General features: G+C 37.3%; 1 protein-coding gene across 2 annotated transcripts; it reads right to left on the reverse strand.

The window, feature by feature from the left end:
* Window positions 1-14,962: 14,962 nt before the first annotated feature.
* On the reverse strand, window positions 14,963-51,918 carry CRISPLD1 (cysteine rich secretory protein LCCL domain containing 1). 2 transcript variants are annotated; one of them, XM_056485650.1, is made up of 15 exons: window positions 51,710-51,918; window positions 49,925-50,247; window positions 33,028-33,146; window positions 32,758-32,890; window positions 31,299-31,414; window positions 30,310-30,410; window positions 29,023-29,202; window positions 28,870-28,930; window positions 28,677-28,743; window positions 27,950-28,080; window positions 25,081-25,124; window positions 24,923-24,995; window positions 22,800-22,875; window positions 18,381-18,511; window positions 14,963-16,456 (listed from the first exon to the last, which is right to left on the reverse strand). In XM_056485650.1, the coding sequence occupies exons 2-15, from the start codon at window positions 50,180-50,182 to the stop codon at window positions 16,405-16,407; spliced, it is 1,542 nt and encodes a 513-aa protein (XP_056341625.1). In that variant the 5' UTR covers window positions 50,183-50,247; window positions 51,710-51,918; the 3' UTR covers window positions 14,963-16,404. The 2 variants fall into 2 exon arrangements, with proteins under 2 accessions (XP_056341625.1, XP_056341626.1); XM_056485651.1 differs by lacking the exon at window positions 51,710-51,918 and having other exon boundaries at window positions 50,053-50,238.
* Window positions 51,919-72,089: the final 20,171 nt, after the last annotated feature.

The following is a 72,089-nucleotide window of genomic DNA, read 5'->3' on the forward strand; positions in this document are numbered from 1 at the left end:
ACTTAGGTAGATGGCTTCAACCTTGTTTCCATCAAAACATGCATCTTCAGAGCTCCAGTAATACACTTCTTAATATACAGAAAGATGCCAAGTGGAGCTATAAGGAAAATTCATACCAGAAATAACCCTTCTCTGCACTCTGTCACTAATATAGGGGTGCCCTTTGTGAACATTCCTTTTATAAAAGCTCAATTTATCATAATACATTGTATATACAAATCACTCTGTTTCTGGAGAGCCAGCATTCTCCTATAATCAATTCTATAACTAAGTGTGAAAAAGAGTTTTTAGAGATTATGAGTATATATTTGTCCTTTTTGCATGGATAAAGAAGATATCTATTGATGTCAAGAGCTGCTATCTCTGGCCAGGAATTTTGGTTTTTTTTAATGAAATTCTAGTGCTTACTATTTGGGTGGGCAGAGCATAGTGGACCAGCAATGAAGAATGTGCCCCAAATGAAGCAGTGCAAGAGCAGCAGTGGCCTGACCAGAGCTGGTTTTGTTGCCCAACAACTTTATGGTAACACATCACCTCTCCTGTCCAAGAGATGAACATAACTGATGGAGCCCAAAGTGGTGAATTAATTCCTTGTTTTCATTTGCTTGCTTTTGGGGCTTTTGCTGTCCTTACTAAAATGTCTTTTTATCAATCCTCAAGTTTTGCTTTTCTGATTTTGCCCCTTGTTCCACTGCAGGGGAGTGAGCAAGAGGCTGTGTGGTGCTTTAGCTGCCTACTGGAGTTAAACACAACATACACAAAACAAACTTAAGTCACAAAAATAAAATAAAAATAAACATCTATTTAGATTTGCTTACTCTTATTCATGTTCCCACAAAAATTTAAATTCATAAAGAACCCCCAGTGCTCAACAGCAGTTAATGTTGAGTAAATCACTCAATTGCCCATATGTGGATTCAAATAGGTAATTTTTGACTTTTCTTTTAGAAAATGTAAGATTCTGTATCTTGCCTTAAGAGTTCAAAGTGAGGTCAATGTCTTGCTCAAAAGCAAGGATCAGCTGGTGCTTTTCCATTAACTAGTGCTAACTAAAATCTCTAGGAGAAACAACTCCCCACAACTTCACCCATCCCAAGTACTCACATTACTGTCTAAAAGCTTAATTTAGTGAGTGACTGCCACCTCAGACCACTCAAATATATTTGAACTAAAGGCAGTAAATGTTGTACTATTAACTAACTCTGAAGACCTTGTCTATTCAACAAGAAACCCGTTTGTCACTTCTAAATAAACTTATATCAAAAATGGGTCTTACTAGAAAGTATTGCATGCTTGGCCTTTGTCTCTAAAAGATCTCTGAAACAGGCACTGAGCACAGTAGTCAATAAGTATTCTTATTTGCTGAGCTGCAAGGAGACTTACCTATGAAAAATGGTTCTTAATTAGCTGTTTCATGGGTGATAGCCAACTCTACTACAACTAAATGAATGTATATGGCAATATTATTGACTCTCCTTTCCAAAACACCATGTTAAATGCTTAATGTACAGCCTGGAACCTGTAAAGGGCTATGGATCTGACAGGAATTGCAGTGATTTTTCAGTAGCTGCCTTGCTCTGAAGTGCAAAGCAACACAGCTGTACACAACTGAATGCCTGCTCAATGCACACTCTCCAACCCTATGGGTTAAAGTACCAAAGAGGGGAAAAGAAAAACTAGTAGTAGAGTCTAATCTGTGTCCCAGTTAATTCACCACTTCAGTGCAATTTGGTAGTTCATTTTATTTATTTATTGAGCTTTCATCAGTATCAGAGGTGTTTTAAGGACCAGAACATAAAAATTTTTTGGGAAACTTTGCATTCAGTGAGAACTCAATAAGCATTCAAAAAACTCCACCTCTTCTGCTAGATGAACATGACATTGAAAGTAACTGGTTCTCTTGAAGAAGGGCCTGGTTGAATACTTAACATTTTTATATTCCAGTATGTAACTCTCACTAATACACTAATAATAATACATAATACACTAATAATACATTCTGCAAAATTTGACTCTATGTTGTATATGTCTTCCCTATTTTTTCATGTTGTCAGTCATAGGGGACTAGAGTGCAGATAGAATGAAGATGAGAGAAAGGAAGGAAGTGTGGAACAATTTTCCTAGACTTGCATGAAGTACAAGAAGATAGTAGAGGGTAAATATTAATAACATACTTGGTTCAGTCTCAGAACCAAAACACTTTTCAAGGAACTCTATTGGAAACTATATCCTGCAGAAGTTGTAGCAGCCAAAATGGGAAAAGTCAGTCTCCAAAAGCAAAGTACTTACTTTTCCTGAGTAATTTTTATTAAGAAATTCCTTTTGGCAGAAAAAAAAATAAATCAGTTTTAGCATTGATGCATTTTGAGATTGCTGCAGCCACCCATCAGCTTGTTGCCTTTTGTGGTCCTGTGTCTTAGCACAGCCTTTAGGGCACAGCTGAAATCCTTTGGTAGGCAGCTTCAAGATCATTACACCTGTGGTCTGACCTTAGGGGTGAAATGTGGTGTGGTGCACAAAACTTTGCAGCCCCACTGTCACCATGCCCAGCCTGATCACATCCTGCTCCTGGATGGGTTTCCAGGCTCTGCCCTGTGCCCCCAGAGAGCCCCCACTGCCCTCAGCCCCCTGGTCAAGGGATCTTCTGTCTAATGGGTGGCCAACAGCCTGAAAGGTGATTATTTCCAGGTGGTTGGATGAAAGGGAGTGGTGAACCCCAGTGGCAGCCTCTTGACCCACCAGCAGTGTATGATACCTTTCCTAACTGGGGGAGTCATGCTCACATAAGGGAAGGTGTCTCTTCATACATACTTATCCCTGCCCAAGCTTCTTAAAAGGTATGGTTTTTGAAGTTATTGAAGGTAATTTTCATTATGCCAAATTCAGGAATCTTATTCTCAGATACAGGTGGGAGAAATATATTAAGATATTAGTAATTCAAATATATCAAGATAAGTGTTTTGTTGCAGCCCATTAAACCTTGCCCAGCCAAGTTCCAGTCAAATGTCAATTTTATTTCAATAACTTTTCTTCTTCAATAACAAGTAGTAGCAGTTTATGCAGGAACTGAAGATTTTTCTTCTGTATAAAATTTAAAGGATATAAAGAGATTATTATAAAGGCTAGCACACTTTTACCCCCTCAGACATTGTTAGAAGCTCATCTTACCCCACTGACAAATGATTTTGCCTTCATTCAAATTTGCCTATTCACTTTTACCTCATATTAATACATCTGGTTTTGCAGTGCATACAAACTTTTTAGTTCTGATTTTATTTTTACTGAGCCTGGCAACAACAAAATCAAAATTATATTGGATTGCTTATACATTCAAATAGAAAGAAAACACTCACTGCCTGTGGGGACAGAAATAATCACCTGCAATTTGAACTACCCCTCAGAACCCTCCAAATATAGAGGATGTCATATAATAATATGTGGACAAAATGAGTGCGAGTGATGACAATTTAGAAAAAGCAAATATTGGCATGGAAGCATAATCAGTAATGGAAAAGGAAATAAGTAAATTTTATTTCAAAACTAATCATGAGCTTATTTCTCAAGCAGGACAATTTTTGATTTCACCCTTGAAGGTGGTGGTGTGCTGCATACACTGTTTTCCATTGTATGTCTGAGTTAAATGGTGGAGCAGTGACACAGGTTGCCTTCAGAGGATGTGCAGCCTCCATCCTTGGAAATATTCAAAAGCTTTCCTGGGCAGCAAGTTCTAGATAGCCCTGCTTGAGTAGGGGACCAGAAGTCCTGCAGAGATTGTTCTGAGCTCAGCCTTCTGTGATTCTGTGAAATGTGATGTCAGTTGTGCTGATATGAATGATAGTATTCCATGTAAAAAGTTATTACTGGAATTTGACAACCATCTTAGCTTATGGTAGTATAATATTTTTCCAGTGTTCAAATGGTTTGATTCCAAACAAGTAAATGCCAGCCAATCTTAGCACATTTTACCTACTATCTGGTTAGAAAATAGCTTATCCATTCCAACAGAATGCAAAAATTGTCACACCTATTTTAATATAGAAATAATTCTGCCAATCTACAAAAGAGATAATTCGTTTTTTCTCTTTTTCTCTTATTCTCTTCCTTTTCCTACTTCTTACTATTTTCTGCATATTTACATATACATACATACCTACATATACATATACATATACATATACTTATACATATACATATACATATACATATACATATACATATACATATACATATACATATACATATGCACTTGTGTGTATATATATATATACATACACACACACTGGTTTGCTAAAAGGTTGATGGAAACATACAAGAAAGAATATGTTCTATCACATTGTTTCATAATGTAGTTTAAATATGTTCATGATTTTCAGTTATTTTTCCCCAGAATCACCTACTAAAATGATTAGGTTTTCAAAATACCTCTGATCTTATCTTCTGCCTTCTAAAAGATTTTTCAAAAGACTAGGTGCATTAAGTTTTGTTTTACTCTGATTTTATGTACCTACTTGTCATTTCTAACCTTGTACTCCAGAAATCAGGTTTTTGGAAAATCTGTCTGTAAATGTACAGATTATGTATCAACAAACATATATGAGTACCCATATGTGTACCTATTAAATAAAACCCTATGTTTTATTTAATGTTACTTCATTCAGGTTCAATTAGGACCCTTTGAATCATTAGATTTTTGCCCTGATTAATAGAAAACAAGAGATATGTGTGTTTTTCCCTCTGAGTGCTCCTGAAGCAATGCTAAGGAGGAGAGGTTTGGGTTCTGCAATACCATACACATTCATAGGATGTCATCTATATTCCACCAAATAAGAGCAAAGATTAAATCCACAAAACTAATTTAAAGAGGTTCTTGTTCAGTCCTCCTAAATATTCACTAGATGGAGAGAAAACAATTCAGAGCACTCCCATGGGATTTGTCATATTTTAGGGCCTGGCAAATAATCATTTAGAACTGGCTCACCAGGACACACCTATAAAAACAAATACCTATTAGTTTGTATGAGACTGCTGTAAACAACTGGCTTTTAACATTATTTTCACTGTGCTTAGCTTAAACTCTGGCTCTGAGCTCAGCCTGCATAGATAGGTTGTGTGCTGGGGGCTCTGCAGGGGTTGCCAAAAGAGCTTCTCTCAGTCAAGGAACATTAATGTCAGTACAATTACTTAATGGTGCAAGCTAGAGTTTCTGTCCCATCCATGCAGCACATCCAACTCTCTCTTCCTTTACTTCATGAACCCTTCATGCTGGAAGAGATATACTCCATTGTATAACCAGTTATTTATTAAACCATTTATTTATTTATTTATTTATTTTAACCATAATTTTAATAATAAATAAATAATAACCAGTTATTTATTTATTTCAATAGCAGTAACTTTTTTTTTTTAAATACCACAAATTTAAAGATAGTTTTGTTTGTTTCCTGCATTATCATTTTGTGTTGTTGACTAGGAAATGAGCCTGGGAACAGGAAACCATACATGCTCTATTGTATAAATTCATGGAGGTGACAGACTATGCAACCAATTTAGATGTCCTTTTAAAAAGCTTTGGCAATGTTTATTTTCTGTGAGTTTTTGAAGACTGTACCTTTAGAATTCTAAATTATACCATCACCTCATGTAAATAAGCAAATTTTCCTTGAAGTCAAGATCACTGGCCTGATTGACACCAGCTGAAAACTTGGCTTCAGCTTTTAAAAATCACTGTGAAAAAATGTTGGTGTTGTTTTTCTTGACTAAGATTGTTTGCCAAAGTGGAAAATGAAGCAAAAGCTTCAGGGCTAGAAGAGTTTCAGCTATGCAGCTCGAAGACAGCTGGGACAATGGGCCATTACAGGCAGTTGCTTCTTCCACATGACAGTAAAGTTAGCTGATCCTTTTTTTTTACTAAATCTGTGTCCTTTAAACCAATAAATCCTGTTCATCATGCCAGGGCATAAATGCAGAAAAAGATCAAGGGAGCTGTCAGCTGTGTCAAGCACAGGGATTGTCTGAAAGCCAAAAGAACTGTAACTTCAGCTCCAAACTTGACATGCCAGCTTGACATCAGCCCCACAAGAGAAGGCAGGGAAGCTCAAGGCTTGTCTGGGGCAGCAAGGCATCTTGCAATGAGACCATGTCTCTGTTTCATCCCTTTGGCTGAAGTAAATTGTACCTTGCTATTTTTTTCCTCTGAAATAATTACATACTGTTTCATATGTTCTATAATTCCTGCTACTTCCTCAAACATTTCTAAACCAAAGTACTTCATTTCCTCTGTTCCCCACAGATCTGTTCTGGTGAAATCAGACAGATAACTTTTTAAAATCAGTTTGTTCAGCACATTCAAATCTCTCTGCTTAGTTTAAGGATATAGTGTAGAAAAAACATTTGCTTTTTACAGAATTTAGTCTCATCTCATGGTACTGCAACACTTCCCACTTTTGCATTGTATTCTGAGTTGTGCCTTTAGCTGATGCAAACAGGCATGAATAGACTGATGGAATTCTTTCAGTTGGAATATGTCTGTCAGTGATGACAAGACTGAAATACTAAAATTGGTCATCACTTTCAGCCTACTGCTGAAACAGAACATTTCATAAAGGACATGTTCTAAGGTGGGCATTTTGGGCTCCTGATAGTGGAAATTTGGGACACTGTTTAGAACTAGATGAAGGTCATAGACATACATCCAGCTGGAACAGTCATATGATGAGATTGAAAAGGTTTTTTATGGAAAATAATATGAAATAATATGAAAATATGACTGTATGTACATATATAACATTAAGAATAGTGCTTGCCAATGTCTGTAGACTGCCCCCACCTAAAGAATGAAAAGCATCAACTAATCCCTACTAATCCCTGCATTAAACTTCCTGATCCTGCAGCCACTGGTGGGGCAGATTAATCTCAGACTAGTAAAAAGCACTTGAGGCAAGGCAGAAAGAGGATACTTTCTGTCAATAGATCAACACTGTTTCCCTTAGGACCCTTGCAAAGGACCTTAATGAACTGTGGCCTTGATGAGAAGAGTGAGGTAGATCAAAACCTGGATGAATAGCAGCAAGCAGAGGGTCATGGTCAGTGGCACAAAGTCTCACTGGAGGCCAGTGCTCCCCAGGCATCTGCACTGGGTCCAAGCCTGCTTAACATCTTCATTAACAACCTAGTGAAGAGGGACAGCACATTCTCAGTGAGTTTGCTGATGACACAAACTGGGAGGAGTGGCTGAAGTGCCAGGTCACACTTCACAGTCCTACAACCAAAGCAGGACAGCTCTGTGCTCCCGCACATCCTGGGGGACACCCAGCTGGAAAGCAGCTTTGACGAGAATCTGGGGGCTCTGGTGGACACCAAGTGAGACATGGGCCAGCAGTGTGTCCTGATAGCAAAGGAGGCCAGTGGTTCCTCCTCCTGCATTAGGAGGAGTGCTGTCAGCAGATGGAGGAAAGTGATCCTGACTCTTTACTCAGCCCTGGAGAAGTCCCACCTGGAGTGATGGGTTTAGTTCTGGGCTACTCATCATAGGAGAGACATGGACATGCTAAAGAGAGTCCAACCAGAGGCCACACAGATAATTAAGGCACTGAAGCTTCTCTCCAATAGGAATAGCTGAGAGACCTGGGGCTGCTCAGCCTCGAGAAGAGAAGGCTCAGAGACATCATGTCAATGTCTATCAATACCTGAAGGGAGGATGAAAAGAGGACAGAACCTATTTTCAGTGGTGCCTGTGACAAGATTAGAGTTAATGGGCACACACTGAAACACAAGAGGTTTCCTCTGAACATCAGTAAACAAATTTTTCTAAGGATGACTGAGCAGTGGTACAGGGAGGCTGTGGAGTCCCCATCCTTGGGGACACTCACAAACTCTCTGAACACGGTTCTGGGAAACCAGCTCCAGGTGACCCTGCTTGAGCAGGAGGGCTGAACTGGATGGTATCAAGAGGTACCTTCCCACCCCAGCCATTCTGTGATTCCATGATCATGTCCACTTGAATGTCCCACTGAAGTGGATTAGCCTCCTTTTTATAAAGGTCTCTTCATATGAAAGCACCTAATACCAACATAAGACATTAACCAGGACAGGCAATGCTGACCCTTCTTCCACTAAAAACATTTGAAACACCAACACAGCCAAAATTTTACAATGATGTCATGACTTTTTAATAACTAAAATATTATTATTATTATTATTAGGGAAAGAAAAGCTACCCTTATTCTAGTCTTTGTGGATCATCACAGATATTGGTGTGATTATTCTGTCAAATGATTTTCACCAGTTTAACTCATTTACCAGATTTGCCCCATTATACCTAGCAATACAGAGCTTAGTTGCTTCATAATACTTTTTGCTAAATTTGCTAGTGCTCAAAAAGTGCCTGTTGTCATTATTATTACAACACTGAAGATGCCCTTGTTATTATGCTTCCTTGTACATGCTCCTGCTGTGGCAGGACTCCTTCCCTCCCTCCCTCCCTCTCTCTATTCCTCTCTCTGTGATTTCCATGAGCATTTCCAGTGACAGAGCCCTGCAAGGAGTCTGCCATCCCTCCAGCCCTGCTGTGCAGTGACATCTCCACAGACATCCTCTCAAGATTTGCCCTTCTTTTGAAACTCCCACCTTTGACTAGGAAGGAAAAGAGGCACTTATGCTCTTGCTGAGACACAAAGCAGCTGGGTTAGGTGGGAGGAGAGACACTGCCTCTATTTCACAGCCACTTCTGTCACTAGGTATGAGTTATGAGAGTTGGGTAGCCACTTCAACTGTGCAGATACTTTTTGTAACTCTGGGGTCAATCCCAGAAGTTTTACTGAATAACAAGTTCTTCACTAACACATATCAGTTAGTCAGTAGGTTGAAAGATTCTATTTCCTTTACACTGGCATTTGGAAGAAACTAAATGAATTTCACACACACAGATTACTTTCATTGCACTGTGAGGATAACCCACATATTATTACAATTTTTATAACTTTTTACCAGTGCATATTCTCTGGATTTTCCACTCCTAACACACTCCTGCCTAGAAATACATGTATCAAGAGAATACTACTGACCAAACTGGCAGAGATACATGGTTAACTGAAGATTGGAAAGAACAAGAAAAGAGAAGTTGAACAGACTACATGAATATAAGTTCAGTTTTAAGTTCTTGTAAATTATTTAAAACAAAATTAAAGGCTGATACCTCTATATCTACTAATTTAAATAATTAAATATCTAACTCTAGAAATTAAGAGATTGTTCAGTTTAGAAGAGGTGAGGATGCATTTGCTAACTAATCTAAGCAATTTGGGAAACCTATTATGGCAAAATTATAAAACAAACAACTCTCCAGCCCATCTTCAGCATCCATCACCTCCTGACTCTTAGAATAGTTCTTAAAGGTGGAAGATCCACAATAATCTTTATTTCATCAGTGAACACTGAGAGCTGTAGCTTAGTATTACAAACAGTTTCAAGGCATAAAGAAGTATTTCTGAAATATGAGGGATATTTCTTATTTCATTTTACAGCTATCACTAAATGATTTCAGACCCACATTTGTTAAAACTAACTGAAAATCAATTTCTTCTGCCCCTCCTAGAAAACAGGGAAATGTAACTCAAATGGATACCAATTTAAGTTAATTTTGTTGGCAGAAAGAATAAAGCTCACAGGAAAACTGTCTTCTGAGAGTTTGAGTACTTGTGAGTGAACCTGAAAATTTGCATTAGATATTTGTGCATCAGTGTACCTCAAGTTCTTATACCCCTACCAGTCAAACTCCAGAAAAATTCTCATTCTCAGCACCCCTGACCTCTGCATTTGCCTAATTTTACAAACCAAAAAAACCCCAATGAGCTTTGAGATGTTACTTAAAGGTTATTTAGTTTGGGATAGTAAACAGACAGTTTTAAGGTATTGAGATCAATCTTTATTAATATTCACTCTTTGTTTTACAGTAGTATCTACCAGTTCTACTCATGAATCATGTGATACAAACACATCAATTCATCTCCAAATACATCAAAGTGCCCTGCTCTCCCTAAGAGGCATTTCTCATATTCTCTGATATCTCAGCTATTCTGGCTTTTACTGCAAATTTGTCTCACCTTTCCTGTTAAATATTTCCCGTGCCTTTGACTTATGTTAAATAAGAAGCTATGTTGGAATCTCAGCCTTCTCAGGAGTCCTAGACTGACATTTTTATACAAGTGGTTCTGAGTTGCTGTTTGGGTGCTGTACTGATGTGAGATAAATAAGAGCATAATGCCTTCTGAGAGACTTTGATAGAGATGATGATTTTCCTCAACTATAATTATTACATTTAGGTATTTTGGCTGGACTGTACTTCTCCAGGACTTGTAATGAAAACTACAAATTGAATTGAAGCATTAGCAGAAAAGAAAGAAACAGAACTTGTATTGTGTAGTAGATGCAACAGAGCATCTCAGTCAAGGTGTGACTCCCTTATTTCTAGGACAAATTTTACATATGATGAAACAATAACAAATTAGAGACTAATTATCTTGTAACTTTAGAAAACCACTTTAAAATGCTTTAAAAAAAGAAGAAGAACTAAATTAAACCCTCAATCACTAGCAGAAGGGCATTTATTAATAAGTCACCAAACCCATCTGTTTAGACATTCCTGTTATTTAAAAAGGCAAACCTATCTACTTTACCCTGCAGCTCTTATTGGATAAGAGAGAAGGGCTCAGAGTGCTTCACAAAATTATTCCTTGGCTCAGTTTTATAGCTGTGCTGGAATAGGACTATCACATCCTGTAAGCACTAAATCAATTCACACAATGCACTTCTTTGTGCACTGAACTGAGCTAAATCCAGAATCTAAGTCCTTTTGCATAAAATGATTGCTCTGTTTCTGTGCTTATTGCAGCCCATAACCTCAAAGCACTTGCAGTTGTTCTGACACAATGAAAGAAATATTTATTCAGAGGACATGTTCTTCAGCAGGCAAACAACCACCACTAAGAAACATGGATTTCAACAGATAAATACAGAATGAAGACTGAACTGACTACAGGGAGATTTATTTAGCAACTGTTTCCAATTTATCTTTGGGATGTACAGTAGCAGCAACTCATAAGAAGTCAGAGCCAGCTTGCTATTTACATTGCATATAAACAAGCCTAAGTGAATAATTACCAAAGTACTTACTTTTCAAACTGCGTAGGTTGTTTGGAAGTCCTACTACATCCCAGCACTTTTAGTTTCTTGAGGATCCTAAAAATAATTAGTACTACTACAAAGTCTTCTGAGTTTCTTAGCTTGCAGATATGTGACCAAGTTCTTGTATTCATTCTAAGATCATACTCTAAATATGGATATTGTCATAGAAAATCATTCATTCAGAAATAACTACAAACACATCAAGAAAGTTTTTTAAACTGCATAACCAGACTTTATATTAAATAAATTTCAGGATTATTGCTACTATTGTTATAAATGCTTATGCTTTAAATTAAATTTGGAGATTTAAAAACCCAAGAGTTACTGATATTGGCAACTGAATTCTTTTGTGTGCCTATTAAGACAGTGTTGTTTGGCCAGCATGTTTCAGTTTTCAACCAACAGCTTTGCTGCCAACCCTCAGATTAATCCCATTGTTAGCAAAGATAAAACCAATACTGGATAGAGCACTGGGGGCAGATATTGAATTTAATAACTGGGGTGATTGCTGCAGGTAGTAACATATAGAAGCATCATGGCCATTTTGGTTGCGTGTTCTGGACTTTCCTCCTTCCATCTCTCATATTTTCCTGTGCCTTATCATACCTAGCTAGTCTGACTGGGGGATTTGCTAGCTTCTGAATATTTAACACTCATTATCAGCACTTTTCACAAGATGCTGTGATGCTTTAATGATGTAGGCATCTGTCTCCCAGCAAACAGGCTAAGATGAACAAGACAGCACAGATCATTGAACAGCTGATAACAAATTTCAGGTGTCGCATTACCATCCTATGCTAACATGGAGCAGGAATCACATTTTATTGTATTTTCACTTGTCATGTCAAGGACTTTTGCTTTACTAACAATACTATCAATAATATAAATAATGACCATATATAAATTACTATTTCCATCATTTATTTCTGACAGCAAAGACAGGCTAAAGTTAAGACTGACAGCATGGCTTCTTTTCCCATATTCACAGTGCATGTTTTCATAAAACCATATGCAATTTTCTGAGTGTTAAAGTGTGCTGTCACTTGTATATCTAAAGCTCTCTAAGATGCATATTATATACAGAATGAAACAAAAATCTTCAGGCTCTTCACTCCTTGCATAATTCCCTAGAGTTCCACAGATGCTATAAAAACCCTTAAGCCATAGAAGTGTGACAGTACAGTATTTCATACAGTATTTATATATATTTCTCAACAGAATATTGCACTGTATGAATAATCTTTGTAACTTCCAAATATTTATGTTTCTAAATCTTGCACTTTGTATAACTACAGAAATTGCAGGAAATAAACCCTCCCTTGTGTATTCACAGAAATCTGGGTTATCTGGCTTTTAAACCAAATTCAAAACATACTTCAAAAGCAATTGCCACACAGAAGACACTACTAATGTGAGAAACTTGCTTACATCTCTGCCATATGAAGTAAAGCATCATGCATTGTTCTGAGTATATCTATCAATACATGCAAAACAAAAGCTCATGTGATTTTCCTCTTTCAAATCCACTGAGAATCCATAGACATCTGACACTCTTGACATTTACATAAAACTTGAATCTATTTCTTCAGGTAAAAAGTTGTAAACTCACACATAGGTTATCCCAATCTGTGTTTCAGGCTTGGTTTCAAAATCACTTTATGCAAAATTTTTAGATCAGACTGTCCTCTATGCAGAAATCAAGACACAACAAAGTCTGTGAACTCTTTTACAAAAATTCCTCAGCATCCATATTTTAGGAAATGGTTTTTAAGCTTCCTTAGTTTATGTCCAGCTAGTACTATATGTTCCAAGTTCCCTGAAGCCAAAGTATCCTCCCATAGCTCCCAAAAAGGTGAGCCACTGTTAAAAGAATTATCTGTCACCACTTTCACTGTTCATCACTTCAGTTATGAGATCAGCTACTTTGGCTGGATGGGAGGCAGCACAGCAGAGCAATGCATCAACTGGTTCTCACTGAACAGCTCACCAGGCAAATAACCCAAGCCTGACAAATGTTTGACTTCTCTCCAAATAACTCCTATGCATTTCTTTGGAAAATATTCCTCATGAAGCAAGTCTTAATGGGAAAAACCACAAGATTGCAGGAAAAGGTCCATATGTACCCTTTACTGCTTCATATATGCTTTTAAGGGCCTACTGTATTTAGCAGGCTCACATTTCTTGGAATATTAACCCTTAAAAAATTATAAATGACAAATATTAGAATGGTATTAGTGTATTAATATATGAACGGTATCAATGTATTAACACATTTTTGTTATGTATAATTTGTAATAATTCTTGTTGGCTACTTCTAGGTCTTCCCTGTGAAGAAAGCAAAATATTATGAATAGCATTATATAAGCTTTACTCTCTTACTGATTATCCATCTTTTTTATTTCAAGTTTGGAACAAAATTTTTAAACTGCTCAGTTAACCGAACATTCTTCAGAATTTAAAAACTGACTTTTCTGTACTTCTTTTCATCAGCCAAGTTTTCCAAGTTCTCCAATATTGTTAGTTAATTCTTTTGGGCTTTGTGTGAATTAGTTGTGAGCATCTGGCCTACAGTTGCTTCTGCTGCAGAAAGAAATACCAAAGTGTAGCTCTCACTCTACAACTTTCTGGAAATGTCTACTCAATGACTCATTACTTACAGTAAATACAGAAGAAAATTTCTCAAAAAGCCAGTGTTAGCTGCAATATTCAGATAAGAACATGATAGTAATTGCAGGAGGGAAATCAACAGAACTCCAAATATTTGGGAAATGGATTATGTGATGAGAAAAGGTGGTGAGCAACTTTCTTCTTGTCACTCTGTTGATTAGTAGAGCTGCTCACAGCAATTATTCACACATGGAATGTTGGAGGTATCTCTCTCTCTCCTCCCACCAAGCACAAATTTTACTGTTATGGCCCCAAGGGACCACCCCTGCCCCACTGAACATAACTTCCAGGAAGTGTGGGCTGGACTTCACAGAAAAGAGAAAGGAAAGATACACTAAAGAAGAAAAAAAAAAGGCACCAGGAAAAAATGGAGGAAAAGGGCAGAAATTTGGTGTGGCAATGGTGTTTCCATGCAGGACTCCATACACCCACCTACCCAAAGCAGGTGTAGCTGTAGATAATCAAAATATTTAGTTTTGAAAGCATCTCTCAGTAGTTATGTGTGCCTTGAACTTCTAGGGTGGATTTACTGCATTTTATGTTCTGATACAACTGCAGGTGTGCAAGATCTTCCTGTGTTACTGCTTGGTACTTTTAAGAAAAGGTGGTGCTAGCCTATCTCAAGGCTTTGACTGACTTGGAGATTCATCACAGTCCATTCATCGAAGTCCACTTGCACTTTGGTTTCAATCCTGAAAAATGGTTAATGCTAGTATTGCAAAATCTATATAAAAGCTTCTTTCAATGGCCACAACTTGCAGAAAAAAATAGGGTTATACATAAAAAGACTCTTTGTCTCCCCCATCAATTTGACCCAGGTCAAAACTTGGAAAAATGAGATTTATCCATAAGACTTCTGATGTAACTAGTGGAAGTTTTGCATCTAAACTGCCATTACAGTTTTAGAACCTCAGACTATGGCTGCAATATTGCAATATTTAGGTCAGAAATACAAAAAAAAAGACATATTTCAGTTAATTTCTTTCTCTTGAATCACGACAAAAAAAAAAAAAAAAAAGAAAAAAAACAGTGGAAGGTATTTTTACAATGTAAATTAATTTTATTCAAAACAGATTAAAAAATCTAACAAAGCTTGCCTAACTACATGAGGTAGTACATGTAGCAAAAGAGAAGGCAAAATATAGTATTCCGAAATATGAAGAATATGAATAAGTTTACAAGTTGGAGTGAAATAAATTCAACAACAGAAACAAAATATACCAAAAATAACGTTTAACAGCTTTTCAGTCTTAAAGCACCAATACACTTTTCATAGAAAGAAACATAGTATCACCACTACATGTTCTTCATATACCATAACATGGTAAAATTAATGTAGCAAGCTGTTCACCATAAATGAATTCTTTAATATTGTGAAGCAACAAATGACATAATTGTCACTGGGCTTCATACCACTATACTTCCTGGCCTGCAGGAGTATTTGCCAGGTCACAAGGAGCAAGGTTAGCCTTTGTTACTATTTTCTTTGGTTTCTTTGAATATTTACTCCCATATTAATGTTTAGCATATTGATACCATGTACAGTTCAAGGCTATAAGCTTGCAAATATTTTTGTATGTGTTAAATTCTACATTTTTTCTGAACCCAAATTTAGGTAAATTGAAGGAATCACATGGTAAAAATAAAGGAAGTGTTTGTGCAGAACTGCAGGCTTATTCCTTAACTTCAGGTTACTGCACTTCTCCATACAAAGATTTTATGAAATCCTTCAAGGTTCTATGTGTCTGTTTCACACACCCATCCCAAGACAGTGGCATATCTGTGAAGGACTGAGCCATAATGAATTATGGTTATTTGACCTAAAGAGCTTAGCAGCATCCAATAAATATTTTATTAATCTATTTTAAAAATAATAGCCATGAATGGCCCAGTCTCTTAAGAATATTTTTTAGAGGACAAACATGCTAGCATAACCCAGGGTTTCTTCCTATATTTTATATTTACCATTTTATTTCAAAATAGATGTTTGTAATTGTTATGATTAGTGTGAAATTGAGAACAATCTAGCTCTTCATTTATGCTTTCTTGACTAATGCTACTTTAAATCATCAAAAAGTTATATATGTTTTTATTTTACTTTAAGGCATGATTTATTTTGTCAAAATATTTTATGTACATTGAAAATAAAACCTCAGGCCTCCCTCTGGTATAGTTTTAAGGTTACTGTTAGTGGCATATATAAAGCACCATATAATAATATATTCAGGTGAAGAAAACAAAGAACATTTATGAGCTTTGAATTAACTGTATAGGAGTAACTGCTAAGAAAATATAGCAATATTTAACACAGGATTCAAAGTATTGTTATATACCATTATAGATTTTCAAATGAATTTTTCTCCCATGTTTATTTTTACAGATTTTTCCATTAAGATTTATATGTAATTTAAACTTTTTGGTGGAAAGCAGCATACATCTTCTGTACAATAATGTTACAGCTTTATACAAATTTTAGGAATCACAAAGAATGGGCTGTATTAATATTTTCCAAGTGCTCTGGATTCACTTGCCTGTTTTATGTTTTACTTGCTAGATTCAAACAACAGCAAATACTCTGAAAGCCTTGCTTCCTGGAGGATTCTGTAAACTGAAACATAAAAACATTTCTTATGTTATTTTTAAGACCATAACACTCCAATAGCAACATTTAAAAAATTTTAATTGTTCATTCTAGCACCCTGCAGCACTTCTTGTGACAACTCATTAATTTATCTATCTAGGATTTCTTTAAAACTGCTACAAATAAAAACTACATAAATTTCAGATTTTTTTTTTCCAAACAGCTTATTAGGAACAAAATACAACATAAAAAAATTCAAGTAATCATTTGTGATGAAAGTTTCTAGTTTAAAGAATTGAAGCAAAATACAAAAAGTGTTTTGGAAATAGAGAAAACATACATCTTATGCTTACTATTCTAGCAACTTTATTTGGAGAGAACTTGCAGATTCAGATGTTTGTTAGTTGTTTATAGGATGAATAGAAATAGATTTCTACAGAGACCTAACATCTAATGAAACCAAAGGGAATGCCTTCTGAATGGATAAGTGTCTGGCTTCAAAAGAAAAATACCCAATTCCAATGAAATGTTGATAGAATAAGTATTTTTGCCTTAAAAGTTGGACCAGCATGTCCTATTTAATGGTCCATTGTTTTTTCTTTATCAAACTCTGTCTGGAGATAATCTGGGAAGGAAAAGGAAATGGAGGTGGAAGCAAGGAAAGGCACAATGGAACAGGTTGGCTGCAACAGCTTCAGAATTCATCATCTTCTGCTTCACAGAAAACTTGCATGGGACTCTTTTCCAAACAGCTGACCTCCCAAACTTTACTAAGAGGATTTATATGCAAGTATATGTGTATTGATACATATTTTTAAACTTGTATTTATAGATAGTATATAAGATGTATATTAGATATAAAGTATAAATAAATTAAGATCAAATTTGCAGCACTCTTCCTGCCTGCCTCTCTACTCAAGATTTATATGCAGAGCAAAAGTGTCAGTAAGAATACTTGAAGGGAATAAGGCACTCTAAGAGCACTGGATTATCACAAGGAAAAGTCAAAAAATATGCAATGTAAGTCATCCATTGAGCAAAGAAAATCTGTATTTTACAAGCTTCCAGATTTGTTGAAAGGTCTGACAGAAAGAGAGAAGACATTCTCCTACCCATAATTAAAAATGACAAACATTCAGTATTTTCCTACTTTTGAGTTTTCTACAAAACCTTTTTGAGGTTTTTTTCCCCACTCAAATTTCTCAGAAAGACTATAGTTTGGCTAGGTAGCAATCATTTTTAGTCTAAGAAACATTCTTAGCTTCATAGGACAAAAATAGTGGTACAATATTTTTAAAGTAATCCCTGTTTCTTCCTTGAGAACCTGGAGAACCCTTTCAGGGATTACATTAATTACATATAATAAACACTATAATAATTACATTACATTAATCAGCAACATACAGCCATGTGTTACCATCACACAATGCATCACACAAATATACTCAATACAACTAGTGAACTTTCACAGCATTTCCACTGTGTTTTCAAAAAAACACTGTTAACAAAATGTTACAAAAAAAGGACATAAAAAATTTGCTTAAATGATTGTGAATTTTAATGTTGGTGGGTAGTAAGTTTGATACCATGTAACTCACTAACAAATATTTCATCATTAATGTTAATTGTTAATATTATGTTAACAATAATGTTAACCAATGAACCTGCATCATTAATGTTAATTTTTAAAAAATCCCTAAGGAAGTAAATGTAATTTTCTTATCAAATATTGTGTTAGTTGCAACAGAAGCAGCAAAGCAAACAAGAGGTTTACTTTATTTCATAAGCAGCTTTTCAGGGTGATGTTGTGTGAGCTTAGAGTTCGTTACACAAGCTCTGTAAATCACCCCTTGTTTGTCTGGCTCCTAGCACTGCAAACAGACACAATGCAAGGCTGTGAACCTTACTGAGGTCAAGAGTAACGTGTAACCTTTGCAAGTGGGCTCTGTACCTTTCTGAGTGTATCCCATTTTGGAAGGAAGCAAGGTAGAGCTTCCTTCTGTCCACGGGCATCACATCCACGTAGCCGCCCTGGCTGCGGATCACCCCGGCGTGCACGGCTGCCCGGCAGATGCTGGAGATCTGAGGGGGAGAAAAGACTGGCTGGGCATCCACCCTGCTATCCCATCATTTGTAACAAGACAAATAAAGGTATTTAAACCAAGTCTAGGAAACAAAATAATTATATTTATTGCACAACTAATTCTATTAGTCTTACAGTATTTAAGTCAGCTTCATATTTTACAGGAATTCAGAAAGATATTTCTGATCACTTTCACCACGATGAAAAAGTCATTTATTTCAGGTTCATTCAGTTCAAAGTTCAGGAACATGTTTGAATTCTTCAGTCTTTCAAAATGAAAGGATCTATCAGCCAAAAACTCAGACACCAGTGAAATGATCCATAATTAAAGGGGGCATCACAGCTCTCTAACCCAGGGTGGGTAAATACTAAAAGCTAATTGGATGAAGGATATGATGTGACCATCAGACAGAAGATAGAGGTCTAAAATGAAAGTTCTCTGTGAAGTTAACAGCACTTATAGCTGCTTGAAACCTCTATTTTCTGGTCACTAATTCCCCTCATGAACCTATGAGGAACAAACCATATCCACAGAAGGATTTCTCAGTAACAGTCTTGATAACGTTAATTTAAATAATTGATTTAAACTTGCAGTACTCTATTATTCTTTCAGCATTTTAATAATTGTCAGAAGAATAAAACTTCTTAGATATTCCAGAAGATAGGTCCCAGTTTCTAAAACACAGCATAGCAATGTGCAGTTCCAGCTTCAGTGTACCTCCACTTAGAGACAAGTTTTTTTTGGTGGGAAAAGTTTTCAATGCAATAGGTTTCTCCACAAGCAACCTTAAAAAACTTAGCCAATACAAATATAAATAACTGGCCAAACAGGCCACAATTTGAACAAAAACTGCATTTCTTCCAGTTATAACTGGAATAATTTATATATGTTCTCATAGCCATTTTCAATCTCAATGCTCTATAAAATCAGGAATATAAAATAGCAATGATTTTCCTACTTTTACTCTAAGCAAGGGAGTTGCCAGGTTCATTCATATACAGTTTTTCTTTTAATGTTACAATATTTAAAGCAGTAAATTTCTGAAATAATTTATCCAAATAATCTTTTGCAAAGATGCTTTACAGTTTTTCTTTCCTCACTGCTGGGTGCAGTTTTTGAACATGGCAGCAAGGATGCCATTTATACCTCTCTGTACTTTTCCTCCTCCTAAGGTTGCAAAACTTTTGTTCTACCCTGAACACCAATAGATGCCTTATTGTTAAGATTACAGCACCCCTTATTTATCCATACTGTGGAATAACTAAAGTGTAGACTGATCATGTGCAATTTCAAATACCCAAAGGGGAAAAATGGCAACACAGGATTACATTCAGAAGAAATAAAAGATGATATTTACAAGCAATTAACTACACTGAAGAACTAGAAGAATACTATTCATTCTATTCATTCCTAGTACAATAACACAGCAGTAACTTTTTTTTTTTTTTTCAGTTCCCACTGGGGATATAAAAAAAAAAAAGGCTAGAGGTACAACTGGGGGAAAGAAGGATCAGCTTTTTCACCTCTATAATAGTAACCAAAATGCTACACACTTTACATCATGAGATAAGGATATAAATTCATAATTTCATTTAAGAGTGGCTAAGATACTGGCTGTTCCAACATCATTTGGAAGTTTCTAGTCAAGTAAAAAGGAAAGGAAAAGTCAAGGGATGGAGACTTTGACAGAAGAAACTGTCTCCAGCAAAGGATGGGGCCACTGTTAGGGCTGGCACCACAACTGGACCAATCTGAACATTTCAAAGGTGAAGGCAAGACACGTGAATGGAATATGTGAAAAACAAGAGGTCAGAAGACTGGGGCTCATGAAGCCAGCTGAGAGGGTATTTTCAGATGAAAAATAAACTGATATTCTGATGCTACATTCCAGGTCAGACTGGAGAACAAATGCACATAGTTTTTGAATAAATGAACAACTGAACAAGTATAAATTCATAATTAAGAACCAGTGTGTAGGAATAGCTATGAATAGATGCATATACTTTCATAAACATATATATAACATATAGCATATAACATAATTATATTACATATAACAGAATTTTTTTTTCCACCAAGTATTATCTCTCAAGAACTTCTCATTGTCTTGGAATGAAACTATAAGACATGCATCTAATGGAATCAGATTCTACTAGTGATGCCACAGTATTTCCTATGATCATTATTATGTCATCCAGATCACACTTGCTTGAACCACTAGGGCAAGCCTCCTGTTGATTTAAGCAAAACAGGATTTCACTATGTCTATCACAAATTTCAGCATATTATATGTGGTTTACATCAGCATCTGTGTGTCACTTTCCGGAAAACTCCAAAGATATGGGGTTGTTTCTTTAATTTTGATGAAGGCATTCCAGAGGATATATAAGGCAGTATTTTTAAGTTAGTATGGACACTTCATACAGCATTATACAGCTGTGCTTTATTACTGTCTTGTGAATACTCTTAAACTTGTTAGTGTTTTTAACAGTTCATAGGATCTGAATACCAAGTTAATTATTTTCCTTCTACAGATACTCAACAAATACCAGTATCTACCACAGCACAGCATTACTCTACAAAGGCATTTAAACCACAAATGTCTTTATCATACCATCATAGGAATATTTTATATCTTTATACATCATATTCTCTATATTTTACCACAGCAGAGAATTATGAATACTTCTGCAAAAGATTCAGGGAATATTTCCATACATGGTTACAGAAACAAAAATTAGTATGACTAAAGTACTCAAATGGTATAAACTTACACAACTCCATCAAACTCTTTAGATAAAAGATATTTGTTGGTCTCTAACCCCTGGAAGAAGTAATGTAGGCAAATTAAAAAATACAAATTAATTTTACTCTGAAGATACCTATTTATCTCTTTTGCCACTCTACTCTCTGCACTAAAAACTACTAAAAATGTAATCTAGAACTGCACATTCAGTGTAAATATCTACCCTGACAGCATCTGAAGGTGGTAAGAAGACTCCCATCTCTGTTTTTTTACCTGTATTTATGTCCATTTTTTCCTAAAAGCTGTATAGCTGCACACATTTCTATATAATGGAGATGAATAATGAGATAGTACACAAAATAATTTTAAAGTATACATCTATAACACTAATTAAAATCACCTGGGACTTCTCCAGCCAAAGAAAATATATATTGTGAGATTTCCTCCTGTCAAGATTAAACACAAGCATGTCTTCTTTCTCCTACAACCATCTCTTCTAATTCACTGGGAAACTTTGTCTGCAGCCCTTAGTTGCAACCACAAAGCTGAAAGAAAATCATCTTCCACAAACTGAACTTGCATTGAAATCTATTTTCACTGCCCCTTTTATACACATTAAGGATCCAGTTCACGAATCAATTATCTTTCTAAAATGGAAATACTATCCACACCCATGGCACTACTTATGGATGAGAATCTTTTCAGGACAAGACACTCAGGTAATCTAATGGACACCAATTAGTTTCAAAATGCTGGGGAGAAAATATTTCCATATTATTTTCACACATTTCAAAGAACTGGAAAGTAGTGAAATTCATCATCTGACCCAGCTGGTTGCCATACTACTCTTTATGAAATCCATAAGATAGTTAAACCTTAGATCTTACTGCCAAAAATATGAACTGCTTTCTCTGACACTACATCCTGGCTTCTCCATAGGAGACATGACAGAGGAGGGGCATAATTTAGAAATCTCTTTCCAGACATTCTACCCACCTCAGAACTAAACACACTGTAGAAAAGATGGTGAAAAAAAGTAGACTAGCAAACAGAATGACAAAAAAAGTCTGTTAAAATAATATGACAATGTAAGAAACTTTACACAAATATATCAAAACTCTGTTGCAAACACCTAGTTATCCACACAGATAAGAAATATTCAAAATAATGAGACTGTGGACATTTATCTTAAGAGCAATTTTTTTTGTATACTCTGACAGAAGTTGCACATGGCTGCATCAGGGTCTAAAGTGAAAGGGTTTAAAGAAGTATAAACTGCCAATGTTGAACAATGGGAATTTTGGTAAAGAATTTAAATGATGGGTCCAGAGACTAGTGAAGCCTACATTGAATTTTCAAATAACTTTCCACTTCTTCAGCATCTGACTGCCGCTAACTTAAATGGGAGCCTCTGAAAAAGAACTTTTGAAAAGATTGTATAAAAATCATCATATGGAGGAAAACTGTATATCAATATTCTATCCTTTTTCATAGAGTTTTAGATCTCATTTTATAACACAATGTAAATCCCTATACTTACATCAGAATAAATTCGTGTACCAATTACACGAGCGTAGTGTGGATTTGCCTGCATACAGTTGTGAGGACAATACACCCTGAAAGATCAAAAACAAACCACATACATTAGGAAGAGTATCAGAGGATTAATATATCATGTGCAATAACAGCATTATTAAGTATAAATCAAGTTGATTGTCTGTACATATGGGTCCATAATGCTATTTAAAAGCTGTCAGTTTTTGAGGCTCTCACCATACAGGTGAAAGCATTTCTGTTGTGCTGAGGCTTATAATGAAGTGCTTAAAATCATATTTTAACAAGCCTGGTCTTTTTTCCTTTGGGTAAGCGGATGGTATTCTTGTTCAGCATATGTGAGGCAAGTAGAAAAGTCAGTGAGAAGAGAGCCTGTTCATTATTGTATAATTAATCTGATTCTAAGTGCCCTATACAAAATGTACAGTCAAGATATCTTCTCAGAAGAGGCAGATCTGACTAAGGATCTGCTTTGATACTGATGACCTGGTGACACAAGCCAATTTAGCAAATTATAATGAAGCTGAGCATTGGCATATGTGGCTAGAATGAAAAACCTTGGAAAGTAGTGAGACTCCTATCTGATCCTGTGAGGTCAGAAATCTACTAAAACAAACACCATCTTTACTAACTGCATTTTGTTAACAGTTGAGGAAAACTTTCTCTGTGATTAATGTCTTCTATAGCTTCAAAATGCACAGGAAAACCATGTGGGAAGCTAAGAGCAGTACAGGAGCTGACAGCATCTTGTTTGCTAACTGTGATATGCTACAAGCAAGCACTGTCAGCTGAGCTATTTCATTTGAAAAATGGAGCCACCCTACATGGGGCAACCCTGGGCAAGTGTTCTTCTCTAAAATGTTATCCAGGCTCTAATCAATATTTGGGAAGTCTCTTTGGTGTGCTAGAGACTTGCCAGATGGGTAACTAAAATATGCTGGTAAGAGGTGGGAAAGATCTTTTGGTCAGAAGTGTTGAAGACCTGCTGATTTATAAGATGAGAGTAAGAGGGGAAAAATGAGGTAGTGTAATCAATGCCATGGCTGATTACTGCTTGTAATTCCCAAGACTACATTTTCAGAATTAAGAGCATGCACAGAATCTTGAATGAATCAGTGTTGTTGTGAAGTTCCTGAAGTTGACATCTCAGAACTACGAAATTTTTAACCTTGTATTTAGTTTTGTCATTTTCCTAAAGACAAAACCTATTTTCCTCTTAACGGAGTTTTTAACAATGAAGGAAAAAAGAGAAAGATAGAAGATGGAGATGGTACCCATCCATTCCTGTGCTCCACTCCTTAGCTTACTTCTCCACATCTTCCAGCTAGAAAGCCAGGAGTCATAGCCAAACACCAAGCAAGTCCATGGACCCAAGTGCTACACGAAGGGATGTTTTCCTAGCAGTTTTGGCTTTGTACTTGTTTCCTGTGCTGGCTGCAGGATTGCTATGAAAGTAATTCTGTGGATATCTCCAGCTTAATTTGTGGTAAATCATGCTACAGTGTATTTACCTTTGACTCATCTATGGTTTTAAGAACTGTTACCAAATTCCCTTGTCAAAATATTGCGGTGCAGGCACCTTTCGAAGAGTTAAAACACAGCCTTCAGAGAAATGGCACAGATATTTAAAGCCAACCTGCACACCAGACCTTACCTTAACCAGATAGATTTCAAGTTTTTTTAGCCAGTTTCTCCAGAACTCCCAAACAAATTTGTAACTTCCATGATAAATATCTGAAATTTATCCTTCTATTGTACCTGTTTTACAGGTAAATAAATTGGAATAAGGTGTACTTTGTCTAAGGTGCATATACATAATAATGCACAATGAAAAATAAAAATGCACATTTACTCACAGTCTTTAGTGTAAGGATTTCACTAGGATTAGCAACAGGATCTTAATGAGTAAATGAAAGAGAGATGTTCCTAAAGAAAAATACTGCAGATCACCTTTACCTACCTTGCCTCCTACTGAGAGCAAAGACTAAAATATCATTTGGACACTTTTTACTTCATTTTTACAGCTACTATTGTCACCTTTCTCAATTAATTAGTAAATGGCAGAAAACAGAGCGACACTTCAAATTAATAACATTTTAAGAATTTTACCTCGGACAGTGTGAGGCTGGTTTTTGAAATGGGCACAGTTGTTCCACGGTGGTTTCACAGGTGATAGCCTGAACTGAAGAAAATAAAGCACAAACAAGTAAATGTGTGCTATTAGAAAGAACAGAGTAGTACTGAGCTTGTAAGAAATAAATACTAACCTGTTACCTTAGAGACAGTGAAGGAGTTAGCAGATTGGTATTTTCTGAAGAAGAAATGTTAGAAATTATCAGTAAATAACACATTTCAGTGATTTCTTTTAGCTAAAATAATTTTTATTAGAAAATATGGAAATAAACCCAAGAGAATGTCCCCAATCAGTTTTTACTGCACCCCCTTCTCCCCAGATGGGAATATATTTATTGCAATGACACATTTGACTTGTACTCCCAGTGAATCTGTTTCAAAAATAGGAATGTGTGTTAAACACTTTTACACTCTTTGAGGGGTTTAATTTGCTAAGAGAATGTGTGATAGAAACCAATTAAGCAATATATTGGTCCCTCATAATGTAGCATCTGGTTGCTCATAAGCTTTCTTCTACCAGAAGAGCTCATTCACCTTTTGCTAAAGGTTCATTCCTATAAACAAGGCTAACACTGAGAAGAGTTTCTCCTCACAGCCCTTCTGAAACATTTCATTACATTTTACTCTTGGATCTTGCATCTCCTGTTATCATCACCATCATTAAAAACCCAGTAGAACATGTAAGAGTTCTCTTTTTCCCAGTAATTACATGTCACTCAGATATATCTGCTTCCTGTTGTTGTAAAAAGTCAGGTACATAGATTATGTCATTTCATTACAAATTGATGAACATTTCTAATTTATTCCTCTCATCTTCTATTTTCCTCCTCTTTTAACACCTGGGATATGCCTTTGAATGTGATACTTTTCATCTGTAACAAAGAAGCTGATAATGCCTTTGGCACCCATGAAGTTACTTATAAAAAAAAAACCAAAACAACAAACCAAGGAAATTATTCCCTATTAAGCTTTGGAGAAAATTGCTCCTGTGGACTCCACTGTTTGCCTGCATTAGTTTATTTACTTCTATGACCCATCAATTTCACATTGCTCATTTACTGGATTCCAATTTGCTTTCACTGATGTAGCTCATACTTCTGCTGCCCTAGCATTGTCAAACACTGGTGTAGGAATATATATTCTATTGTTGACTAGCTTGTTGAGATATTCAGAACAGTACCCTATCCTGAGAAAATCCAGCAGCTGAAGAAACATTGGTATTAGCAATCCTGATAAGAAACCACAGGAGCTGAAGATTAGGACATTTGCTGTATGCTGCACTGACACTTACTTTTCTGTATTCTCTGTTCTGTTTTGCAATACACAGCAGAGGTGAGATCCACTTTATTTCATCTATTCTTGAAGAGATTAAATAGTAGTTTATGCAAGGCTCCATCTACAGACCCTGGTGAGAGTCAGGTAGCTGCAAGGCATCCCCTGCCTTATTGATGGCCCTGTTGAAGGTTTGAAACTTTGGCAAGTAATCTTTATTTATCCCACAGCCAAAATAACCAGCTCTGAGTTCCAATTCTCAGAGGATAGGTGCTAAATACACTTTATAGGCTGCCTTGATTGTGCATGAGTTTTGTCTCATATAGCATAGAAATACAGAGACTTCAGCTGATGGGAAATCAATTTGTTCCAGTTTAAAAAGTTTTTTACAGCCTATCTAAATTTGTAAGCAAGCTGGCTCCTCATATGTTAGCATTGATATAATCAAGATCTACTTCTCTCTTTGCATCACACAATTGAAAAATAGAAATGTTTGCCTGTATTTTCATTTTTAGGTAAGTAAATCAAACCAGAGTCAGGTCATATATGATCCAAATAAACTGACTGATATCAATGCCTGAAGTGCTACCCAGGTGACCAAATTATAGGCCACTGAATTTAGTCTACCATGTCAATGTTCTTCTCTATGTTGGATTAGACTTATCTGTGAAAAGAGAAATGATGACAGGTATAATAGCCTGTATCATTGTTTGCAGAGCACAGAGTGAGAGCACAGCCTGTGATGATTTCCTAACTCCTTGACTCTTAGGTTTACATGTGAGCCAAGGATATCACTCAGAAAAATCCTGCTTTCTTTCAGCTCAGTATTACCCCTATGAGCTACACCCATACCACTATTACATATATGCTATAGACAGAAATAAGGGCAGCAATGCAAATCTCTAATACATTATGATATAGTGAAGCACAATACTTGCAAATACTAATACTAATAATAGCATAGACTAAAATATATGACTATTTATGTTTCTATATCATTGGATAATTATATATGAAACAGCCAAGCATTCTCCATTTCTAAGCATTGCTTTTCTGGGTTTTCCTTTAGCATGTCTACAAGTATTTGCAGCTGTTTCCACATACCAGTCTTAAGGAAAGCACCTCAGCAGTGCAGTACACCTCCAAATTAAGTATGGAATATTATTCCATCACTGGCCAATGTAGAAATCACACAAAATATTTGTGCAAAATGTCTTATGTAAGCTGTGGAACTGTGATGAAATTAATGAGCTATACAGGAAGAGGTGTATTTTCTTCTTGTTCCATATGCACTCTATGAGAGGGTCCTTTACAAACACAAACTTGTAATATTATTGCTTTGTTAACTGTCATAGATTGCTCTGTCCATGTCCAAAACAAGTAAGTAATCTGCCTGTATGTGCTAGTTTTTGACAATAAATATATACTTTACCAGTTAATTAACTGAATACTCTCAATAATATTTAACTACTAACACTGACTTACTGCTCAAGTCACTCTGTAAATTAAACTTAATTTCATATTATTATTCTCTGTCCACCATTAAACACTGGTTACATTTTCAGAATGGACACAATATCTCTGTATCCACATGCCTTTTTATGGCATTTTTGTATTCTTTATGACAAAAAGCATAGCAAAATGTTATTTAAAATGTGATATATTTTGTATGAAATAAAAATAAGCAGATTAAAACCTTTTCATGCATTTTAATTTTAAGAAAAAACTTACCCAATTGACTGAACACCATTTCTGTAAGACTTGATAAAGTAATTTTTCCTCCCTTGCCTAGTGACGTCAACCCAACCACCTTCATTGTCTAGGATGCCATAATGTATGGCAGCTTTACAAATACTGGATTGCTGAAAAACAGAGCAGGAAAAGCAGATCCACATCAGACAAAAAAAAAGGGTTTTAATTACAATGTGCCATTATAAACTTGGTAGAGTCTCTCACGTTTGACTTGATCCATGTAGGTGTTATTTCAAATAAACCACTTTGTCTTACTCAGAGAAACTATTCTCATTTACAGTACACTTGTTCAAAGTAGCTGTCATTTCCTATACTGTTTTCCCATTCTACACAGCAAATGATACACTCTCAGCTAGTATTAAACACAAGCAGGCCCATCTTACTGAAACAATTTCTACAATACCCACAAATTACTGTACTCCTTCTTTAGATGCACCTTCACAGAATTGAAAGTAAATATGTGGACACAAAAATTCTACTTCTGTGTATGTATAAGTATGAAGAATATTTTTACAGTACACAGAGATTAGCAGATGCAAATTTAGGTTATCTGATGCTTTCTTAAACATTTGGTGCAAGCTTTTACTTTTAGTGAATGCTGAATCCTCAAAATCCATTCTTAAGAGGATTTTAACTAGTAGGCCAACAGAAAAGACATTTCATTAAACACTCTACTGGTACAAAAATCTAATTTAAAAGTATTTACCATTTCATAATGCACACTTCCAATAACTTTGGCTTTGCTATCCAAACAGCCAGCAGGACATTCATACCTAAGAGAATTAAATACAACTTGGTTTTAAATCCTTGGATAACCAAAAGGGGAAATATTCCAGCTCATGTACAAATATAGCCTTTCAGAAAAAATCTCAAAATGACAACAGTAAAATTTACCATACCTATTGCAAGTTGTTCCTTTGCACTGATCTCTTAGCCTTACTTCACACGAAACAATCTGAGCTAAAACAAACAAAAAGCAAATTCACTGCAATGAATTCGATACTAGATAATTCAATTTTGTTGACCACTTGCAAATCAGGTAAATTCCTTACACATCTGCTGTGTGCTTATCACTTCATTTTTCTCACTATCATCAGAGCCTGTGGAGGCTGAAGGTTGGTGTGCTCTTGGCCGGCTTTGCGCAGTTGCATCCTGGGCTTTGGATCGCTGACGTTCAATCTCATTGGTTTCCTCTTCTGGCTCATGGGGGGAATAAGGTCTTTCTGAATCCTCTGTTTCAGAAAATGAGCAAAAAAAAAAAAAAAAAAAAAAAAATCTCTCAGAAAAAAAAAAAAAAATCAGCATGGAATTTAAGTCCCTTACCATGTTTCTGTAAAACAGCTTTGTTCTTATAAAACGGTGGACAAAAGGAATAAAGCAAGGACAACTCTCCACTGCATCATAAATGGAGAACTCAAGATTAAAAACACCTCAAGTAAGTTTGTGATATTGGGAAAAGATATACTTTTTTTTCCCCAGCATGTGTAGCTCAACTGAAGAGTGGAACTGCTCTTAATGCTCCTGTTTTAATATCTTTATGCCATCAGAAAACCAACAGGACAATCTCTGTTACACACAGGCAAAGTTTTACCAACTTCATAGATAGCAAGGCTTATTTCATAGTAACATAGACCTGAAAATGAGGCCCTTCTATTCATACATCGTGAAAATAATTCTGAAACACTCATAACTCTATCTACATTTCTTACTTAGAACCATAAGAAAGCTATTTGGCACACAAAAGCAGCTTTCATATGGTCCCTATGAAATCTCAGAAGTTATTAACAAAAATTGCTAAATGAGTTGTTCACAGAGCAGAACAAAAAGAAGTTGCAGCTTCATAATACACTGTGTTTCAATGCTATAAATGCTATTCCAAAAATTGCAAGTTAATAATCATCCTAGCTGACATTTTATTTAATTACTAATGTCTTCCAGCTTTGTTCTTGATTTTTCACACATACCACATGACTATGTCACTGGGATAATGTTTCCCTATAAACAAATGACTGCATAGATTCCAGTGTAATTACAGAAATGCATATAAAGAGCACACAATGAGTCTCCATCTTTGTGTACTAAAACCCCTGAATCAGCACTTATCAGCAGGAGTTCAGTGCATTCCATTCCCTCTGGTGAGGCTCAGCCTCATGTACCACAAGTACATATTCCCATTCATCACAGTAAAGTAGGGCCTAACTGGTCTTTGGGCACACACATAAAATATTTTATTCCACTATTTTAAAGTACAATGAGGAAAGAAATCAAAAGAAAAGTTACATTTCTATTTCCATTTATAGTTGGGAAGTAGAAAATTGAAATAGTGAAGTAGTACATACCTCTATAACAAAGGTTTTCTCTACAACCTCCTCCAAAACTAGGGGGACATGCAGAACAGGGGCGACCAGGCTTATAAGGAGCATGACCCCACCAGTTACCCCTTTACAGAAAAAAAAACAGCAAAAAATGAGTGTATTAACATATTAAACAGCACTTAATATAGTAAGAAATAAATTATGAAAACAAGCAGGCACACAGACCATAGCATTGTTTTGATATAATCAAGTTGCAAGCAATAGGATGAGAGGAAATGGCTTAGAGTTGTACCAGGGGAGGGGTATTAGATTGGATACTAGAAAGCATTTTTCACTGAAAGGGCTGCCAAGCACTGGAACAGGCTGCCCAGGAAGTGGTGCAGTCACCATCCCTGGAGGGATTTCAAAGGTGTGCAGATGTGGCACTCAAGGACGTGGTTTAGTGGTGGACTTGCCAGTGCCAGGTTACTGGCAGGAGTCAATGGTCTTAATGGTCTTTTTTACAATCCAAATGATTCTATGATTCTACACCTAACACACAGGATCTAGTTGAAAAATCCATGAAGAAAAAAATTAAGCACTGACATAAATTGCTGTAAGGTCTTTTCAAACTGGCACAGTACCATAAGACTGAATTCCTCCACTTCATGAGGACAGTCTCCACTCTCTCCTAGATGAAATATCCTATAAAATTTGATCTTAACCATGGACTTCCTGTTACATATTCCTTTAAGTTACAGTGGGGAGATACCTTTATTTTTCAGAAAACTATCACACTATAATAGAGGTCTCTGATGCTGTGTATGTACTAAAACACTGGCCAGAAAACTGGAACACCAGAAAACTCACAAGAGTATTTGTGCAGCCAAAGGCTGTTTGGGAACAATGCTCTATTTTGTAACAGTACAAAAAAAAACCCAGAAAATCCAGACTGATTCCCTTGCAGATTATATCCTGGACTATTATAAAGTATTTTGCCTCCTCAAGATATTTTTGGGTGTCAATCTACTTACTTAGGAGAATAATTGCATACAAGATAAACTGCTTTTGGCCAAATCTGTCCCCAGATGTTCATGTTATGACACAAATTAATTGCACAACCAATTCTGCTACTTGTAGCCCAAACAACCTATGGAAAAGAAAAGAGGAAAACACGAAAACCAAAGATGATCAACTTAAAATCAAAACTGTCTCTAATATACAAAATTCAAATAACCAAAGTGATGTATTCCCCCCTGCTATAAATGGGTTGAAGTGACCTAATTACAACTGTAAAAAGGCCATTCAGGTACACCCTTTTTAGAGAGGAAAGTTTTGCCTTGAAGGAAAAGATATGGAAAAGATATTGGAACTACAATTAATTGATAATTGTGAATTACAAGTTAGAAGAACTTCTGTGTGCTGGAGTTCCCAGTACAACTGAAAGGGGTTTGGATGGGTTGGATTGAGACAACAGATATTTCTCAGCAGTAAAAGGAGGTAATCAAGGATAAAAACATTAACATAAATACACATACACTGCACAGACCCAAGTAAAGGATTTAAAATTAATATGCTTTCATGTCACTGCAATCTAAGGTGGCTGTGATCCTTTATTCACCTTTCTTTGCAGATCTCAAAAATAATCCAAATGACAAAGTCTGGAATGTTCAAATGATTCAAATAGGACAGGTGTTGAAAATCTATTCATTCAAGGTAAGACAAATCTGCCCATCCATCAGTATTTAAGAGTTGAAAGAGGTAAGTATTGTGAAGAACTAGTGCCACAAAAATGGAATATATGTATTGATCTTACATGTAATAGTAAATGTAATTACAGGTTACAGATACGGTAAATAAGAATATAGAGGTAGCTTTATTTTAAAACCAGGTACAATTGTAAATTATGCTAGTAAAATAAGTGTTTAAAAAGTAATAATTTTTAAAGTTTTCCAATGTCATACCAAAAATTATATGTGGACCATAGTATAATTTGAAGATCATGTCTTTCCTGTTCACTGAAAACATGACTGGTACCCCTCAACAAAAACTCATGCTAGATACACAGACTCCAGAAGTATGAAGTAAATGATCACTATGCAATTTTAAAATCTTCCTGAAGTTAAAACAAGCTCTGAAAAACTACTGTTTGATCTGAGGAATTCACCTAAGAAAACTTTTTTTTTTTTAAAATGAGTTGTTTCTTTAACAGATTATGCAAAGTGCACTGGGCAGTAACACTCAGTTTAACTGGGGTTTGTGAGCTTTTTCCTCAATTCTGCTGATATATGAGGATGAAATCTAAGGTTTGTATGACAACCTTATGCTGCCATTAATACCCAGTGCCTCTAACTATGGAGCCTAAGCAAGCCCTTTTTGGGTTTTTGTGCTGTGGTATGCACTGCAAGTTTAGTGTGCTCTAAGTGTCAGCAACCCAGCTGGAAGCCTCTGCCACTCTTCCACAGGTGATTAAAATCAAGCACAACTACATACCTGTGTGTAATGTGTACAAACAGGACCAGAGCATCTATATGGACAATATGGATTGCACTCATGAGGATGGGGATATGTGAAATCTCTCACTTCATCATACCATGCTTGGACGTGAAATGTTGGAGGTCTGTACCTAGGAAAGCCAGTAGGAGTGTATTAGATCATTCAAAAGTTGGAGCTTCTACCATTTAGTCTCCTTTAAGTAACAAGAACATTTTATTAGATTTTTTAAAAATTCCATATATAGCAGAAAAACAGTATCTTAACTACCTTCCCCAGTGTGCCCCCAGATTCTGTCCAATTGATGGAAGAAGGCTTGCTGGTCCATGCTCCCACAGACAGGTTTCAGCCCATGACTCTGCAGATCTCTCCAGTTCTGTGTCCCATGTCTGAAAGTAAAAAAAAAAAAAGAAAGAGAAATCCTCTTAGAAATATTTGGTGTGTATCTTATTATTAAAAAAAAAAAAAAAAAGTCCAATTCTTGAATTTTTGAAGTTTCTTTTACTGAGGCAGAAGACTGAAAAGTAAGAATTGAAAACTGTGTGCTGCATTTGTGTTACATAAGAAAGAAAAATGTTTTTCCCCACAAAAAAAAGGTTTTAATCCCTTCACAGCATTCCCTTTAGAAACCACATGCAGCCACGCTGCACTGAATAAAGCACAAATATGAAACTGAAAGGCTTAGTTCAACTCTCCAAACTAAATTAAGTGCATTTTTTCCTCTTGTGAGATCATTTTTCAGTAATGGGCATTTTTCTTAACCAAAAGAGTATTTATTCAACCTGCTTTCAAACAAGGCTTTATTTCCTCTAAACTAGTAGTTTATGTGAAATGAATGAGATTTCCTCTTCCTTTTCTATAACCACCTTTTGTTGAAATAATGCACAATTCAAGCACAAGTCATGAAAACTAGAGTAAGATTGTCATTCATTGATTTTATGGACAGGTTGGAAGAAAGGGACATTTGTGATAGTAAAGTTATGCTTAAAAGAAGTAAAATAAATAATTGTGAATTGTTGTTTATCCTTAATTTTTATTCTTTAAGGGAGATGGAAGAATAAGCTTGCAGCTGAAAGGCAAATCCAAGTTTCTTTCTTTCAAAAGCATACTAAGACATACTCTTCTTGAAAAAAGTCATACCACACTGTGAATGCATTGTTTCTACTGCACTAAGATGGAGTTTGCTCAAAGTGGTCCATCAATCTAGTGCAAGGTATCCATACTTTTGCTTGGCTTTTGGAATTTCCTGATAGCTGCAGAAATAGTTTCCAGATACCTGACTCTCTAATACCAACACTCAGGTTAGGAAACTAGAATATTTCCAGGAAAGAAACACATCTTGATAGAACCTGAAGAATTTCATCACATGTGCAGACTAAATTTCATTAAGTGAGACTATGCTGCTATCTAAATTCAATATTTTCAGATGCAAATTCCCATGCAGATACTAGCAATCATGTCTACTAATTTTTGGCACAGATGAAAGGTAGGAAACTCCTTAACACAGCCAAAGATTACACAAATATAACAGACAAATTCCACATGATAAAACTTATTTTTCTATGGATTTTGACATGCAGTTTTCAAATTATTGATCAGATAACTCATGAAAAACAAGTATGTCCTTGGTTATGCAAGAGACCATTATTATGTAAAGACTTTATTATCACTCAGTTTAATCCTAGAATATCTGTTCTTTCTTCTCTTCTTCAGAAACCTGTAATGTATTGGATTGCATTTTGTCTGTTATTATTAGTATTATCAGCAAGTAAACAATTTACAGAATATATTTGGACTCCCAAAATGCAATATTTATTTTGACAGAAATACTCAAACAGTATAATAATGACAGAATAAATCTTTTAACCCACCTATGGACACCAAGACCAGTGACTTTAGAAAACTGTATGAATTTTCCATTCACTCTCCTGGGGCATTATTTCTGTGTCAAAAGCCACAACTTTTTGTAATCTCCAGAAGAAAATATTTTAATCTTAAATCATGAAGTTTTTATAACAGTTTGTATAATTTTTTTCCTCTTCCCTTTAGCTGTCACACCACCACAAAATGTTCTTCTCCCTATTGTACCCATTGTAAAAACACAAAGATTAACACACTTCCTCCACATACATACTTTGTTCTTATAGGCTGTAGTAGAGTTGCTTCATCTTCTACCACAAAATCACAAGACCGTAATATTTAAAATAAAAGCCACTACAATTCATCTTTGTTGCATATATTGTATGATATTAAGTCATCTCAAAACCTTATAATACATAGATTTAGCTCTTAGGATGAACAAGTCATAAAGTCAACACATTTCCAAAATAATTGCTATTAAGAATGGTTTTGCCAACTGGACCTGAAACACAAATTCAGAATAAATTAGACTTACAATAGAACAAAATTTCGGCACTTGCTCTGTTTTAGAACTTCCTACCTCCAAGGCTAGCTACAATTTCTTATAGCTCTGATGAACTTCAGAAAGCCAGGAGATAGTCTCTTGTAAAGCATCCCCCTCATTTTCCACTCCTAAAACAGCACTCATGGTTAAAGGAGTTGCACTATTCCATTTTTCTCTCCACACAAGTTTAAAAATATGTTATATAGCTATTTTAACTGAAATAATGCTCCTTTTTTTTATTAAAGTTTAGAGCCAGGCAAACAGGAGTAGGCTGCTTGAATCAGCTCTTCAAGTCTGTGGTAGTTACCTTTAACAACATTTTCTTTAAAGAGTGATGAAAGCCATGCATGACAGAGCCATCCAGAAATCTGAAAGAACAGCTTTCTGATGAAAAACTTAAATTTATTGTTAATCCTCCTGACAGATGAACATCCATACTCAAAGTATTGTTGAAATTGGATATGGTCTTGAACAAAAAGTTCTGTCTTCTTTAACTGTTTCCTTGCCTTCATCCACAGTATAAAATATTGTCTTTACTCCCTTCACCTTACCTAGCTAGAGATAAGCACACTTCCCACTTTCTAGGCCTCATCATAATGGACTTTCCTTGAAGCAGCATCATTTATGATTACCAAGAAATAACTTAATTTCTTTCTCATTTTAATCACTTAATTATATTTTGAGATGTGATGGAGCAAATATCAAAAGATACACAGACAGTGTAAAATTCAAGTGTTACATATCAGGTGAAAAAAAAAATAATTAAAAAAATCAGTCAAGTGTAAATTGCACTATAGCAAAAAAAAAAACAAAACAAAACAAAAACCAAGAACAAAAAAAAAACAAAACTCAAGTGCAATGTTTATTGTTCAATGGGCTCATTTTCTCATCAAAGCCTCCATTTCCGGAAACGTCTTCAATAGAAATTAAAATTAAAAAAAAAAAACAAACAAACCACTCAAACCGAAAAACAACTCTACGAAGGAACATCAGTTTTATAAAACATTCTGGAAGAATGTCCAATTGTCCCAGTTCCAAAGAATTTCCTAGAGATTAGAGTCACTTTCTTGATTACCAGAGACTTCAAAGAAAAAAAATGGAAGTAAAACATCACTAATCTCCTACAGCCAGTAGACAAAAAAAGGATAAAAGTGCTAGAAGTCACATTTACTTGTTTCTCCAAGACCTATCAAAAGAGAAGCCACAAACACAAATCCAAATCAATGTAGAAATTAAAAGGTTTCCCAATCCCCAAGATCAATATGATGACCTTCAATAAAAGGAGGGAAACTTGGTATCCAAGGACAGTTTTCTCCAGGCTCAGGAATGAGGTATCCATGAGGTATCCTGCTGAGCAAGAAACCAAGCAAAGGGGGAAGAGACCTGTGTGGATGAATAAAGAACTCCTGTCATTACTCAACCACTGCCAGGAAATACACAGGAGATGGAATCAGGGTAGTGGAATGATGGAAGGAAGGTTTTCCCTCTGTCAAGGAGGACTGGGTCAGAGAACATCTAGCCAAACTTGACATCAACAAGTCAATGGGGCTAACAGGATGCATCCATGGGTGCTGAGACCTGGCAGACACAATAGTGAGGCTGCTCACAATCATGTCTGAAAGCTTGTAGATCAGAGTGGAGCCTGAGGACTGGAAAAAAGCAAACCTTCAAAAAGCACAAGAATGAGGACCCAGGAAATCACCACAGAGTCAGCCTCACCTCAATCCCTCAAAGGCAATGGAGTGCCCCATTCTGGAGTCATCCCCACCAATGTGAAGGACAAGGTGAGCAGAAGCACTAGCACGGATCCAATAAAAGTAAATCATGCCTGACCAGCACAATTTCCCTCCAAGATGAGCCAACTACCTGGCTGGATGAGGGGAGAGCAGGGGATATCACCTACTTTGACTTCAGCAAGGCTTTTTACACTGTTTTGCACAGCATGTTCATAGGCAAACTCAAACTGTGGACTTGATGAGTGAACAGTGAGGTGGACTGAGACCTGGCTGAACAGCAAATCTTAGAGGGTTGTAATCAAAATTTGTACAAGAATCAAAAACCTGTACAAGAAATCTGTAAGATTGCCATATCTCATCTAACTCCAAGAAAATTAGCTAAAAGGTATTTTTATAGCCCAATTCTACAGTTACATGTACATGGAATTTGAAGAATTCAGAAGATTTTTTACTGAATTATCAACATGCCTTATCATGGCTTCATATATGGGACCAAGAACAGGAAGGAGGTACTTTACATTTTTGAAGCCACCTTGAATTTCATTTTTCTTTCAGTAATTAAGATAGTAGATCCAAATTTCTCTCCTAAAAATTGAAGTTGTGAAGAAAAAATTGTATCTGTTTATTTAAAAGTTTTTTCTTACTAATCCCATCACATTAGTTCTAAATATAATGCACTTCACTCAAAGTAGGCTAAATGAAGAAAACATGTAAAATAATCTGCCTAAGTATTTAAAACATACCTCTTTACTGAAATGGGAATTTTATTATTGTGCTTTTAATAGCATTCCCTTGTTTCACCTGCATGATGGCAAGCTTTAGGCTTCAAACAATGAAAGCAACTCCATATACCAAGAAAGATAAACACCTAAGTTTTCATGTTCATTCAGATCAAATAACACAATGAAGAGCTTCAAACACATACAAAACTAATTAGTGATCTTCAAAATGCCAAGATTCTTGGCATTTTAAAACAAGACAGAATAAAAATGGAAGAATATAAAGTCGCAGCAATCTATTTATTTTACACCTACCAGAAGTAAGCATTTCTCAAATTTTAACCAGTGTCATTAGTGATATTAAAATCTGGCTACTGAAATATATATTGAGCTGACCTGAATTAAGTTTTAACCTTAATTTCAGAAGTTCTTCCACAATACTCAGAAACAGTAAGTATTTTACAGATTTAAACCAAGTTTTAAAAAATCTCGGCATAGCTGTAGGCAAGGATCCTTTTATTTGCCAAAAGATGGACTAAATCTTCAAACACCTTTACTTAAAAATATAGGAAATTTCTTTTCATAAAAAGGGAGACCATAATTTTTTTCAAATATAGGTGTGCACAGCAGCTGATTTCTCATCCACTAGCTCCCTCATCCATGCTCTGACATGGCCAGGTTTCAAGGACCAGGTTTCAATGACTTTGCTCCATCAGATTTCCTTGGTAAATACAGGGTACTGAAGGGAGCACAAGAAGATTAAAGTGCATCAAGGCAGCTGATTCCCAGGTCTGACAAACACTGACTGGAATAATTTGGTACTACATGCAAGGTAATTCAACTTGAATTATCAAGAAGTATTGCTCATTATCAGAAAACTACATGAGATCTATCTTTTGGATAAGGTATCATCATCAGGTTTGGTTTTCTACACTGAGATAGGCACACATTGAAAATATCACAAACTGCTCAGTGGTATGAACCTCCTTGAACCTACTCCTTTTGTTTTGCAGAACACTGCTAGAGTGCACTTTGAAGTTGTTCATGGGCATTCATTCCACAGAAAGACACAGCAGAAAAAAAAAAACAAACCCTGAAATGCAATTAGCATGAATGTCAAGTTCTCAGCATCAGTTCTTTTGCTCTACAAATCTGTTTGAATGGCACCACAACACTTGTCAACACAGGAATTTCTTTCATCATAAGTATCCTGCTAAAACTTATGCACCATCAAAGAAACACCCAGTGTTTCACAAATGTTCTCAAACACTACCCTGGCTGAAGCCAAATCCCAGCTGGCAGGTTAAACTGAATGCTAGCAGCAATTACTGCCTCCAGCTGCTGTTCTCCCTCTACCCCAAAATACTGCACCACATTTTGCAGCAGGGGTGTTGCAGACAATATGGATTTTCTGACTGCTTCTGGTTTATAACATATCACATTAAAATAAACCACCAAAATAAACCACCAAAATAAACTAGTTTAGCTTTACAGACTGGACTACAAAATTTGGAATTTGGAATTTCTGTCAATTTGGGTTCAGGTAGAGTGTAGACCTAAACCAATGCTCTGCTTAATGGAGGAGGTGCTGTTTCAGTGAGGCTATCACATCTTAAATAAAACTTTATCAGCAGCCAAACAAATTGCATGGGTGGGATTAACCTCCCATGAAAAAACAGCCTCAAAGCAGATACCTCCATCTGAGTTAATTACCTAATTAATTTTTGCAGTTACATATACAAATAGGCATCTATAGAGGGAGATAATTTTAGCCACCCACCTTTAACTGAGATAAAATGTATGTGAAGATTCTCATTTTTCTCTGCTAACTAAAGGAGACTGGATCAAATGCAGACATCTACATTATAGACATCAAAAGCTTTGTGAGATGAATCCCACCATTTGTGTTGCACAAGTGTTAACTCAAAAATGTACATTCCCATCCAAGCCACACCAGCATGAGTTCACCTATTACACCAAAAGGTATTGCAACAGAACTGCAAAGTAGCTCAAAAAATATTTTCCAGTAAAAATAATTAAAAAAAAAAAACAACAAAAAATTCAACAGTGCTAATATTTTAATTGGAGATATTTTCACACGTTGGAAAGCAGAAAAAAATCATATGGACTGGGACTATATGGAAATTAAAGAAGAGCTAAAATATAAGCTCAGTAAAGGTGGAAAAGTAAGTACAGTGGGCACCACTGAAAGCAAACATTTACCATGGCATAGTATAAATACCTCATTGCTGTATACATTCTAAATATAGGGAAAGAGTGGTAAAGTAAATACCACGGTACAGTATGGGTATTTATTTACTTTTTAAAAGAATCCACACTATTGAGACTAATGACACTGAGAAGGAAAAAAAATAAAGATGAAACATAGAATGAGAAATGCCATGAGCAAATATGCCAGAAATACAGTTGAAAACTAGAAATCACCTGCATGGCACCAACACAGAAAAACAGAAAGATACAGTTAAAAATTGCTTCAAGAGACTGATCCTGACTGTAGTCTATCCAGCCTTTTCCACTGAGCCAAGTATGTGTATTATCCAGATTTTTATAATTTAAAATTGTAACAGTACTTTCAGAATAATATTTACTTTTATTTTCTTCTAGATTTTTATGATTGTAAGAGTAAAGAGGATCTCCTTGTTATGCAACCTAAACCTCCTGCCCTGCAATGCTAGTTGATGCTTTATTGTTAGATTAATAAATAAAGGAAAGAGGGATTTCTTTTTATCTCTCTTCTTCTTTATTTATTTCTCAGATTAACCAAATTCAGCTGTTTCATTCCTCCAATCATCTCATAAATCACATATTAACCTCTTTCATTCTCTTTAGAATGTGTAGACCATTTTATAAATATTACCAAAAATGGATATTTGCACTTCAGACAAGTTCTCATCAGTTTCATACACAAGTGACTCCTTTTTACAGATTAGTGCCACATATATTTTAAGTCAGTGCAACTCCTGCATCTTTGTATTGCAGTTTTACCTCTATGTTTTATCCCTAGTATTTCACCTGTTTGATTTCTTCCTCATTCCATACCTTAGAGTTAAGTTTCATCATGTTGATCCTCAGCCATTACTTATACTTCTCAAGTTCTAATTTTCATCATGTTCTTTAAAACAACCCCATCCTGTGCCAGCATTATATATATACACACACAAAAAGATATACATTGCAGTTTTCAAATGTACTCTTTGCTGACACAAGCCTTAAGTGTTTAACCAAAACAGAAAAGGCTTCAACAGCATCAAGATCTTCAATCTCCCACCTGTTTAAAAGGAAGTTCTGCCAATTTTCTCTCACAAAAACATCAGGGAAGAGTGTCAAGAACTTTGCAGAGTCAAAATATGGCACCTAATACTTCCCTAACTGATGGGTCATTAAAAAAATAAAATTGTTTGGATTGACATGATCTCTTCTTGATGAACAGGCATTGGCAGTTTTCATCAGCTTGTCTTTCAGTCATGCTTCAGTGAGGCAATTTCATCAGTACAAAGATGCTGAAGGAAATCCATGAAAACTAATCATAATTAGCACATCTGAAAAGTAAATAACATGCACTCAACTGAGATGCTTACCTCCAGTCATTTGAGTCAGAAAAAAATGTGGCCTCCCCACAGCCTGAGGTCCCTTATGCAGCAGTGACCACAAGAACTCAGGAGTACTGTAAAACCAGACAAAATTCCCTTGAAAATAAAAAACCCCAACCATACTAACTAGTACTGATATATTCTTTAAGCACAAAGAAAGAATAGCTAAAACTGCCAAACTTTCCTCTACCAAGAAAGTTAAGATAGGCATTTTCTGCTGGAAAACTACTACCTGGCTAGAAGTGAAATGGTAAGGAACTTAGATGCTACCAAGTGGCAGACTGGAGTTTATAGAGCTTTAAACTGGGCAGAGATCCCTGAATAGACCTTGGGGTTTCAGCTACTCTTTTGGAAAAGAGTAAGAAGTAGGAAAACTGTGGCTTTTGCCTGGAAACAGGAAAGTGGTATGAGGCCAAAAATATTGTTTCCAAACACTGAAAAAATTGCACCAATATTTAGAAGTATCTCCTTATTACAGCTCCATGTGTTTGAGCTTTTTGTGTTAAAGAAGTAAAACCAGGAATAGGAACCAGCAGACATGACTAATCATGTTTAATTCTTTGTGTACTCTAAGCATTTATAAAAACCTTGCTGGAATATTCAGCTTTCAAAGGTGCTCTGAAACAGTGCATTTACTTTGCTACCTTTTAAAAGCAGTGCATAAAGACTGTCTATGAGAACATGACTTAAAATCATCTATTCACTTCTGTATTCTAACAGGAATGGAAGAGAAGCAACATCATGAAAGCTGATCTTGGTTTCTCTAGTTTGTCCATTGTCAAATTATGAATTGCACACATTCATTACAAATAGAATTCATGAATATTTATAGCTAATCACAAATTGACCAGAGCACAGATCCTTACCTCAAATCCTAGTAGAGATTACCAAGTTAAACTCACTGTAAGTGACTGCTTTCATACAGCAGTCTTAGAGATGTTACAGAATTTCCTGGACTTTGAACAGGAATTAGCCATGGTATCTAATATGTGTCAAACTAATTACTTTTAGAAGATGATCACTGTGTTTTGACATAAGTGAATTGAACTTACTGCCAGAAATCTGTTGATCATATGTGACCTGGCACTATGGTCAGAAATATTTTCAAATAAAATCTAAAAATAAAACATTAGAAAATTAAAGGAATTATTAAAGGAATTCCTGACCACTTGAAGATCCAACAGGGAATTCAGGACAATTCTATTGTGATATGTATCAGGCAGCCAAAGTCTGGATTTGACAGTCTCATTTTAAGGAAGTGTTATCTTCTTTCATAATAAAGTGAAATTGGCCCATCTTTATATTACCAGAGAATAGCCTTTTGAATGAGTAACACCTTTTCTATGACAGCCACTCATGCCAAATCTGGCTGATTATATTTGCATAGAACAGGATAACTTCATTTCTCACATTTCAATGAAATAATGTTAAGAAATAGGTATTTTTCTTTTCAATTCAGAAGAAAAAAATTAGTTAAGGAAGATTCCAAGGCAAATATCATGAAGATTACAGGCACCAGAGAGCTACTTTTATAAATCTCATTGATCCTTTCTGTGTTCTGTTCATATTTTGTACTTAAGCTTAGATTCTGCTACTACTAATTAATATTTAATGATTTTGTTTTGCTGGGGACAAAGAAGTTCTCTGACAGCAAAAATAAAAGATGAACAGCATCTGTCCTGTGTTGCTAATTATTTTATTTTGGGAAGGCTCCCTTAAACTTTGAGACAGTGAGCCTTTTTGCTACTTTCCACTTTCAGTTTCTTTACTTGGAGCTGCTCAGTTGTTGTTGGCATTACATCAATAGAAGTCATACCACTTTTTTTTCTTGGCCACTTCACATTGCACAGTCCTTTGCTAAAACTGCCAGGGAGAATAAGAGGATAAGTCAATGTCACTGTGCTCTTTGATGCAGTCAGTAGCCTTTGAGCACAGGCAAAGAAGCTGAAGCACTTCCACCAATCTTTGAAGTGAAGCAGAAATGTGGAAAACCAGAGGGAAAGGGGGCAGTTCACTCTGAATAGAGCTGCTCTGTTCTTGGCACCCAAAGTGCTCTTCAGCCACTTAAGGAATTCCACAAACCAAAGCTCTCTGCTCAAAAGGAACAGGAATTGTTTTTAACCAAGCATCCCTGAAGAGATTTGGCAAGATGGGTAAGATACACTAAACAGAGACATCAAAATGTTTTGTCACAAAGGTCTAGGAAATTTAACAGGGCACTTCAGAAGAAAAAAATTCACCAAAATATGTATGTCCACTACAAAGATCTTCCTTTATGCTTCCTAATGCTGTTTCAATTCTCTGAGGAATAATACAAAAATAAAAAATACCTCAGCTGAGAGCTTACAGATTAAATAGAGAAGAGCTGCTACTCCCTGACTTAAAATGATCATAGAACCTAAACACATCACAAAATAGTAATACAATTTATTTTGATCTCTATTCAGTCACTGTGATGCCATGAATAACCTTTTACTATCATGCCAGATCTCTATCCACTAGTGGGTTCATTTAATCCAGAGTCCAATGGTTTCTTGAAGATTCAGAATGGTTTCAGAATATTACCTACAGGAAAATTTAAAAAAAATGAAATTAAGCAATATTTATTTATTTTCTTAAATCTCCCTGAAGCTACTGAAATGGAGAGGCAAATCTTCAAGCCTCCCAAAATATAAGGCCCTTCATAAAAGTTATCAATTAGCCATGGTTTTGAAAGGAATTATACGGTATCAGCATATCATATATTTCAACACATCACTACCAAGGTTTTCAAACTAAGACCTTCAGAGGTATTACACCAACATTATACCAAACTAAGATAAAAAATTTCTTTCCCCCTATGTGAATAAAATATGGGTCCAATACTGCTGCCAGATGCACACCCAGAATTTTCTTGAAGAACCACACAGCTATACCAAATAAATACTCTAAACAGAACTGTTTTAAAAGCACCCTTAGAACTTTGTATTTTCCTCACAAATTTTCCAATGTAAAACTTGATAGAAGCAAGTTATGGGCTTTGCAATGACATCCCTGGTATTTATTGGCAGGATCTGGCCAAAAGAGTAGAGATAACAAAATAACCAAAGACTTTCTTGCCCTAGAAGACACTGGTGTCTCCAATTACAGTAATTACACAATGCAGCACATGGCTCAGGGCCAAGAAATACCAGGTTGAAATGTTCTGCTATCTGTCAAGCTGAAACCTGAATACTCCTAAGTACAGCAAAGGCACGTGCATGGAATGAAGATCTCACATTAACCATTTGTTTGGGAAAATATGTATGAAATCAAGGAATGAATACTAAAAGAGTAGTTTAAAATAGAGTGCATTCTGAATTCATTAAGTAAAATTACTTCTGTGAATGTTATTCTTGGTGAATCATTTTATTTTGGAAACTACAACTGTTTGGAATATAGAGAAATTAATAAATTCCACTATCCAAATAACAAGGACTATTTTTAAAGTCTTGACTGCAATAATCATGAAGAAAATCAGTTTGTTAATATATTCAGATTTACTAAGGAGCAATGAAATTATTGGAAAAAAAGTTTTTCCAATTTCAGTTCATGATACACAATTAATGTTTCCAAAAAACCCCAAAGATTAGGAGGACAAAGTATGATGGTTCCCATTTTATCCTTAAAGGACAGGTCTTTGGCAAGTGAGGCAGCTCTAGAACAGTAGAGAACTTTTCAGTGCTGTTAAATTCCTGTGTGCAGCAAAAAGAAAATGTTCCTTACACCTTTCTTTAAAAGGAAGCAATCCAGATAAAAAAATATACAGTATGCATTTGCCATGCATTTTCATAACACACTGTTCATCACAACCTCAAAAAAAGAAAAGGTTTTTCTTTTTCTATTTAAGTCATAATGTCAACAACCCAGAAACTTTCTCAGCTTTGAAGGAGAAGGTCTTGGAAAGAATGATCTAACATGCAGTCATTAGGTCACATAAGGCCACTGCAGAGGAGTTTAGTGAATTTTTGCAATGCTGTTCCCTACAGAGGAGCTTATGCATGTTCTCACACCAGAATTCTTCCATCCAGAAAAAGAGACAGAAGGTGAGGTGGAGGATCCAAGTCAGCCTTAAGAAACAATAGCCAAAACTGAAAATACTGACAGTATCAAATTGCCAGGACCAAACAATATCCTTCAAGAACCAGAAAGAACTTGCTCATTAAGCTTCTAACTACTGTGCAGTACACTATTTCTCTTGCTACCACATTAACAAAAACCAACACTGTCTTGATAATATCTTAAAAAGCTCCTAGAAGATCCTGAGAAACCACAGACTAAAAACCAACTTCCACTGGAATGACTTTATAGGGTAACTTAAAAATAAACATGAAATATACAGATAATTACTCCCACATATTGTTGACACAAGTAAGTTGACACCTACTTGAAGGTGTCAACATCTGGAAAAGGGTTGAGTGCAGTTAAGTTTTCCACAGAGTTCCTAAGTTACTTAAAAATTAGCAAACAAACAAAATTAAGATATCATAAGATAAAGAAAGAAGAGAGAAATGACAGAAAAGGGATTTAAGAATACAAAATTTTTCAGATTCCCTGCAAGATGTGTCCATGGTCTCTGCAGCACACCTTCTCCACACCAGCCCAAGTATTCAGTATTCAAGATTGATAAAAACAGGATAGGAAAAATAAAAGATAAAGACAGGAGACTCATTAATGCTAAGTGATTGGAAGACAAAATGATTTATAGCATTCAATGTGAATGAGTAAGAAGTAATAAGGACATTGCTGGAGATAAAAGCAAACTATATATACACAGTAGTGTAATAAATGACCTCTTAGCACATTAGAAAGATCTTGAAGTCAATGTGAATAGCTCTATGAAACATGTCAGCTGTAGGACACTAAGTCAAAAAGTAAAAGAATGTTAGAAATTATTAGGACGTGCAGAGAAAAATACAACTATACAATTTGCAGTAACTATGCCATAACTATCCACATGTTAGTTTGTCCCCTTTGATTTAAAAGGAAAACAGGAGAATCATAGCAAAATGGAACACCTTTTCAGACAGAACAGCTTTCATGTAAAGGAACTAGGATGCTTCAGCTGAAAGCCTTGTGATCACTGAGGAAATGATTGCTTCTCACAATAAAGAAAAATAAGGCATCAAATAGAAGATCAAGTTTAAAGGTACACAAACGTACTTTTTCATCCACTGCACAATTAAATTTACAGAACTCTGCAAATTAATGCCATGGATTCAAAAAATACAAGTGGACTCAGACCCTTTCAGATTCATAATGAAAATTCCATTTGGGAGTATTCCATCTGGTGCAAAAAGTACAACAGCAGATTGAAGAAATCCCTAAGCTGCTGTTTGCTGGAAGCTGGGGTGCTTCATTGCAGAAGTTTCTTTCCACATGCTTTATTCTTATCCCCTTATCTTAGGAATCCTTTACTGCTCACCACCAGAGCCACAGTACTTGGGAAGATGAACTTTTCATCCAGTAAGTTCAGCCAGACAACCATGAGAACACTCTGTTCACTAGACCTAGCAACTGGGAATTTTACTGCACTGTAACTTTAGGACTGAACTAGGACAGCCCAGTAATGTTTGCTTTCTCAAAGCATATGGGAAGAGTGTACAGCTCAGTAATGCAACTATTTAGTTTTCCTTGGTTTTTTTTTTTGTTTTTAATAGAACCAAGATCTTATGCTGCAGGCCTTATTTCAAAGGTAAGGCTGGACTTTGTCAGTAATGAAACCAATAGTTCCTACCCAGTGTGGCTCTCCATCCCACCCATTCCTTAGCTATGCATTCCAGTGGTCTTTTATCAGCACTGCTACTCATCTCATTCTGCCATGCAGGGAGACAGTGTCATGACTCTGAATGGAAAAAAAAAACAACCTAAAATTACATTTTTTAAAATAAAATCTGATTCTTTAAGTACATGGATCAGTCTCCTCATCAACTCAGTGCATTCCATTGGCAGGAGCAGGACAGAGGCACTTCAGGCAGAGCTGCCTGTTAGTCTGGAACATCTGAGGTAACCTAACAGTGCAGTAAGAGCCTGCAGCCCCCACACACTTCTCCAAGATCCAAGCACTCTTGGATATCTTAAACTTCTCAACTATACCACAGATTGATAGAGACACAGGTTTACCAGGGAGGCACCTGGGCTTTGCTCATCTCCATTCAGGTTCAGTGAAACATAAAACTTCACTCTCCCAAGCAGAACTAGCTCTACTCACAAGGAGAGGGTTTACTAATACAAAGGGCAGTTTACAGGGACATGGCTGTGCCAATAGCAGGAGACCTGTTTGCAGCATGTCTACACTAATAAACCACACCAAAAGTAGACAGAAGTATTGCAGCTGCACTCATCTATTTCACTAAACATCAAGCATTTAGATGGATGGTTTTCCTCTTCTGGAGCACTAATAATTAACATTGGTAAGACATTGAAAGAAAAACTCTAAGAGTTCCATAAAAATATATGTGCAAACAGTCAGAAGTCTTTTCCTCATTCTGTTCAAGCAGCTTGTGACTCCCTCTGCCTTCTACCCTCCTGTCTGCATTCCCAATACTGACTTCTCACCTGCTTCCTCCAGATACAATCTTCCTCCCCACTTACTAGCAGTTTTAGACTTTTCAAATTGCCTCTCAGCAAATTTCTGTGCTCTTAACCTCCTTCCATAAACTTCTGATCCAAATCACAGACACAGGACTTAGCTTAACCACATCTATTCATCAAATGCTCTCTCTCTCCATCACAATGATTTCTCAAAACCTTCTTGAGCACTCAGGCTCTCTCCACACCCTTCTCATGAGTCTCTATCCCTCCACAGGTATCTATCCCTCTGACCACACACTTTGCACAGACCCTTTGCCTTCACAGGTCTCAAACCCTTGCCTATCCTAATCCCTCATTCCCTTGGATATTATACCAGAAATTGAATCCCACCCTCTTGAAAGCTGCTGCTCTGTTCTGAGTAACATCCTCGATGTTAAAATTGGGTAATTGCTTTTCCATGCTACTTGTACTCTCTGGCTCAGGCACCATTGGAGAGCACAGAAAAAACAACAAAACCAAAAAAGCTTGTTCCAGATGTAGACCTAACACAGAGTCTAAGCCCAAGTGTGTGCAGTGCTGGAGGAATCTTTGAATAAAGCTGTCAAAAACCTTACTTCTGTGAGTATATCCAAGTTTTCCTTTCCAAGATACATAAGGCAGGCAAATGTAGTATGGCATTAGGAATGGAAAAAGGCACAGAGCTACAAATCAGCTACGCTTTCACAGAATCTCAGCAAAAAGGCTGGCAGTATTTTAACATGGGAAAGCAACAGTCTTCCCAAACCTTCTTTTAAAAAAAGGCTTAATAACTTGTTCTTGAGCTTTCCAGACAAAAAAAAAAAAAAAAAAAAAAAAAAAAAAATCAACCCGAGGGACTGGGAACAAAATGTTAACCTCTATTATAACAAGGTGTGAAGAAAAACTTAAAACAAAGTTTACAAATACGCACAAACAGTTGTAACTGAAAGGGTTAAAGGGGTTTCAGGTATTATCATCCCTTTGTTTGGTGCTGGTATGTGGCAACATGTCCTATGATTCCATAATTCTCCAATAGCTTTTAGTGTGGTACAGTAAAACCCATACAGGTAAACTTAAGTTAAACTGCCTTTAATTGGGGGTGGACTAAAGAACCTTTAAAGGTCCCCTCCAACCCAAACCACCCTATGATTCTACTCATGGTTTAAGCAAGCATGGTTCTTCCAGGACACAGACATGCTCAGTTCAATCAGATCTCCAACCTGAAAGATACCACTCCAGTCTAGGAAAGATATTTTGATCTGGAAAGGTGTTAATATAAATCTCTGTCACAGAAAGTGTCAAAAAACCTGTACAATATTTGCTATAAACAACTCAACCTATACCAATGCTATTTCTCTGGTGCATGAACAGGTAAGTCAACATTATACCATGTGGACAGAGGAAAAATGTGTAGAAAAAAAGAAAAAGCTGCCCATTTTTGTCAAACCTCTAGACTTCTTAAAAGCTCAAATGACCTGATACTTAGCAAGGAGAGATAGAATTAGCCTTGAACTATGACATAAAAACAACATTCAGAAACATGGGACTCAATGCCACTAATAATAGTCCAAATATAGATGCTTCTTAAGGAAAAAAAAATAAACAGAAATTATGCATTACATTATTAATTTCAACACAGAAATATACAGCCCTCCAGTAACACATGCCAACTTAAATAGAAGACTTTCTTGTTGTAAGACCCTCATTTTGCTCAGAAATTCCATCCAGCCTAGAAGCATGGGAAAGAATACATGCATGCTATCTGGAAACTTCATAGTTCAGTACTCTTCTCAGATGGTAACTTTTTAGGCCACAATTGTAAAATCAACCATTAAGTACTGTAATTTTGGAAATTTGCCCCTAACACTGAGGAACTGCCACTTAAATTTAGGAGTGCTATGAGAGATTAAACACATTAATATAAGTAGAGCATGACACTTGATCCACAAACAGTCATTTTAATCCCACACTCACAGTTCATACCTGTACAAAAAAAAGGCAAACAAGTGACAAGTTCTTTAAATGAGAAAACAAGCAAGCTAAGACTGAAGGTATGCTGTTTTATAAAGTGATAGCAACTATTCTAAGAACATTTTTTTCTGCATGTCACTATCCGTTTTTCCTTACCATATATTCCATATTGGAAGCTGGTGGATACACCTGACCCCGTAATTTATTATGAAGATCCAAGATACTTTGCATATCACTGTCTGTGATAGCCCTTTTCCCTCTCTGCTTGGCGATCCACCACTCACCATCTTCATCCATGTACTTTTCCAAAAGTTCCTCTAAGAGCGTGGCATTGGGAAGAACCATTGCAGAAACTGCTTGAGCTATGAATAGCAAGGTAGTTACTCTGAGCCATTCCTGTACTACATACTTCATGATGAATGATCTCAAAATGCTCAGCAGTTAGCTCCAAGACAAAGTCTTTCTTCCAGGTTTGCTGGCTGTAAATGCATAAGAAAGAGTAATGTAATTTGTAGACTGAAGGACTGGCCTGTATGAACTCATTAAGCAACAAAATCTCTAGTTCATACAGATTTTGTAACTGTTGTTCTAGGGGAGAAAGCAGGATTCTGCATTTTTTGCTCTAAAAGTGCACACTGTCGATTTGGGAAGACAGCTTATCTTCAGCCTTATGAACTTCAGTTTTTTAAAGTGGTTTTATATGTTACATTCACACGCACATTTCAGTGCCTGCATGCAAAAAGCATGCTTTCCATATCTTCTTAAAAGGAGCCAGACATCAATGAAGATTAGACTGTAGATAAGGTCTTCCAGTATTGGAACTTAACAAAAGAAGGTTAAAGGCTTGCAGTCATTGCCAAAATGTAAACTGAAATCCACAATGAACTTGATACAAAGTATGCCCTCTTAGTGCATTTCAAAATATGACTTTGACTAAAGCTTTAGTTTTACGACTTCCAAAACCCCAATGAAAATAATGGTATTCAACTCATAAAAACGGGGAAGAGGGCGTTTTTCTAGTCACCAAGCAAAGGAAAGCACTGAAAACTCTCAGATGAAGCAGCACAACTTCCGAGAGCGAGATATTCTAACAACGCCTACTACAGGAGCGAGTGCTTTAGGTAGGAAAGCAGAGGTCACTCCTCCACCCCGGGCAAATCCCGCCACACCGGCCCCAGCGGCTGGGAGGGAAACACAAAGAGGGGCACGGGCAGAGAGAGCCGAGCGCTCCCGGCACGGAAACACAAAGAGGGGCACGGGCAGAGAGAGCCGAGCGCTCCCGGCACGGAAACACAAAGAGGGGCACGGGCAGAGAGAGCCGAGCGCTCCCGGCACAGAAACACAAAGAGGGGCACGGGCAGAGAGAGCCGAGCGCTCCCGGCACGGAAACACAAAGAGGGGCACGGGCAGAGAGAGCCGAGCGCTCCCGGCACAGAAACACAAAGAGGGGCACGGGCAGAGAGAGCCGAGCGCTCCCGGCACAGAAACACAAAGAGGGGCACGGGCAGAGGGAACCGAGCGCTTCTGGCACGGGCAGAGAGAGCCGAGCGCTTCTGGCAGGCAAACACAAAGAGGGGCACGGGCAGAGAGAGCCGAGCGCTCCCGACACGGGCAGAGAGAGCCGAGCGCTCCCGACACGGGCAGAGAGAGCCGAGCGCTCCCGGCGGGGAAACACAAAGAGGGACACGGGCAGAGAGAGCCGAGCGCTCCCGGCACGGAAACACAGAGAGGGACACGGGCAGAGAGAGCCGAGCGCTCCCGGCGGGGAAACACAAAGAGGGACACGGGCAGAGAGAGCCGAGCGCTCCCGGCGCACCGCCGGTCCCGGCCCCGCTCTCTGCGGGCCCGCCGCCCCGCCCGTCCTCCCGCCGCCCCGCCCGTCCTCCCGCTGCCGCGGGGAGGATGCTGCGGGGAGGATGCTGCCCCCGACAGTGCCCTTACCCCTCCGGGGGGCTGCCCGCTCTCCCGCAGCCCGCTCCGCTCCGCCGCCTCCTCGCCACGCCCGCGCGGGGCCGGGGGCGCGGGCTCGGCCTGGCCCCGCTGGCCGCGGCGGAGCGGCGCTCCCGGGGACGTGTCCAGCAGCGGGGCTGCCGCCGAGCTCAGCCTCCGCCGCCTCCCCCGCCCGCCTCCGGGTCGCCACCACCGCCCCGGGCTGCTCCACGCTTCTCCCCGCGGCTCCCGCCCCGCCGGGCATTTATCGCGGGCGGCGCTGACGTGCGGCGGACACCCCTCCCTCCCCGGCACCCCAGGGGCGGGACGGCCGCGCTCCGGGCTCCGGGCACCGCGCCCGGCCCCGGCCCCGCACCCTGACCGGCATGGGCACCGGCCCCGGCTCCCGGCGGAGCCCGCAGCAGCCCCCGGGGCGATACCTGCGATACCCGGGTCCGGCGGGCAGCGAGCGCTGCTGTACCGCAGCCTCAGCCCGAAGCTGGCCGCGGTCCTGCAAAAGCCATCGCCCAGAAGAGTCAGGGGGGCCCCGTCCCCAGCCGCCTCCATCCTTGCAGCAGGCAGGAGGATGCTCAGCTGGCCTGCTCCTGCTGAGACACAGGAGAGAGAGAAAGCTGTGAGCTCTGCAAAAGTGAACGTGTGAATATGGCTGGAGGTATCAGGACAGGAATTTTATTGTGGATTCAAACCAGCCACATGAGACTTCTCTTTACAAAGTAGAATTCAGGTTTGTAACCTCTCATTTCTGTGCCAAGCAAGAATAGGCATCAGATACATACTTTTTGTTGTATCGACGTCCTCTAGACGGAAATATTTTGCAAACTGATGAGGTTGACATTTCATTTGCTTAGTATAATTTGTTACATTGAGCTAACGGTGGGATTGACCAATTTCGAGTCTTCACAGGACTGCTGTATCAGCTTCCAAAAGTTTTCTGTATTTTCCTTTTCAGAAACTGAGAGGCTGAGGTTAAAATTCATCAGAATCCAGCTGGCTTCAGACCAGCTCTATAAATGCTTCCAAATTTCATGGGCCCAAGAGAAACAATGCCATGCAAGGAACACACTGCTGCTTCTTGTGCTCTCTTTTTCTGTTTTAGTTAAAATTTCCCTAAAGACTTTGGAACTAAGTGCAGGATATGTAGGTACACTTTTACTTACACACTGTGATACACAAAAATTCTTATGCTCCATATTGGTTGATCTTTATAACTTTTTTCCTTGCAATCCTGCAATTGGATTTCTGTGCTCAAGTATTGGGCACTAAACTTTCTTTAGAGCAAAACTGTGTGAGGTAAAATCCCGCTGTGCAGCTGGATACAGAGTAGATGCAAGTTTCTTCAGTGTTTATGCACCAGGATAACTTGTCACTTGCATTTTGGGTACAGTAGAACGAGCCAGACTTATAGACTGGCCATGCTGAAGAGTTTAAAGAAATAGGAAAGAAACAAAAAATTAGAAGTGCTTGCTGGATTCTATATGTCAGATCTGGAATTTTTTAATGCTCACTTCACTCTTGTTTCCATCCTCTTCAGGCCTCTGGAAGCCAAGATGCAGATTCTGTACCATCCAGGCATAGCTTGGCATTATCACCTAGTAAAGAGTATGTGTCATTTATTCTGTGTACTGGCACAAGTGTTATTTCATTATAAAGCATCAGAATAGCTTTATTACTATAAAACTGCGTATAGACCTAGTAATGGTTGCACACAAGAAACTGAAAAATTTTAAGACAGTGAGGATATTTATGGGGTTCACATCAACTGAAAATTGCAGTAGGTTCCCCTTTGCATCAGCACTGGATACTTGCTGGTCTTCAAATAGAATGTAGGTCAAATATGACTTACTGTCTTTAATTTTGAGTATTTATGATACTTTTAGAAAGCATTTGATCCTATTTGGCCTTTGTCAAATTGAAGACATTTTATGATGCAAGTTTTAGACTCATTAAAATAAATACTAATGCAAAAAGAGATTGGTCGCATTTGCATTTGTTTTGTCATCAATTAATTTTTCAGCAAATGAATAAACCCTTTGCACTCCATGACTGCCCTTTGAGTTTGATTTATGGCTGTATGATTTGTGGCCATATAAAAGTGTTATGATTTTGACAAAAAATATTTTGACACATCCAATAATTTTTGTGCATTAATACAATCAAACATTGCTGCATCTCTTTTCTTAATCAGGATCAGGGAGGCCCTTGCTCTTTATTTTTCCTGTTTGTTTTTCTGGATTGGTTTAAACCTCTGCCACTGGATATATAACTGCCTCCCGTAGTTTAAAATTATTACAATAACCAATGAAGCACCATCACACGTCCTGAAACTAAACCTAACTATCCTCCTTTACCAAAGGTACATGTAGACAGTGCATATGAAAATAGATGGACTGAGTAACTGTTTTCTGAATAACTGTAACAGCAACAGCAAAAATTGCACCAAAAAACCAGTTGAAAGAAATGAGTAAGAGGTCACCAGATACATGCTGCACAAACAGAGAGAATATGGCACTAGGAAAATCCTGGAAAGGAAGATTTAGCCTTTGGCTAAAATAGATTTAAAGTGTGAGGGTAAGAAGTATCTTCTGCTGCCTGAATCTTCCTAGATTTGATGAGAGCAAGTTCCAGCAGTCATTGCAAATAAACAAGGGTATGAATAAAAAAGGTATTTTACATCATCATCAATTTGCTTTCCTAATAGAAAAAAATACATGGAAGATGCAAATATGGATAATGGGGCTAAGAAAGAGTGACACCACCAATTAAGAAAGACAAGGAAAAATTCTAATACATATAAAGAATATTTAACAAATCTGCTGAATTATAAAAGCTGGGCTTTTTATTGGAAACAGAAGGAAGGATCCAAATCCATGCCATTTTTCTGCTGATTTTAAGTGTCTTTGGTTAATCCACCTTGTGATTTTCTTCTTGATATTATAACATCACAGCACCGTATTGACTAAAACAGCCGTTAAAAAGTCTGATCCATTAGAGCAATTTGGGAACATCTTATTTTTTTACTCAGAAATTAGACCCACAAAAACAGTGTTTAATATTACCTGGTCCTGACAGTGACTAAAAAGCCACTAATAATCATGGGAATGTTTTTTTTTCTGCCAGAAAGACCTGCTGTACACCTGAAGTTTAACCCCTGGAGGTGAGGTGTACATTACTGCTGTCAGAAACACAAGCTCCAGTGGCTCCCAAATCAGGACCCCCATCTGCCTGTCTCTACTAACAATGTGGCCAATTGTTTCAGACTCACACAAAAATGGCCAGGAGACATTTCAGGAGAGATGTCTGTATGGTGAGAGACCAATTTTCAGATTTAATCTCTTCCTAATGTGGAGCAGGTTCTTGAATGCTCCTTTGCTGAGATCTAATATGCCTTCCATGTTGCTGAGTGGTCTGAATTGATTTTGCTTTTAGTGACTCTTGTTTAATCTCTTTTTTTCTTTTTTTTCTTTATTTTTCACAATTAAATATACATAGAACTAGAGAAGGTAATCCATTTGAAAGCTGGCCACTAAAATGGATGAACTCTGCTCAAAGTCTTGCTTTAAGCTTTTTCCCAAACTGTCCCAAAAACAACAAAGTAAATGGGTTGCTAGTTTAAAAAGTTTCAGTTTAAAATTTTAATACAGTGGTTACATGAGGACAGAGCTATTATTTTATATCATTATATTACTTTGAAAAAGGCATTCTTGTGCATTTACAGGGATTGGAAGCAATTATTTCTACTAAGGGGAAAAAAATTGTTCTACTCTGCTTCTAATTGAGACTAAGAACAGTTTATTTTTTTAGTTTGATTTTGTCTAAGATCAGCAGTGAACAAAAGTTATCATCAATTAACATTCTTCAACTGGTATGAAATCCAATAAAGATTTTAACCAATGGAGAAATGTCAGAGCTGCAGGCCACTGGGGAGCTGGGGTGCATGGAAGGCAGGATATCATTAAAGAGAAAAATGTCATGATTTAAATAACTCTGCAGATACATTTTAAAAGAAAGATACAGGAAATTGTTCTGATTTCTGAACTGAATTTTTTTATAAAACTGGTTAATTTACTCCACTTTCCTCTTAAGTGCATCAAGATCAAAAAGTATTTTGTTTACCAAACAAAAAACTCTTGAAATAAAGAACAATTGGACTCTTTTGAAGTAGTCTCTGACATCAGATTTTAGCACATAGAATCATTATTTCAATATCGCTGTTCATAAAATAAAACAAAAGGCAAATATGCACTGCCTTTTACTTTACACACTATCACAAGGGATAATCAGCCAGCACCTGAAGGAGTAGGTTTCCATTTCCACCCCTCTCTGAAGGAATTTGAGCCTGGTTGCCCATGATTAATTTCCCCAACCTGTACATTACAGAGACCCAGAACAACATTCTCTGTCACTTCTATTTCACAAAATAATCAAGTATACTTTGAGCCAGAAGGATGTGTAGTAACACTTTTGTAATCCAGTGATGAGGGCACTTCTGGTAAAATGAAGTCACACTGGAAAGCTATATTTACATTTAATGTGTTTGAAATAAATACTAATTGGGGCAGGTTTATGGTACCATATATATTCTTATTGATGTAGTCTCACATTTATGCTCACTCTCAAGCTCACAGCCATTTGCTTTTTTTGTTATGGGGGAATTGGAGACTTATGAGCATATTGTTTTTTCTGCCTAGACAGATATACCCAGACAGCTCCAATAAATTCAGGCCTTAAGCACAGAAACACTTTGTTCTAAATCCCTTTGCCACTGATTGATTTGGAATACAGCTGAGAACTTTGTTGGAGGTTATTGTCTCCAGCTATTTGTCCTGTAAAATTAAGTGAATTAAGTGTTGCTCTTGTGCACAGTGTTGCTGCAGAGACAGGACTGGAACATTTTGCCCAAAACTAAATTGTATTTCAAGAGAGGAGTTTTGTCAGGATAAGTTTGGAGCACAACCTAATACCAAATTTCATTATTTTTCTTATCTTTTATATGAAATGTGAAGAGAGCCATTGCTCAACCCAGAGAACCATTCTGCAAAAGCCAGGAGGAGATGTGGCCTCTTTGGAGAGACTTCCAGCATGATCTAGTGCATCTCAAACCATGCACAGCTATGGCACACACAGACTGTATGTCAGCCTGACATGTAACCCATGGGGATGTCTGCAGGGCCTCATCTCTCCCCCATGTTGAAAATGGTTGGGAATATCAGAGGAGAAATGACTGGTGATCTTTACTGTGTGGGAAAAATGACACAGGCACCTGTGCTGAGCTACTTTGGCCACTGAATAAACCAGAGGGTCTCACTGACACTGAATAAGATGCTGTGGGTATCTAGAAGCCATCATCTTAGGATTCCAGATATTATACTGCCAGCAAATTCTAGGTTGACCTTTACTGTGTGACTGCATGTGAATTATGCATTTTGCTATCTGGAAGGAAGGTGAAGATGCATTGGTATCAGACTTAACATCCTTATTATTGCATGCTTTGTCCTTCAGGGTAGCAGTAGGGCAGGTGGTTCCAAGCTGTAACTTCATGTGAAATTGTCAGATTTCAGCAGCTCTATCACCCTGTCTCTGGCATAAGCAGCAGTCACACAACACTGGAGTGATCAGCACTGTGAGGTACCTTGAACTGGTATCAGTGCTCCAAATCCTGCAGGAAGCTGGAAGAGATGCATTGGTAAGGTGATGAGAAGTACAGGAAATAGCACTGCCCTGCCCCAGAGCTAGAAATGGTGCAAGGCATCGATGTTCCCTTCTGACAGAAGTGCTTGGGTCTGTTTTATGTACATATGGAATCACAGAATCATTGGTTGGAGAATATCCTTAAAATCATCAAACCAACTGTTAACATTGCACTGCCTAGTCCATCCTTAGGACGTGTCCCTAAGTGTCATTTGTTTGGTTTTTAAATTGAACACATTTGGTTTTTAAATCAAACACATAAGGAAAAGGACCTATGGAACTGCTTCTACATCTGCTGCTCTTCTTTACTCACAGTTTCCTGCAGTATAGTCAGAGGATTTCTGATGTCTTGACTGGTCAGGAGTAATCTAACTCTAAAGAACACATTTTTAGTGTGAGACACTCTGCCACGTCTGTGCCCCTACCTTGGATTCATCTTCTTCCCAGGCCATCCTGGTTCTTAAAATCTGTGTGCCATGGTGAGGACAGGAAGTGGAGAAGACCCAGCCTACTTACTTAGGACAAACTTTGTATGACTGGAAGAGAACAGCCAGCTAGGCTGACAGTGGCACCAGCAGAGCCTCCTCATGTGAGAAACATGTTCAGGTGCCCATACAGAATCACCTGTAACATCTCACACCATCCATGCCACCCTAGTAAGTGTCTCTTTGGCAGCAACCTTCTCCTAGAGATCTCATACATCCAGCACCTCTGTGTAGGTTCAGATATTCATTATCAGATCAGGCAGTAAAAAACAGTATGATTTTCATAGGCCTTGCTTGGTCTAAATCACAGGTCTTTTCAATGTGGGCAAAATCAGTAAGAATATTTAATTCTGATTTTATGTTGGCATGAATAAGCACACTAATTTCATTATTATGGGTTGTTAGTAATCTGTTTTGTCTTTTTTTTTTTTTTCTATATAAAGCACTCATACCCAGCTATGGAAAACAGGGTCTTCATAAATTACACCAGTATGGGCTGTTATGGTCAACTTATTAAGAATCAATTTATATCATCCTACATATCACCTCAGTTTTTAATACCAACTCATTCAAAATGATGAAAATCAACACAGTGTTTAAAGCAAAGATTTTAATATTATAAATTTTTTTATTATTGTATTCCCTGTAAACTTCCAGATAAGTGCAATCAAATATAAGTTTCCACAAGCTCATGAAATGAAGGAATGGTTTAAAAATTGATTCATAAAGGAAGTTTTAATTAGAATTATGAAGGACAATGAAAGCAATGAACTTTGTCAGTAGGAATATGGCTCTTTCATAAGTACATCTTTGAAGAAGGTGGTCATTAGCATATTTCTATATTTTGCCCGGGAGCACTTCAGCCAGACTTATTCAAGTTTCATTAATATTTTAAAATTTGTGGCAAAAATGTAACTTTAATTATGGGGTTGGATTATTTGAAAATTAAAATACTGCCTTTAGCTGTACTAAAAGAGCACTCAAAAGAGACCTTGTGAGAATCTTATTTCTCCTTAAATCCCACAAGATGGAATCAATTTCTCTTTTAATTAATAGCTTATTTGCCAGTCATTTACAATTCAGTGCGTAGCCTTGACTGTTAGCACCTCTAAATACTCATTCCTCATTCTGGCTAAAATATTTTCGAGCATCAGGAAAAGGTCTCTGCTGCAGCATCTTGTGTGAGGCAATGATGGCTTTGGGAATTGACCCATGTTGCACATTTGGGTGTATCAAGGAGATACAGATATGAACATGGAAGACTAAAACCATTGCAGGGGTACCATGGTGTGGATGGGCTGCCACCCTCAGCAGCAGCAGCAGCTTTCAGCTCTTGCCTCCAGTGCAGGTGGTGCAGGAAGAACCATTCTTCCCTCATTTCTTCTTTAAACTAAGCGGTGTCACATGTTAATTGAAGGAAATCAGCCTGTTCTCCTCTCTACTTCCTTCTGTCCCAGTCCCACATTTCCCCCTCCCTCCCTGTGTCTGCTGTGTCCTTCCACCTACGAGCAGCCAGACTCTATCACAGCAGGACCCAGCCTTTATTTTACACCTCCTCAATTTAGTTACTGCATTTACTTACCTGCCTCGTATTGAGAAATCTGACTACTCCTCAAGAGCAATGACTTTACAATTCCTTAATTTCCTACCCTGCCACTCAGAAAAACTGTGCATGTTTCTAAATAGATATATTATTTATTTACCACCTTTTTTGCCTGTAAAGCAAGTCTGTGCATTAAAAAATCCTACACTCAGCAGCAGTATGGGCCTGGGTTTACAGATGGCTGAAATATATAAAAAGATGATTATTAGAGATCTGCTTTTTCCTAGGAATCTCCCATTTCATCAGTCGTCCATATTCTGATATTCTGCATCCCATAATCCAAACTTCCTCTTCCCTCAAACCCTCTGTTGAAAACAGCACCACAGCCAAGGACTGGGGAAAATGCTGCATCCACAGCTGCTGCAGTGGAAGGCAAATCCACACAGCTACTGCTACAGCTACAGCAACAAGAGGGTATGTGAGGATTTGAGTTGCTGCTTTGAAGAAATAGCACCTTTAAAGGGGTGCAGGATATACACATCAAAATACCGACCTGTTTATGTTATAAAACATAATTAGCTGCTTACAGAATGTGGGGCCCCAGCAGAGGAAGTTCAAGCAAGCAGTATAGTATAAGCTTTGCAAAGAAGCTTTCAGGTTTGCAGAGTCTACTGGCGCTTTCCAAAACGGCGTCGCCAACGTCAGCCAGGTAGGTGCCACTGCAAACACCACCAGGGTAAACACTGAAAGGTCAGCTCCCCTTTTGTGCCAGTTGTGTGTGCCTGTTCTGCAGCCCTTTTGCTCTAAACAGACCGATATCTGTATGTGTGCAAGTATTAAAACATACATCCTCACACTGGTGCCAGTGTCTGTTTCCTTAAAGAAGCTGTATTCATATGTGCAAACAAGACAGTTACAGAGGGTATGGACTGCAATATTTACACACCACAGTTCCTTCTTGCCTTGGAAAAAAGGGGAAAAGGGACAGGTCTCTCCTGATGAGGAGAGCTTTGGGATCTTGGCATCTTTGCAGTAGTACCTGACCCATCTGAGGAAAAGCTTTGTGAGCCATATGGTCTTTTGCAAATGATCCTCCAAAGGACGCTATAAAATTCAGTGCTGCCAAGTGGGAGCAACATAACAACTTTTACTCAAAGTCCATTTCCTTTGGGAAAGGAATTTGATGTGGCTTTATTTTAATTAGTTTGTACTGTTTGAGAGAGGAGGTGTGAAATGTTCAAACTGTGGTTGGACTGCTGGAAGCACAGGACAGGGGGTTAGAAGGCTTCCTCACATCATCCTTTTGGCACACATCAAGGAGGATGCTGAGGTGTCTGTGGCTGTCACAGTATGATTGTGCTCTGGGGATGTGGTGATGTCACAGAGCTGGGCATTGGGGCTACTTGGGAAAGAGATCACCATCTGCTGTCATCACCAAACCTGCAACTTCCCCACATGAGTGCATGGCTAAAAAGGGGGAAGTTTGATTTCTTCCTTTCTTCTGTGCAAATCATATTGACTCAGTAATGGAGGAAAAAAAGGAGCTACCCCTCACATATTGATTATAGTCTGTATGTCCTTTGCAGTCAGAAAATCAAAATATTGCTGTGTTTGTGTCCTGTGCTATTGCTTTTCAGTCTCATAATGGAATAGCACAAAATTTCTGGTCTCTGTTATTGGGAAAGGAATGTTTTAATACTTGGAGGTTTGTAATATATTCTGCAAGAGGTGTACAGCAGTTTGGTTTTGGTTTGGGTTTGTGCTTTTTTTAAGTCTCATCATAACACTTTGAAAAGTAGCAAAAATGGTAAAATACTGCCACTTATGTGCAAGTTTGTCAGGAGGTTTTCTTAAAAGGTGCTTATGACTGGGGTAAATGCTTCTCAGAAAATTGTCAGAAGTTGAAATTTTTTTGGAAGCTTGTGAAAACTTATCCTTGTGGTTTTGGTGGAAACTTGTGGATGACATTTTTTATGTATTGTGGCCTTTTTCTCCTAAATATCTCATTTCACATGAATTTACAATGGAATTACTATGTATGAATGATGGTGCATCACATACTCAAAATAATACTACCATAATAAAAAGCCACACAGCATTAATGTGGTGACCCACCTGCCTCTGGGCAGATTTTAACTCTACATGTTTTCTCACCTCAGCCAGGTTTCCCTTCACAATCACTTCCTGACATCAGGACCACCCAGACATTGGCATATGATAAGGTCTTGAAAAATGACCTGTCAGCAAGACTCAACATATATATACTTAACAAATCATGATAAAAATAACTGAAATTTCTAAAGTTCCCAAAATATACATTAGAAAAAATGTTCTGAGAGAGCTATATAATGCATTATTTCCAGATGTATAATAAATATCATGCTTCTTTTAAAAATGCTAAGAAAGCAGTTTCTTCTAACATTTATGACAGTTTAAGGTACAAAGGCATATTAAGTAAACAGCATGTTAAGTACAGAAAGATATTTTGGAGTGGGTAATGTATATAGGGATTTGTGTAAGGAAACTAAAGCCCAAATTCCTCCTAACTATAAAGCTTATAATAAGTAGCTTTAATTATAATGTACATATTTTCATGTGCAGAAGAGTGATTTAAAATACCATAGTGAAAATATTTCTGTTATATTTCACATTTCCCACAACTAACTGCTTATTCAGCTTTCACACCCTTCCAGGCTGGTGCTCTCAGTACAGTGCTTTTGTCAGTTCATAGAGGTACCTCCATGCCTGCACCCAGCCTTTTCTTCCACCTGAGATGCTCCTCCCAAATCTCTTTGGGAAGCCTTGACTCTTTTTTGCACTGCAGAAACTCTTCTTTGGGCCTCTGGTGGTTCAGCATTTTCCCAATCTCATGGTACATTTGGTAGCACAAGCCAAGGCAGGCTGCACACTGCCTCCTGCAACTGCATCTCCTGTGGAAGTGGAAATATCAATCTGTCCTGGACAATGCTCAGGAAAGCCAGCTGCCAGTTCAGATCTGAACTGGTGGACAACCATCTACCTGCCAGAGCCTAAAATATGTCTAACCAGGACTGATACATTTTGGAGGTTTTTCAGAGGGCTTATATAAATAACTCACAAACAGTTACATACCATCTACAGAATACAAAAAATCCACTAAGTTTTACTGCAATGTATTAATTTTTTTGTGTGTGCAGCATTCAATACACAGCCTATACTTTGTGCACTTACAACTGTCTTTGTTCACATTTCGTATTTTTCTCCAGCTAACTCTTTTAAAGTATTTCCCACTATTAGCTCACCACATTATTGTTCCAGGCAGTTCTTGCGTGCTAGAATGAATTTTCACAGTCTCTTTCATTCCATAGTTTTGTTTTACAAGCCTGAAATCTTCCCTTTTGCCTTTCTTATGCTTACTGGTTTTTTTTTTTTCATTCTTGGAACAAAGCAGGCATCTGTTTCTTTGTCTCTCTTCCTTCAACTCCTCAACAATTGTTTTCCCTTTCCTTGACTTTATTTTTTCGTCTTGTCTCCATCTGTCTTTTCCTCATACTCCACCAGCCTGATATGGTAGGTCAGGCTACACCATTGGATGGGACCTAGGAAAACATGTCTCCTGCTATAAATGCCAAATATAGCAATGAGAGAAGACAGCTGGGTCCTGTTACACAGATCAGATTTTTGGAAAAAGTTTGATTATTAAATGGCAAGTGCCTGTATGTTCTTTTTTTCAATGTCTCCTTTTATCTTTAGCCTTCAAGTAGTAATGCAGTACAATATCAATTTAATATCACTGCTACAAAATAGTTAATAGAGTGGAAGTAAAAGCTGCACAGCATGTAGAGAGGGTATGGAGCTGAACCAGCAGCTGGGGTAAAATGGCTCTCCTTGGATAAATTTGGTTCATTATAATCCAATTGTTAGACTAACACACATCCCAAATTATCTGCCTTGAAGGTACACTGAATTTGTGCTCTGTATTTTATTGATTATAATTTTAAGAGTGAAGCGAGAGAATTTTACACCCATCATTAACAAAGGTATGCATGACTAGAGCTTCTCAACCTCCAACTAAACATAAAGAAATAGTATAAGAGTAAGTTAAGAATGGAGAGAAGTTAGGGAGGAAGTTAGAAATTAGTTTCCATTGTAACTTCTGGGATCAGTTGATGGGCTGAACCTGTCTTCTCTCCTATTGGGATATCTATTGGGTAAGAACCATACTGTATGCTTGCTAAACTATTACCTTGAGCTATCTTTTATTGGTGATCAGAGCATGTCTTTATACTGCTTTGAATACATTTTTGCAGTCAGATGCTATGACCTTTTTAAACCTTTTCAAATTTTCAAACCTTAATCTGTCAGACTTTTCAGTTAGCAGTGTGTGTATAAATAAAGTGTGTTATTCCATGCATGGTGAGTTTCACAGCAGTTGCTGGCAGTGGGTGACATACCCAGCTAAGAGTGGAGACCATGCAGGGGTGCCTCTTGTGCTGTGACCCTGAACATTTTAGCCAAAGCACCCTCTGATCCATTAGGGGAGCGTGCCCATAATGGGACATGGACAGACTGGTCAGCCACAAGGGCCTCAGCTTTCCTGGGCTGCTCACAGACCAAACAAAAAGCATTTTAGGAAAGCCCTCCCCCATTTCACGTGACAGTCCCATCTCTTCAGTCTCTCACTTGAATATAATATGGATCCTGACTTCAATTTCCTTGATTGATTGATTAATTGATTAATTTATGGTTATTAAACATACTATGAAATAAATATCAGTGAGTGAAGAACTACAGCAAGCATGTAACTTCTCTGTAAGGAGCTGAAAAATGTAGTCCACCTTGTTTTTTTCACATGTTCTCTCTTCATTGTCTGAAAGTATCTTCAGTGATCATACACAGAGAGTAACAAACAATGCTTGTTATAATACTTCTACTGCTTTTAGTTCCAAGTATGCCATTTAATTGTAACCATTTCAATTCTTATTTGTCTTTGAAGAAAATCCCTAGATGTCTTACCAAACTCTGAACACATGATTGATAAAAAAGGAACTCTTTGGTAAGCATTTCAATCCACTAAAGAAATGTTGATGTGGCACAGATAAATTGATGAGCTGATGGAAAAGAAGCTGATTAAAACAACCCATAATGAATTAAGTTACTTTATTTGTAAGACAAGATCTCCTGGTGAGGAAAGTGATTTTAATGAACCTCATTTTTTCCCCATTAAGAAATTATCTGTAATAATATTTTGTTAGTGGAATAAACCTCCCTACTTAAAAGACTATCCTAGACCTCTGCAGATCTAGTTTCAGACAGATACTTGATTTTTGGAATTAATTGTACTTATCAAAAATTATTAATGGAATCTGTACGTATAATTTGCCAATTTTTAAGCAATTTAATGGAGAACTCTGATTTGCATCATCATCTTCTCATACCTACAACAAAAAATATTTTACTCCATGTCAGTACTATAGTTGGTAATTCTTTGTAGCTCAAATTAAGTGAAATGCTCTTGTCTCTGTCTGTCTCTTTTCCTTCCTGGGCTGATTAATATAACACCTCATTTGTATTTATTGGTTAGTGCTACTTCTCTGTCTTTTTATTCTGGCTTTCTGCCTTCTTTTATATGCCTTTTTAATGAAATCTTATTCTGTCCTTTCATTACTTATTAATGTTTTCATTGGCAAGCATGGTTTTCACTCTCCTCACACAGCAGAGTCAATTTATTTCAATAACCTTATTTAGACCTAGTTATCAGCAATAACACAAATAATCCAGTTGTTAATTATGTGAATTGAAGTGACAATTTCAGAACACATATTCCTAACACGAGGTCAAATGGTCATACCTGGAATGTGGCTTCTGCTTCATTACCAAATGTGCTGACTATCAATGTGACAGCATCTGATAGAAATTATTTAAACTTCTTACTAGGAACACTTAATGTAGGTAGCTAAGTAAGGATTCCTTATATGTCCTTATGAAGGAGACTTAGAACATCAAAGTTAACCTCCTCATTTTGGCCAGCCCTCTAAAGCAGCCTACATTGACTGTACAGAAGCTCACCTAGTTTAGGTGCCTGAAGCCAGGCAGTGCCAATAACCTGTTCTCAATGTCTCTGCAAATCACTAGATCTCATTTAACAAAGTATTGACAAAGACACACTAACTGGATCTTCTTTTAGCCATGTTCTCATGGAGTAGTTTTCTGGTGATACTTCCAAGCTTCTGTTATCTGTAAACCTCAATCCACATTTTATACTGACTGCTACATTTTTTATAAATTTGCCTTCACTGTGTAATAGTTTGAAGGAAAGGCTCTCATTGTTTTGGTCTTTGTTTTGGTTTCTCCTCTTCTTTACCTTGCCAGTGGACTAATTCTAGAACTAGAACTAGTTGTAGAACTAGAACTTTCACTCCTACCCTTATAAATAATAGTTGATTTTACTATCTACAATTTCCTTCAGAAAATATTTAACAAATAAAATGTGCATGCACCTCATTTTGTATACTTTCTTTGGTTTTCTGATAGCTTCTGTAATTTATGCAATATCATTTCTTCTTTTTTGTATTGGCAAAGTCATAGCTTACTTCTAGTTCTTCATTATGCCATAGTGAAGAAGAGTACACGTAAAAAAAGATTACCTGGCTTCAGTTTTGTGGCCTAGTTAAGGTTACAGGAAATCTTAGCATCTGTGGCTACTGATAAACTATAATTCTAGGGGCTTCCAGGGTAACATCAGTCTGAGAGGAAAGAGAACACACAAGATATTTTACAAATAAGAATCTCTTGGTTTCAGAGCGGCTGCAACACAAACCCAAGGGGCTCTGTGTAGAAGGCATGGACACACTTCTGCCAAACAAACTTTGAGCATCAGCAGCTTACAGTTGTAATCCAAACCTAAACAGTCTGCAGAGGAAAGTATAAAAGTAGCTCACACCAGTGAAAAGTTGCTGAGTAGTAAGTGGATGGGTATACAAAAGGAAATGATTTGAAAAACAAACTATTTCAGTGCTTGCATGGAGGGAAAGGTGAACTTTTCCAGAGAGGTTATTGGAGCTTTGAACTATCCTTTCCATCTGACTCAATGCTCTTTTCAATCTTCTCTTCTTCTGTAGCTTGCTGGCTCTGGACTAATTATAGGTTAATATGCTGAGGAGCAGTTTCACAGAGTTGCCCTGTGTGTGCTGGATGCTGCTCACCAGCCCTTGGCTGCTGTCCCCACCGCAGCACCAGGCTGCCAGTGTGAGAGGCGGAGCAGACACAGGACACCGAGGACAGGCAGCATCGCCCCGCGGTGGCACAGCCACAAAACCAGCATTCATAAAGCAAGGAACGGCATACAGAAAGCTGCCTACGCTGAAAAAACAGACTTTTCAGGTGCTGGAGTTGTTAAATACAAGTGAGAGCTCGTTTCCACCCTGGTTCCACAGGAGCTAGCAGTGTTATCTCTGCAGCTAAAATACTGTGATGACACAACATTTTATGGTCTACAGCATCAGATGACAACCCCATTGACATCCACTCAGAAGCAGATGTAGAAAACTGAATATTGAGAAGACATGTTGAATTTAATTGCTGTGTTTGAGAAAAACAAAGTTTCCCAGAGAAGCAGCTGCACTTTACTTATTGATTCTGTAGTGTTCTCCCTTTCCCAGAGGTTCCTAGGCATAAGACTGAACATGCTGGGTCGTGTATCAGTTACAATTACATGAACACAGGGTCCTCCAAGTCCCTTGGCTGTCTATAATGTCACACATGCTTTAGCATCACATTGTCTCTTATCCCAAGGCACCATCTCTGGGGCAGGATTAGGGGCAGGTGAGTGACCCATCCAGGCAGCTCTGCACTGGGATGTGCTATTGTGGATGAGAGAAGAATTGGAGATAGAGTATGCAATGTAGAATGAATGTCATAGAAGATAAACATGAGAAGAAAATTGGACAGGTTTTTCTCACACAGAAAATCAGTGTTTTTCATTATTTTGTGCATTGTCACAGCATCCTGTGCTTTTCAATGCGGTAATACAAGACACGTTTTTAAACACAGCCATTATTTTTTCAATGTAACTTTTTCACATGCCCAAAACATGTATAGTCATCATGTAAGCAAAAAAGATTTCTTACTGTCTTATTCTTTCTCTAATATATACACACACACACACACACACATATATATATATATATCCATATAGATGATGTCTGTCATAGTAATAGAGCAATAAGCCTTTGATAAATAGCCTAATAACTTGATAAATGCTTTGATCTTTATTTCTAGTCTTCTATTGTTTTAATTTGTGGTCACAAAAATAATCTATTGCTAAGAACATTTACCTGTACTATTTTGGTGTTTTGGTTACTTATTCTGTAAATATACAAGACATTAGACATTTAACCTGAGCTTTAAGAGTTGTTGTGTGGTATGATGGGAATATAGAGGGTAGAGAAGTAAAAATATACATATACAGAGGTTACATTTTACTTGTGTGCATCAGCATCTGTAACCAAGAAAACATGAAGTACAGTGTTAAATAAACTTCTGGATTTTGCAAGGGCAAAATGCATTGAACCAAAATAATATTTTCACTTATTAATTTCTTAATAAAACTGCAAGTGCAAATACAGAATTACATCAGTTTTGAAAGGACTTCAAATGTTCCTTTAACAGAACTATCAAGCAATAGATTTACTGTTATTCCTTAACCAAACATCCTTACTTGCTGATACAGGTAGGACTTTTTAAGCTTAGTACAAACTTGTTACTTTTTACTTTGATAAAGACATATCTTTCTCTGATTTATATACTTTTTTCTCAACCTATACAGTGTTCACTCAAGCTGAACTTGTATATATGTAGTTTCTTTTTAATCAGAAGGAAATGGCACACTCCACCCTGGATAATCATCATCATCATCATCATCATCATCATCATTAAAAACACCCAAGAAAAAAATTTAACACCTCCAGACAAGTGTTGTTATAGACTCAAAAAGAGAGTTTACAAATTCACAAAAGAAAATAATATCAAAAGAGACCAAACACAAAGGCATCTCCCATTCCTTGAGACACAGATGGCCAAAACCTGGGAAATTATATTTTGAAGTATATACAGGTGCCTTGCTCTTTTGTTCCTCCTGAAGCACCCATGCTGGCTATTTACAGAGAGGCAGTAATGAAGTAGATCTTTCTCTCTTTATGTTCTGCATAGTATGCAATAAAGTTTAGACACCTAAGATGTAGAAGAAAAAAAAATAGAGAAAGTAATTGTATCATAAAAATATAATGTAATGCTAATTTCTGAAAAGCACTCCAGGAATCATACAAACAGGCAATGAGCCATATGGCACTCACTGTTTGAGATCAAAACCCACTCCCTGAAATGCTAAAAGCTAATCATGTAGATTATTTGCTGTTGGCTCTTGATGGTGATTTGGCATTTGACCAATGAGTAATTCACAGATCAGGAGGGAGGTTTGCTTCCTGATTAAATGGATAACAAACATTTTAAACAGATGCTCAACATGAATGCAAACCAATAATAATGTACTTCCACTGTGAACTTTTGAAATTTATGGATAATTTCACAGATACTGCATAGCAGCCAAAATGCTGGCTGGCAATAACTGATTAGATAACATAGATAAAGAGAAACAGACATTCCAGTTTTATGTGTAAAATACATCCCTTTCATTGTCAGGGTCCTCATTAGGTCCTTCCTTCTCTGGAATAGCCTGACAATGTGCAGCAAAACCCATAGGTATAAATTTGGCACCTGAGTTACTTTCAGTGTTTTCCCTGAGAAAAGACACTAGTTTTACAGTCAATGTTTCCATCTTGTTCTCCACAGAGTGCCATGTATTATCTGCAAGAGTTCTTAAAGGAATCGTGCCTGAATTGAGATAGTTAATATATCTCTTACAGCAACAGCATTTTAGGACTTGGGCAAGACTGTCCGTGAGATTTTGGTGTGGCTCATGATCTTGTAGCAGAGAATTCAAACTGCATAATCTATTAATTCTTTCCTTGCTTTTTTTTTTTTTTTTTTTTTTTTTTTTTTTTTTTTTTTTTTGTCCATGTTAAATCTCAGAATTTTTCACATAGTTGATATTTCTCTCCTATATAATTGGACCTGATCACATTATTTCTAAAATTTGGTAAGACCTTACTAAGCAAAAATGGGAATGATGCAGATTATATGGGTTACTATGAGAATTGTTACAGAAACTAAGATATTTAGGTAATTTGGCAATTCAGTGATATGCTAATGTCAGAAAAAAAAAATCAGGGTCAGTGATAGTGGAAGAGACAATTTCAAGTAATCAGAGCTGCTGATTACAGCCATTCAAATATAACATCCTAAAAATTTTCTCCATAACTGAAAATAGAAAATTATTTTTATATGAAAGAATAAACTCTGAAAAGACAAGCACTTACAGTAATCAATATTTTAGAAGGAGATTGCCTAAATGTGTAAAAATAATATCACAATGAAAGGACATAGGAAAATCTCTTTATTTTAATTGTTCCATTTAAAAATAAGGAGAACATTGTTTACAGACTTAGTTTGGCATGACTGGCAAAAGCCAAATATGTAGGAAAGGACAACAGTCAGTTAAAGAATATTCAAATAAAGGTAATATTGCTTCCTTCTAGCATAGCCTGATTACAAGGATCTAAACCTTAAGTATCGTCTGAATCAGACATTGTAAAGAAATTTGGAAGATGCTGGACTCCTACATATTCTATTAAATTTAAAACTATGATCTTAAAAAGCATGGGAAGAACAGTAATTCAGAGCTACCAAAGTTTCAAAAAGGACATTTAAGCAAGATTGTCTGCGGTTTTCAAAAATGGGACATATATAAAGAAAAATAAATTTCCCATTGGAGAAAAAAACAAGATAAAATGGATAGCAATATAGGAGACAATTAAAAAAAAAATAAAAGAGTGGGAATATTGTGATGAAGTATTAATTAATTCAACCAAGAAAATTCAGAATGTATTCCAAATAATTTATAGGAATGCAAAAGGAATAACAGTTTTATGAACAAGTACATGAGAATAACACAAGCCAGTGTGCCCCTGTGGCCAAGAAGGCCAATGGTGTCCTGGGCTGCATTAGGAGTGGTGCCAGCAGGTGGAGGAAGGTGATTCTGCTCCTCTCCTTGGCCCTGGTGTGGCCAAACCTGGAGTGATGTTCCAGTTCTGGACCCCTGATACAAGAGAAACCCAGACACACTGGAGAGAATCCAGTGAAGAGTCAGCAAGATCATTCAGGGACTGGAGCATCTCTCCTATTAGAAAATGCAGAGAGAGTTGGGATTGTTGAGCCTGGAGAAAAAAAGTCTCCTGGAGGACCTTTATTAATGTCTATAAATACCTGAAATGAGGGGCAAAGAGGACAGGGTCTTTTCAGTGGTGCCCATGAGCAAAGAAAATGGGCACAAAGTGAACACAGGAGAGTCCCTTTGAACAAGAGGAAACTCTTCTCTGTGAGTGTGACTGGGCACTGGCACAAGTTGTCAAGGGAGGTTGTGGAGCCTTTCTTCTCAGAGATAACCAAAAGCCTTCTGGCCCTGGGCCACCATCTCTGGGTGGCTCTGCTTGCAGCAGGGGGTTTATCAGGTTCCTTCCATCCTGAGACATTGTGGGATTTTGAGAAAGGAAAGGCGTTGGAATTGTGAACAAGTAGGAGTTATTCACCAAACGGGAAATACTGTCCATCTGAGCATTTGGACAATGGGACTTCTTGCATCAAGAAGGGAACTTTTGATAAAAAGGTATTTAAAAGAGGTAGAAATGTCTTCTACATTTGGAAGATACTTACATGAAATGAGTCTTAGGTTTAATTCACAGCTGAAGGAGAGAAGATCAGATGAATGGAGGTACTTAAGAGTGAGAGACAGCTGAGGAATGTGTGTCCTAAAATTAATAACAATGTATTTACTAAGAGTATTATATTTTACAGAGCCAGAAAAAAATGAAGCCAAAAATTAACAACAAAAACTTGAAATATTAATATAACAATAAGCTCTAGCAGTAAACATTACACTCAAAATAATCACACAGGTGAAACAATAGATACAATAGATATACATAAACCTGCGTGGCATACTTGCCTAAATGCTTTATCCCATGTAATGCAGAGGACTTCTCATTTGCAATTTCTATAGCTGGCTTTTGACTTCCAGCTCTACAGTCACTCAGGTTGCCCTGGCTAGTATTTTCCAGAGCTTCTCTGACAGTAATTTTCCCTTGCTCAGGTTCAGTTGCACCTGCAGATTTCATAACTATTGTTAGCGAGGCTGCAATGGGAAGGCACCTGCAAATGCATCTCAACATCCTCTGTGCACCAAGTGGGCTCTCATCACCCTGGGGAAGGTCTGTCCAAGCATAACCATCATGAATGGCTCATGCCCACCTGGACTCTGCTGGACTGAGAAGTGAAGGAAACTGGTGAGAAGCCCCAGAGATCCTATGTTTGTCTGTGAAGGCTGTGAGGATCTTGTAGGGAAACAACAGAAGAATCATGAAGCCTGAAAGGTGCACATTAAGATTAATCATTTGACAGAGAGGTCAGTGAAGACACCTCTGCCTAAAAAGCCAAAAAATACTGAGATAAATTGAGGATTTTTGAAAGCTCAGCTAAGCTGTATCTTTAAAGAAAGCAAAAC

This window comes from Oenanthe melanoleuca, chromosome 2 (assembly GCF_029582105.1).
Source record: "Oenanthe melanoleuca isolate GR-GAL-2019-014 chromosome 2, OMel1.0, whole genome shotgun sequence".
Lineage (NCBI taxonomy): Eukaryota > Metazoa > Chordata > Aves > Passeriformes > Muscicapidae > Oenanthe > Oenanthe melanoleuca.

Coding starts and splice junctions, on each gene's coding strand:
- CRISPLD1 (XM_056485650.1), bottom strand. CDS start 50,182: ATGAAGTATGTAGTACAGGAATGGCTCAGAGTAACTACCTTGCTATTC. Junction 33,147..49,924: donor CTTCCAATATGGAATATATG/GTAAGGAAAAAC, acceptor TTTTACTTTCAG/ACATGGGACACAGAACTGGA. Junction 28,744..28,869: donor AAAGGAACAACTTGCAATAG/GTATGGTAAATT, acceptor TAATTCTCTTAG/GTATGAATGTCCTGCTGGCT.